At 38.9% G+C, this 72089-nt stretch overlaps 2 protein-coding genes across 3 annotated transcripts; one reads left to right on the plus strand and one right to left on the minus strand.

Moving 5' to 3' along the window:
* Positions 1-7585: 7585 nt before the first annotated feature.
* LOC121368003 (A-kinase anchor protein 14-like) lies at positions 7586-17247 on the minus strand. Of its 2 annotated transcripts, none has more exons than XM_041492511.1 (5): positions 17119-17247; positions 11333-11551; positions 10599-10778; positions 9371-9423; positions 7586-7867 (listed from the first exon to the last, which is right to left on the minus strand). In XM_041492511.1, exons 2-5 carry the CDS (start codon positions 11543-11545, stop codon positions 7783-7785), a joined length of 531 nt encoding a protein of 176 aa, XP_041348445.1. In that variant the 5' UTR covers positions 11546-11551; positions 17119-17247; the 3' UTR covers positions 7586-7782. The 2 variants fall into 2 exon arrangements, with proteins under 2 accessions (XP_041348445.1, XP_041348436.1); XM_041492502.1 differs by having other exon boundaries at positions 17216-17233.
* Positions 17248-17382: 135 nt separating this feature from the next.
* Positions 17383-55464, plus strand: LOC121374816 (cell division cycle protein 16 homolog). Its single transcript, XM_041501931.1, has 17 exons — positions 17383-17500; positions 19387-19441; positions 20817-20914; positions 22866-22904; positions 25468-25647; positions 27570-27729; positions 30210-30304; positions 32473-32606; positions 34985-35064; positions 37373-37422; positions 38233-38303; positions 39697-39822; positions 43411-43563; positions 44941-45066; positions 46727-46862; positions 49259-49349; positions 54597-55464. The coding sequence occupies exons 1-17, from the start codon at positions 17402-17404 to the stop codon at positions 54833-54835; spliced, it is 1932 nt and encodes a 643-aa protein (XP_041357865.1). The 5' UTR covers positions 17383-17401; the 3' UTR covers positions 54836-55464.
* The last annotated feature ends 16625 nt before the right edge of the window (positions 55465-72089 follow it).

The raw sequence follows: 72089 nt of genomic DNA on the forward strand, positions 1-72089 counted from the left end.
CAGACGGAGACATGTAGCAGGGAAGTCGGTAACACACATGCACGTCTACCCAATGGCAACAGTAGATCTGTTATAGTCTCTTTCTCGCAGACGGAGACATGTAGCAGGGAAGTCGGTAACACACATGCACGTCTACCCAATGGCAACAGTAGATCTGTTATAGCCTCTTTCTCGCAGACGGAGACATGTAGCAGGGAAGTCGGTAACGCACATGCACGTCTACCCAATGGCAACAGTAGATCTGTTATAGTCTCTTTCTCGCAGACGGAGACATGTAGCAGGGAAGTCGGTAACGCACATGCACGTCTACCCAATGGCAACAGTAGATCTGTTATAGTCTCTTTCTCGCAGACGGAGACATGTAGCAGGGAAGTCGGTAACGCACATGCACGTCTACCCAATGGCAACAGTAGATCTGTTATAGTCTCTTTCTCGCAGACGGAGACATGTAGCAGGGAAGTCGGTAACGCACATGTACGTCTACCCAATGGCAACAGTAGATCTGTTATAGTCTCTTTCTCGCAGACGGAGACATGTAGCAGGGAAGTCGGTAACGCACATGTACGTCTACCCAATGGCAACAGTAGATCTGTTATAGTCTCTTTCTCGCAGACGGAGACATGTAGCAGGGAAGTCGGTAACACACATGCACGTCTACCCAATGGCAACAGTAGATCTGTTAGTAGATCTGTTATAGTCTCTTTCTCGCAGACGGAGACATGTAGCAGGGAAGTCGGTAACACACATGCACGTCTACCCAATGGCAACAGTAGATCTGTTATAGTCTCTTTCTCGCAGACGGAGACATGTAGCAGGGAAGTCGGTAACACACATGCACGTCTACCCAATGGCAACAGTAGATCTGTTATAGTCTCTTTCTCGCAGAGTCTCTTTCTCGCAGACGGAGACATGTAGCAGGGAAGTCGGTAACACGCATGTACGTCTACCCAATGGCAACAGTAGATCTGTTATAGTCTCTTTCTCGCAGACGGAGACATGTAGCAGGGAAGTCGGTAACACGCATGTACGTCTACCCAATGGCAACAGTAGATCTGTTATAGTCTCTTTCTCGCAGACGGAGACATGTAGCAGGGAAGTCGGTAACACACATGCACGTCTACCCAATGGCAACAGTAGATCTGTTATAGTCTCTTTCTCGCAGACGGAGACATGTAGCAGGGAAGTCGGTAACACACATGCACGTCTACCCAATGGCAACAGTAGATCTGTTATAGTCTCTTTCTCGCAGACGGAGACATGTAGCAGGGAAGTCGGTAACACACATGCACGTCTACCCAATGGCAACAGTAGATCTGTTATAGTCTCTTTCTCGCAGACGGAGACATGTAGCAGGGAAGTCGGTAACACACATGCACGTCTACCCAATGGCAACAGTAGATCTGTTATAGTCTCTTTCTCGCAGACGGAGACATGTAGCAGGGAAGTCGGTAACACACATGCACGTCTACCCAATGGCAACAGTAGATCTGTTATAGTCTCTTTCTCGCAGACGGAGACATGTAGCAGGGAAGTCGGTAACACACATGCACGTCTACCCAATGGCAACAGTAGATCTGTTATAGTCTCTTTCTCGCAGACGGAGACATGTAGCAGGGAAGTCGGTAACGCACATGCACGTCTACCCAATGGCAACAGTAGATCTGTTATAGTCTCTTTCTCGCAGACGGAGACATGTAGCAGGGAAGTCGGTAACGCACATGCACGTCTACCCAATGGCAACAGTAGATCTGTTATAGTCTCTTTCTCGCAGACGGAGACATGTAGCAGGGAAGTCGGTAACGCACATGTACGTCTACCCAATGGCAACAGTAGATCTGTTATAGTCTCTTTCTCGCAGACGGAGACATGTAGCAGGGAAGTCGGTAACGCACATGCACGTCTACCCAATGGCAACAGTAGATCTGTTATAGTCTCTTTCTCGCAGACGGAGACATGTAGCAGGGAAGTCGGTAACGCACATGCACGTCTACCCAATGGCAACAGTAGATCTGTTATAGTCTCTTTCTCGCAGACGGAGACATGTAGCAGGGAAGTCGGTAACGCACATGCACGTCTACCCAATGGCAACAGTAGATCTGTTATAGTCTCTTTCTCGCAGACGGAGACATTTAGCAGGGAACTCGGTAACACACATGCACGTCTACCCAATGGCAACAGTAGATCTGTTATAGTCTCTTTCTCGCAGACGGAGACATTTAGCAGGGAACTCGGTAACACACATGCACGTCTACCCAATGGCAACAGTAGATCTGTTATAGTCTCTTTCTCGCAGACGGAGACATGTAGCAGGGAAGTCGGTAACACGCATGTACGTCTACCCAATGGCAACAGTAGATCTGTTATAGCCTCTTTCTCGCAGACGGAGACATGTAGCAGGGAAGTCGGTAACGCACATGTACGTCTACCCAATGGCAACAGTAGATCTGTTATAGTCTCTTTCTCGCAGACGGAGACATGTAGCAGGGAAGTCGGTAACACACATGCACGTCTACCCAATGGCAACAGTAGATCTGTTATAGTCTCTTTCTCGCAGACGGAGACATTTAGCAGGGAACTCGGTAACACACATGCACGTCTACCCAATGGCAACAGTAGATCTGTTATAGTCTCTTTCTCGCAGACGGAGACATTTAGCAGGGAAGTCGGTAACACACATGCACGTCTACCCAATGGCAACAGTAGATCTGTTATAGTCTCTTTCTCGCAGACGGAGACATTTAGCAGGGAACTCGGTAACACACATGCACGTCTACCCAATGGCAACAGTAGATCTGTTATAGTCTCTTTCTCGCAGACGGAGACATTTAGCAGGGAACTCGGTAACACACATGTAGGTCTACCCAGTGGCAACAGTAGATCTGTTATAGTCTCTTTCTCGCAGACGGAGACATTTAGCAGGGAACTCGGTAACACACATGCACGTCTACCCAGTGGCAACAGTAGATCTGTTATAGTCTCTTTCTCGCAGACGGAGACATGTAGCAGGGAAGTCGGTAACACACATGCACGTCTACCCAATGGCAACAGTAGATCTGTTATAGTCTCTTTCTCGCAGACGGAGACATGTAGCAGGGAAGTCGGTAACACACATGCACGTCTACCCAATGGCAACAGTAGATCTGTTATAGTCTCTTTCTCGCAGACGGAGACATGTAGCAGGGAAGTCGGTAACACACATGCACGTCTACCCAATGGCAACAGTAGATCTGTTATAGTCTCTTTCTCGCAGACGGAGACATGTAGCAGGGAAGTCGGTAACACACATGCACGTCTACCCAATGGCAACAGTAGATCTGTTATAGTCTCTTTCTCGCAGACGGAGACATGTAGCAGGGAAGTCGGTAACACACATGCACGTCTACCCAATGGCAACAGTAGATCTGTTATAGTCTCTTTCTCGCAGACGGAGACATGTAGCAGGGAAGTCGGTAACACACATGCACGTCTACCCAATGGCAACAGTAGATCTGTTATAGCCTCTTTCTCGCAGACGGAGACATGTAGCAGGGAAGTCGGTAACACACATGCACGTCTACCCAATGGCAACAGTAGATCTGTTATAGCCTCTTTCTCGCAGACGGAGACATGTAGCAGGGAAGTCGGTAACACACATGCACGTCTACCCAATGGCAACAGTAGATCTGTTATAGCCTCTTTCTCGCAGACGGAGACATGTAGCAGGGAAGTCGGTAACACACATGCACGTCTACCCAATGGCAACAGTAGATCTGTTATAGCCTTTTTCTCGCAGACGGGGGCAGGATGTAGCCCAGTGGTAAAATGCTCACTTGATGCGCAGTTGGTTTGAGATCAATCCCCATCGGTGGGCCCATTAGGCTATTTCTCGCTCCAGCCAGTGCACCATGACTGGTATATCAAAGGCCATGGTATGTACTATCCTGTCTATGGGATGATGCATATAAAAGATCCCTTGCTGCTAATTGAAAAAAGTAGCCCATGAAATGGCTACAGTGGGTTTCCTTCCTCAATATCTGTGTGGTCCTTAACCATGTCTGACGCCATATAACCATAAATAAAATGTGTTGAGTGTGTTGTTAAAACATTTCCTTCCTTTCTCACAGACAGGAGAGTACATACCATGGACTTTGGAATACCATTTGTGAGACAATGGTTTGCATGGCATAAACAACATTGGGTCCTGCAAGAGCAATCAATCTCATGACCCACTGCATGTGAGCAAAATTGTTCTATCATCAAGATTCAAATTTTACCACGGCAATGGCGGCAAGTGCCGTGGTTGCCCTGGTTATTTACCATTGTGCTTCAAAAATCAACGGCAACAAATATGCTATGGTGTCCTACCTGGGTCTCCACTGTGCCCTGCCCACACATTCCATGTTGTATATATGTAAGAAATAGCAAAACTGTCGATGGTAATCTGATCAGTGGCATCCGTATCCAACAAACTGCTTAGGTTAAGAGTCCAAAGCAGCAGGGTGAAATATAATGTTTGTGTGAGAAAACCAGGGCCACACCCTGATCAAAATAATAAGGCGGACACTACTTTTTGAAAACAAATGAAACACTATACAAATTAAACCCTGAGATGTGTATGCTGTTTTCTGGAGTAAAAAAAAAGAAGGAAAAAGGTCATACAGGTCTGAAAACTTGACAGAAAGTAAGTTGCCTTCGTGCCCTTCTTACGAAGGAAAGCTTTGTCTTGCTGCCCTTATTTCTGTTGGGCACTCGCCTGATGTGTGGTTGGTCTATAAGATCGATCCCCATCGAAATGGGGCCCCATTTGCTTATTTCTTGTTCCAGCCACTGCACCATGACAATAAATCTTGGCCAGTTTTTATGTAAATGTCAAATGATAATTTGTTTATTCTCTAAGAAGGGTACAAACTCATTTGTCTCGAAACGGATCCTAATATCTCTTATTAAACTTTGCATAATTAGTGAAAAACGCAGTCTTTAAGACAAACGACCATGACATAAAATATGGGAAATTATTCTGATACAATCTCTACAATTATGAATATGTCCACGGCATAAAAACCCTGCCATTGAAAAAACCTGAATATAGTCAAAAGGCAAAAACATGCCACGGAGATTTAAAAAACTCCGGGGTAATCTCCACGGCATTGCTGATTGCTGTGGCCAATTGCAGGGATTGTGTTATTACGCATTTGGCAAACATTACTTCTGAAATCAACTGGCGAAGTTACTAAAAAATCTCTGATACCCACAAATAATTGAGATGTTTTAAATGGTTAGTAACCAAAACATTACTTGATGCGTGGTCGGTTTGGGATCGATCCCCACCAGTGGACCCATTGCGCCATTTCTTGTTCCAGCCAGTGCACCACAAGTGGTACTTCAAAGGTCGTGGTATGTCATATCTTGTCTATGGGATGGTGCATATAAAAGATTCCTTGCTGCTAATCGAAAAAGAGTAGCCCATGAAGTGGCGACAGCGGGTTTCCTCTCTTGATATCTGTGTGGTCCTTAACCATGTCCGACGTCATATAACCGTTAATAAAATGTGTTGAGTGGGTCCTTAAATAAAACATTTCCTTCCTTCCTTCCAAAACTTTATTTCCATAAAAGTGAAACACTGGCTAAAATCACTGAACAGGCAACCACAGGTGTGATCATTTCGTGGAATGAAACCTTGGGATTCAGATTTGTAAAACATACCAAAATACTTTGCTTTAAATATATGCTTGCTTTGGTAACAACGAATAACAGCAACAGTAAAACAAAAATGGAGAAATGAACACACAAAATTTAGGATTTACAAAATATTTAATATTCATAGTTTTCAAAAAATATATTCAGACCACAAATTGGCTTTATCCAATGGAGACCAACAGTCCACATGGGGGTTGCCAATACAGGCCCTTAGGAATGACATTGAAGGGGGGCACAATCTCTTGTGAAAGGGGAGGGGGGAGATGGTCTCTAGTGGACACAATCAAGATTTTTATCTTTATTTACACAGAGTAGGACAAACAGATTACATTTTCATTCAAGAGTGGAGGAGGGAGTGGCAGAAGAACCCCCTCCCCCGACCCCCCTGGGCTCCCTCTGTTCCTACAGGCCAGCAACACCCCGTGTCTTTAACCTGTTACTATTTCACCCTGCAGTCTAACAAATTGTGGTATAGATACTAGTATTTTGCTGATCAGTCTAAGCAAGCACGTCCTGCAGTCTGACATAAATAAATATGTATGTTTCGTTTTATTTACCACGATACGTTTTTTAAAAATTATTTTGTACAGACACTAACAATATGAATATAAACTATTACAAATCAAGACAAGCCAGTTCTAAGTCATCATAAGTTTAGTGACGTAAAAAGTATTATTACCCACATGGTTAACATAACCGAGTTAATAATAATTATACGAAACAGACGTGTAATAACAAGTGTGATGACGTAATTGTGGAAGCGACGTCATAACATGACACTGTTTTCCCCAGTCCTAGCTCAGACTGCATGTGAAATATGACATCATTTTATCGGCTCCTTCTAGTTATGGCTGAAACATTTTGAGACTGTCCTTGTTATTCATAAAACAAATAATAATAATAATATGAATAATAAAGAAATTATTACACTTACGTGTGTGTCGTACTGATTTTTACAAAACTCATGTCAGGATTCATGTATTACCCTCGCCTTCGCTCGGGCAATACAATAATTCTGACACTTGTTTCGTAAAATCAGTACGACACACAAGCTCGTATAATAATCTCTATGTATTCTGATTCCAGATAAGATATCAATTTGCTTTCTTACACACACATTGGAGAGAACATCATTCGTTACTTTTTATAACACATAGATGTTTACACATGTATTATGTGTCTTAACAATTGGCTGCTCCTAGGTGATGACCAGGTCACCAATGCCATACATCCAATGAAAAAACAGCACAATCGAAATCGATTACACTGTAAAACCTAGTTATTGTGACAATCATTTGTCCGTGACGCATAAGTTAGCTACAAGTGCAAAGGCTGTAAATAATTTTTTCAGTTGAAAAAGATGTAAACATTTGCTTAAAACCTGGTTTTTGAGGATATGTAAGAAATAGAATAATACTTTTGTGTTTGTTAGATACCATTTATCTTACAACTACTTGTTTAAAAACGTATCAAACTTGCTTTCGCTTGTTAGATATCTTTTAAAACAACTTATAAGATAAATGGTATGTAACGGCTACTCATGTATTATTCTTTATTTGTCTTGTCATAGTTGTTAATACAAAATGGTGATTGCAGAATGTAACATTTATCTTCTTTTTTGTTACCAAAACTGATTTTTTTTTTTTTTTTTTTACAACATGATTAAAAAGGTTACTGGTATTAATAGATGAAACACTTGTCACCGTCATGTGAAGAATTAAGACTGACATGACAGAAATATAAACCAAACTACAAATATAAAACACTGACATCACAAAGTGACCTCTGCGATTCACAAACATTTCATTCCTGTCTTAATTATGAAAAAAAGGACCAATCAAAGACTGAGAAAAAATAAGAATTTCGATCCCTGCTGTAGCTGAAACGTTAGGCCCATCAAAACACAGAGTGCAGTAAATACAGTTTTAATTATAAATACAATTAATACATTTTGAGTGAGGGAAAAATGGTACATTTTTCATAAGATTTGCTGTATACACAAGACAGCTCAAGTTTTTCTCTCTATTTCTCAAAAACGCTACTATTGACATCATAAGAACGTTGCTTTCAATAATGCCTTTCTATCACAGTTTTTTCCTCTATTTCTTAAAACGTTACTGTGGATGTCATAAGAACTTTGCTTTCAATAATGTCTTTCAACCACTTCTCTCGAAACCTGGAGAAACCTGGCCTGGAAAAGGAGAAAACAAAAGAAATGAATGAATGTATGAATGAATGAATGAATGAATGAATGAATGAATAAAGTAATGAATGAATGAATAAAGTAATGATTTTCTTATGATAAATATAAACCAAGAATTTTAACTATTAACTACAAGTACACACAGAAATCATTATACTTCTGGTGGGAGGGGCAGAATGTAGCCCAGTGGTAAAGCGCTCGTCTGATGCGTGGTCAGTCTATGATTTATCCCTGTCGGTGACCGGCCTCGGTGGCGTCGTGGTTAGGCCATCGGTCTACAGGCTGGTAGGTACTGGGTTCGAATCCCAGTCGAGACATGGGATTTTTAATCCAGATACCGACTTCAAACCCTGAGTGAGTGCTCCACAAGGCTCAATGGGTAGGTGTAAACCACTTGCACCGATCAGTGATCCATAACTGGTTTAACAAAGGCCATGGTTTGTGCTATTCTGCCTGTGGGAAGCGCAAATAAAATATCCCTTGCTGCTAATCGGAAAGAGTAGCCCATGTAGTGGCAACAGCGGGTTTCCTCTCAAACTCTGTGTGGTCCTTAACCATATGTCTGACGCCATATAACCGTAAATAAAATGTGTTGAGTGCGTTTTTAAATAAAAAAATTCTTTCTTTCTTTCTTATCCCTGTCGGTGGGCTATTTCTCATTCCAACCAGTACACTATGACTGGTATATCAAAGGCCATGGTATGTGCTATCATGTCTGTGGGATGGTGCATATAAAAGATCCCATGCTGCTTATGGAAAAAAATGTAACAGGTTTCCTCTCTGAGACTATCTGTCTAAATTACCAAATAGTTCGCTTGTTGGTTTTGCACAGATCCATGTTTGAAGGCTACTTATTTGGAATAGCAAGCAAATCCTTAAGCTTAGTGATAGCCAAGGAGTTATTTAAAAAAAAGACAATTGGTTGTTAACCAGCAGTGCAAATGGTTTAGCTGTAATGAGGCTTGGAATTCATACACCGGGTTTTCCTTGTGACAAAAGTGGGGCGCGATCATTTTGGGTAATTTTCAAACAAGCTGATTTTGTGTAAAATTGAATGGCTAAACCTTTATTCAAATGAGGGTTTTTGTAAGGTTTGATGAACAAAGTTTCAATAAATATATGTGAGATATCCGCCAACTCCCGCTTCGGTGTGGTTTGTATGGGTGTGAACATTGTCACAAATGCACCCAAAATCATGCAGTTTCGACACATTATAATAAAAGTAACAAACATTTAACTAAAAATATTTAAAATAAGTAATTTTTATAATCATGACCCTTTTTGTAATTTTCTGGAGGCTAAAAATACCTGTATCTTTCTTTATTTTTAAACCATAGGTGGGTATTTAGGATGCCATGGGCTGGTATGCATAAATCTCAGCTGAAGATTCACAAATAATTGTGGTCTTCTACCTAAACACAAAACTGAAAGCAACTTTTCTTACTATGACACCTGTATAGTCAAATATTGTCAGTGGTTGTAGTTACTTACTTGTGGACAAGCCTGTTTGTTTCAAACACATAGTATACTTCAACTGGGAAAGTCTGAAACAAATAGTAAAGTTCAAATATGTTATATATATGTTCAAATATATTGGTAATAAATGGAGGATATGCCTTGAGTATCTTGTGATATCATCATTTATCAGCACGAGCTGATGAAAGTATGAAATCCGAGGCTTGCAGAAGATTTTTATACTTTTATCAACGAGTGCTGATAAAACATGATCTCACAAGACACGAGGGGGGTATTCTTTTTATCATCATACTTTTCCTTTGCGACACTTGTAAACAATGTCAATAATGTGGGTTGAACGTCACTATATTTGGCAGCGGTAGACTCCTTAACTAGCAGAACGACAGTGGTGTGATGTCACTAATAATAGGTTTAGCGCTGAAACATACACAGTGATGCAACAAAATAATGTCATGTGATTACAATTTGACCAATCAAGATTATAAGAAGCGATATCTCCTGCGGAGAATATCGCAAATTATAGTGCCAGCGATATCTCTTACAAAAGTCTTTAATGGATGATAAATCACAGTAATTATTTATTGTTGACGTCTGTTTGAACAAGGAAAGGTTGGGGGGGGGGGGTGGGGGATGGGGTGGTGTTAGGGGTAGGGGGCATGAATGTATTCCTTTTCACTTCAGTGAGAAAATGTATAAAATGTTTTCCATTTATCACTTGTTGTTGTTGTTGTTGTTGTTGTTGTTTACACAAACATTACAATGGCTAGTACGAAACTGTAATTTTTCAACCCTCTCCCATTTCATTAATTTCAACTTATTTTCATTCTTATATCCAATTAAGGTTCAAGCACGCTGTTCTGGGCACACACCTCAGCTATCTGGCCTGTCTGTCCAGGACAGTGGGTTTGTTGTTAGTGGTTAGTGGTTAGAGAGAAAGAAGAGGGTGTATTGTGGTCTTACTGAGTCATTAAAACGTGCTCTGGTACCGGGCTGATAACTCTGTATTAAATTTCTGATAATTAGATGCTAGTAATAAATTGTTTTTAAATTATTTATAAATAACAAATGGAACACTATAATTAATAGATGTCGTACTGAAACAATTTAAAAAAACAAAACAAAATTGGCCCCTTCTCTGGAAATAATTAAGTCCACCCCATAACGAGTTGTCTTGGCCCCCTGGCTTTATTTCTGGTCAAATACAGTAATTACCGTACATACTAGCATGATGTAATGCTCTTACTTTTGGTTTGATCTTCGACACATTGAATGTGAAGTAGATACTGGCTGTGGCCCGTGGTATGGGTTTTCTTCGAGTTGGTATGCTCCATCGCGCTCGGAACACGTACCGCTTGTCAAACTCAAATTCCTCCTCCCCGAGAAAGTCGATACAGTACAGCCAACAATCATCATACTCCCAGGTCTTTAAAGGTAGAAACAAAACAAGAATATCATACATTAACAGTATAAATGCAGCTTGTTTAGTGGACATATATGATAGAGAGAGAGAGAGAGAGAGAGGAAGAGAAGGATGGATGGAGGGAGGGAGATTGGGAGGGAGGGGAAGAGAGAGAGAGGGAGGGAGGGAGCAGGGAGAGGAGAGAGAGCAAGAGGGGAGGGGGAAGGGGAGAGAGACAGAGAGGGAGGGGAGAGAGACAGACATGCAGACACAGAAAGGGAGACAGAGAGGGAGGGAGGGAGAGAGAGAGAGAGAGAGAGAGAGAGAGACAGAGAGAGAGACAGAGACAGACAGACAGAGATACATGTATGCATCAGAATAATTTTATTTCAAAATAAAATAAAAATAAGGGTAAGGAGTCCTTAATCACCAGCAAAGAAAAACATGTCTCTGCATTTTAATTAATTTTTGTTTTGGGGGGGGGGGGGGGGGGGGGGGGGGTGAAAACAAAAAAGAAGAGTATATTTTATTTATGTTTTCATCGGGTAAAGGAAGGCTTACGAAATAACGATATTAACCTCAATAAATTCATGTATTTTTTCTTCTGCACTTTCTGGTGAAAACTCTTCAATAGTTAGCCATTTTATGTCTTTTATTTCGTAATCTTCCTCACGAACGACTGTTGGACTCTGAAGCATGTTGGACTCTTCAAGACGATACAGAGTTTTTTTAATCACCTCATCCACTAAGTTTTTAGCAAGCATCTCGTATGAGTCTTCCCGAGACATCATGTGAATCTGAAAAAAACAAAAAAAACCATTCATAATAAAGAAAAAACTATGGGCCAAATTTATGAAGCCTGTTTTTCTTAAACGCAGGTGTTTAAAACATAGTAAATGTATGTAGTTAGGGTGTAGGAAGGTTCCAAAAAATGTGGGGCACACACACACACATATATACATGTATAAATATATATATAAAAATTTCTGCTGCTACAAAGTGTGTGGGGTGGGCACACACACACATATACACATGTATGTATATATATATATATATATATTAAAAAAAACATCGCTGCTGCTACAAAGTGATGGGGGGGGGGGAACTTGCCCCCTTTGCCCCCAACCCGCCCTTGCTTCCAATGCCAGTGAATAAGCACAGACCTCTGGGAAGTTCCAGAATTATCATTTTGTTCGTGCATAGCTTCCACAAACCTAATTTTGCTTAACCTATTTTTCATTCATATATCAGATGTATGACATCATTTACATGGATACAATGGGGTAACAGTACCTTAATTCTCTGAGGTTAGAAACAGAGGCAATTTATCTGGTGTGTGTGTGCCAGGGTGGGGGTGTTTTGGAAGTCATGGCAAATAATAAATAAAAACAATTCTTGGGGTGCAAGACCCGAATCCCCCTAAAAAATGTCAGGGCTAGCTCTGGCACGCGCCAAATTCGCCAATTGCGAATTTTGAAAGCAGTTGGCAAATTTTATTTTGGCGAAATAATTTTATGTAATAAGTTACATTTTTTAAAAGAAAATAACTGTTGGTTTCTGCCATTTTTGAAGTTTAATAAACAATTTGTCGAAATGTTTTACTCACCCAGAGCTAGCCCTGAATGTGCTCACCATTGCAGATGCCTGTGAAGGAAGGACATTTTTGCAGGGGAGAGGTCTATAGATGTATGAAGGTTTTAGGTGGGGTCAGGTCAAACTCCTGAGTCCTCTGGTAAATACATTTTAAAAAACAAACTTTGCTTGGAGCCCCAACTTCCCCTATGCACATTTGCTTGTAACATTTCCTGACAATATAAAGTTTTTTTTTACATATATAAAATAAACACTGTCAAGTTGGTCTAATGGTCACAGTCTATATATTACAGCCATATGACCATATAAGCCAACTATAAAAGACATCCAATGCTTTTCCTTCTTTATTTGACCTATGGTCTCACTACACAGATCACTTCCAGGTGAAAGTTCAGTCACTCTAGTAGAGGGGACAAGCCAGACATTTATGTTTATAAATTTATTATAGAGGACAAAAACCAAAAACCTGTAGGCCTACATTTCAGTTGTCAGGTGAAGGGACACCTGCTATATAGACTACAGCATAACATTTCACCTAAATGTTTTTTTTTTTTTTTAACACTGCCATCTCTAATGAAATGTTGAATGTGGTAATGTGGACACATGATATTTGTACACATATCCCTATACACTATCCCACAAACAGGATAGTACACATATATGAACGCACTATCCCACAGACAGGATAGTACACACATATATATGAATGCACTATCCCACAGACAGGATAGTACACATGTATATGAACGCACTATCCCACAGACAGAATAGTAAACACATATATGAACGCACTATCCCAGACAGGATAGTACACATGTATATGAACACACTATCCCACAGACAGGATAGTACATATCACAGAAGCCTTTGTTACATCATTTGAGCACTGGCTGGAGTGTTAAAGTTTGTTTTGTTTAGCAACACAACTAAAGCACATTGATTTGTTAACCACCGGCTATTGGATGTTAAACATTTGGTAATTTTAACATATTATAGTCTTAGAGAGGAAACCTGCTACATTTTCCATTAATAACAAGAGATCTTTTATATGCACCATCCCACAGACAGGATAGCACATACCATGGCCTTTGTTATACCAGTGTGGTGCACTGGCTAGAATGAGAAATAGCCTAATGGGCCCACTGATGGGGATCGATCCTAGACCGACCGTGCATCAAGCGAGCGCTTTACCACAGGTCTATATCCTGCCCCACTGGCTGGAGTGAGAAAACCCCCCCACTGAGCCCACCAATGGGGACTGCTCCTCGATCGACCACACATCAAGCTGACACGTTACCACAGGGCTATGTCCTGCCCCACTGGCTGGAGTGAGAAAACCCCCCCCACTGAGCCCACCAATGGGGACTGCTCCTCGATCGACCACACATCAAGCTGACACGTTACCACAGGGCTATGTCCTGCCCCACTGGCTGGAGTGAGAAAACCCCCCCACTGATCCCACCAATGGGGACTGCTCCTCGATCGACCACACATCAAGCTGACACGTTACCACAGGGCTATATCCTGCCCCACTGGCTGGAGTGAGAAAACCCCCCACTGAGCCCACCAATGGGGACTGCTCCTCGATCGACCACACATCAAGCTGACACGTTACCACAGGGCTATATCCTGCCCCACTGGCTGGAGTGAGAAAACCCCCCACTGAGCCCACCAATGGGGACTGCTCCTCGATCGACCACACATCAAGCTGACACGTTACCACAGGGCTATATCCTGCCCCACTGGCTGGAGTGAGAAAACCCCCCACTGAGCCCACCAATGGGGACTGCTCCTCGATCGACCACACATCAAGCGAGCGCTTTACCACAGGTCTATATCCTGCCCCACTGGCTGGAGTGAGAAAACCCCCCACTGAGCCCACCAATGAGGACTGCTCCTCGATCGACCACACATCAAGCTGACACGTTACCACAGGGCTATGTCCTGCCCCACTGGCTGGAGTGAGAAAACCCCCCACTGAGCCCACCAATGGGGACTGCTCCTCGATCGACCACACATCAAGCTGACACGTTACCACAGGGCTATATCCTGCCCCACTGGCTGGAGTGAGAAAACCCCCCACTGAGCCCACCAATGGGGACTGCTCCTCGATCGACCACACATCAAGCTGACACGTTACCACAGGGCTATATCCTGCCCCACTGGCTGGAGTGAGAAAACCCCCCACTGAGCCCACCAATGGGGACTGCTCCTCGATCGACCACACATCAAGCTGACACGTTACCACAGGGCTATATCCTGCCCCACTGGCTGGAGTGAGAAAACCCCCCACTGAGCCGACCAATGGGGACTGCTCCTCGATCAACCACACATCAAGCTGACACGTTACCACAGGGCTATATCCTGCCCCACTGGCTGGAGTGAGAAAACCCCCCATTGAGCCCACCAAGGGGGACTGCTCCTCGATCGACCACACATCAAGCTGACACGTTACCACAGGGCTATATCCCATCCCTTTCTAACAAAGAGTAACAAAACTTACTGTTTTATGTTTAGTGTTTATCTAACCATTTTCAGCAGTATTTTGTTTGGGAATTCCTGTAGAAGGCTGCCACAAATCTTATGAACAGTTGCTCCACTGTGGAAATACAGTCAATTCCAAGCCTGGTGCTTATAAAACTTTTAGTCTAGACTCAAGACTCTAATAGAGTCTAAGACAGTAACGTCATGGCAACGCCATACAAATTGCATGCATGTGACGTCATTTGAGATTGAGTCTGGACTCTAAAAGTTTTATAAGCACGGGCCCAGATGTAATTGAAAAAGTATTACTTCAAATCCGGGACTGATACATCATGTCTGAAATGTTTTACCTGGACGCTCAAGGACAGGGTATATAAGCAGTTTGGTGCAACCCCTGTGATTAAGAAAATGACTACGGCAAAAAAACTTCTAGGTTGAAAAAAAATAATTTCCACAGAGAATTAAAAACACCACTGCAATCTCCACGGCATTGCCCATTGCTGTGGATCATTGCAAGGATTGTGGTGTGACACTAATTTGAAAACATTTATCATTATGTCATGGTTCAAGTTTTTGAAACAACTTGTATGCAATGTCAGTGAAAATTATATAAAATGCAATAAAATATCATTATTTTTTTTTGAAGGAAGGAAAATATATGTGTACAGTGAGCATAAGCAGTCAATTCTAACTAAAGCATATCAATATTTATAAACAGACAGTTGTTATCCATTAGTATTTCTATGCTTCAAATGAGCACTAAATTGGATGCTATGTAGCAAAATTGACCGCACATGCGTTAACATCTGTAAATATTATTAACTATATATGTTACCTGTTTCGGTGAGTGAAATGTGTTATGGTATAGCTTACAACTGAAACAAATCTTTTCAGTGTTTTATTAAAACATATATTTTGTTCAACAAAGTATGTACAGGTACTTTTAATAATTTATAAAAATGATTTAAAATATTTAAAGGCAAATTACAAAACAGAGTCTTCAAGACCCATTGTTGACAGACATGTGCATGAACAAAAAATGGGTTGTGCAAAACTATTGTCTGAAACAAATTGTTAATAACTACGAAAAATTACTCTCCTACCTTTAATTGCCGTTAGATTTCCTCCAAAGTTTGTCCAGACACAAATCTTGAAAAAACCATTACAATGACACAGATTCCACATGCTAACCATGTCATCTATATCGACTTCGCTGAGAGCGCATAGGGAAAAAACCATGTAATTTTGTATCAGCTGCCATTTTGACTTTTTATGGAATATTCTTCAACAGGGGTGAAAGGATAGGACTTAATCTAACAATATCATAACATGTTATGATATAAAAGCGAATGTGATGACGTCATATTATTATTTTATTTTTTTATTATTATTATTATTTTAATGATACCACTAGAGATCATCGATTTCATATTAATTGTGTCACATACTTTGGAGGCTTTCACCCCTCTTGAAGAGTATTCCATAAATAAACAACATGGCAGACGGCAGAAAACTGCATGTATTTTTCCCTATGCAATCTCAGCAAAGACAATATCGGTGACATCGTTGCAGTCTCGTGTGTGGAATCTGTATATTTGTAGTGTTTTTTTTGCGATTTGTGTCTGGACAAACTTTGGAGGAAATTTAACGGCAATTAAAGGTAGGAAAGTAATTTTTTGTAGTTGTTAACAATTTGGTTCGGACAATACATTTACACGAGCGATGCACAAACAAAACTATCTCTCTCACAACTTCCAGGTGCCTACTGGTTATAATAGTAAAATTGTTTGGTTAAAAAATATAAGCTGCATTCTGAGTTTAAAAAAAAATATAAACAAACATCCAGAAAGATATTTATGTTAAAACATATAATTTAGGACCATAAATTTGTGGCAGGAAAAAGAGTTCGACCCTAGTTCATCAAGATAAACGTCTCCGGCACGATATTTATTATTGTGATGTTTATTGCTGGTCCAATAAATGTCAAAATGTTAAAAAACGGACCGTAGATGTTTACCTTGGTGAAGTAGTTCGACCCGTAACCCTCCGTTATCTATATCAACGGTTCTAAAGACTAATCCTATCCCCAAAACTACCCTAACAATTTAAAAGGGGTACGGGTCGACTTCATGCCAAATTTTCAATGTACGTACTGCTGCGCCCAAACGACGCAACCACCGAATCAGGTGTCTCGCCGAGCCGAAACAGGGCAATGGATGATATATTACTATATTATAATGACAACAACAATAACACCACCATATCGTCTAAATATTTCACAACAAACCTTCGAGAATGACACTAAGATCCCGATTTTATCAAATAAAAAAATATTTATATCAGATTATTCATTTTCCCAAACATTTTAATAAAAATATAAGCACCATACTGTTGACAATGGTCGTTATGGCAATCTGTTACCAATCAAAAGTACTGTAATAAAATATAAAATCTAATAACGACATTGTATGGTTAATTCACTCCAGCCAATGAAAATAATTGTTATACGTAATACATGTAACGGTATTGATGATTGGTTAAAATAGTCACACCGGTAACTTCCTGTCATCATGGCGGGCGAAGTAGAACCAAACGTGAAACAAGAATCTGTTTCGTCTAAAATAAGCTTGACTAGATTACGAGAACGAGTTAGAAGTTATATTGACAAGGTACTCTTCTCCTTGTCAGATATAGATATTTAAAATTGGTCTGCTATGTTGAATCTATTCTATTTAGACGAAGAAATGTCAACGAAAAACAAAAATCCATTTAAAAAACACAACCCTTTTCACATTAGGCCCCTACTTCACATGGTTACTAGTCATTTCGTACCAAAGTCTTTTCGTACCATCCATTTCGTACCATAGTTTATGGTCATTTCGTACCATAGTCATTTTGTACCATAGTTGTTTCGTACCATAGTGCTTTGGTCATTTCGTACCATAGCCATTTCGTACCTACTTTTTACCATCTCGTACCATAATGTTTGGTCATTTCGTACCATAGTGGTTTCGTACTCGGTATCTTATTTTTGTCATGGTATACCACTTCTTATTTTTATTGTTGTCGAATAAAGGTTGATGTGTAAACATACCTTGTAAAGTGAGCAAAGGTTTAAATGAACATATACATGTATATTGCCACTGAAGATCATTCATATGATACGAGACTCGCCCCCCCCCTCCCCCCATCTTATATATAGGCTTACGTCCTTACCCACTGTTGACAGATACTCTGCCTATGCCTGCCTTATTGCTGTTGGATAAACAATTGTTCTAATCAACAGTCACATCACCATGGCCTTTGTTTATTTTATAAAACCATAATCCGTTTGTTTATCTAACACACGGTCTTCGATCGTGGGTAATTAAGGTTTTTCCTGAGATCAGCTTGTCTCAGAAGATCTTGATATGTTATTCTAACACAAAGTGCTCGTTGGTAATTAATATAATGATGAACGGAAACGTTCGAAGATAAAAGTAATATATACTCTTTTTCTTATTTGTTTGTTTCTTTCTTTCTTAAGGGTGGGGCTTCAATATAGCTGCATTAGCCTAATGTTTATTTTTTAAATCAGTAATTTGACATTTTACTATCTATCAGTCAACTAAGCTGCACAATAAATTATTGAGACTGTACGAAATGACCAAACAGACATGGTATGAAATAACCATGGTACGAAATGACTAGGATACGAAATTACCAAATAACTATGGTACAAAATGACCAGGGTACGAAATGACTTGGGTACGAAATGGTAAAATTGGGTACGAAATGACTATGGTACGAATTGACTGGTTACCCTTCACATTACAAATATCCGTTTAATCCATCGATGTGTTAAAATTTAAGTTGGAACAACATCCTTTTTAATATGTCACGTTTGTACTCAATTATGTTTATAATTTTGTTTTCAAATGTTAACAGTGTGTTTGATTCATTTTCTTAATTTGAGTCCTTATGTAACATGTTCACTGCTCCGTCTTCTAAGATTGTTGACAATCACTTCACACACCATCATTTTGGCATCATACACAATATAAATCTAATGGGATCTGGTTAAAATGTACCCAACCAAAACATATACACCACTTACTGGTTAAAATGTACTAATTTACAAAACTAGCTCGAGTCATCTCCAACCCTATCCCTTATTGATCATAGGGCTGGAGGTGACTTGAGCTGTGCCAAAAAGTACCCATATTTTGGCCAAAACATAACTTATTTATATATATGCCAAAACTGATCAAAATGAATTTACAATTCATTTTAACAGCAGGGTTTGCATGCATTCTAGATTGAAACTAATTAAAGTGTTTTACTAATGTTCACCGTAAAAAGTGCTTAAAAATTCTGGATATGTCAATGACATGTAACTTTTAAATAATTTTTTGTTTGTTTTTACATTTAATAATAATAATAATTTAGGAAATATATAAATAATCATGTCTGAAATCTTGTTCCAAATATAATTCTTCAGTATTTTGAAACCAAGATATTCCCTGCACTAATAATTATTTTATTCCCTAATTAAATTTTCTTGTATCTTTTCAAGCACCATTATGATTCTGCACTCTTCTGGGCTGATAAGTTGGTGTCTCTGTCTAAAGGTGAGTGTTATTAAAAGTGTTAAAGCCTACATTTGTCAACGTTATTCACTGAGCAAAACGCTACTTAAGACTTTGTTCAGCTAATAGCTCTCACGTACAGGCAATTTTCTTTTCTCGACAGGGAGGTTGTGAGAAAAATACAGGGATTTATCCAGGAATGTTTTTTATTTTTTTTTCTTATTTTTTTTATTATCCCACTGCATCTGCATAAGAAACCTTTTGTTACTATTAAAGCCGCACGCCCTAGTTCCATCCAGCGAAAATAAATTATAATTTGGTTAATCTACAAACCTGTAACACACTTAGATCACGTTTTTTATCAAATGGAGTGAAACAGCAGGTTTTATATCGATAAATACCATGGGAATCCCCATGTTCCAATTGCTTGAAATAATTTTGAAAGTTAGTATTCTGATGTCACCGGTAGATGTCGCTTGAAGCACAACAATGCCTACGTCACGACAAATTTCACAGAGTGTGCACAGACTTGGGGTGCGTTCCTTTCACCTCTCCTGGACATGTTCCAACTGTTCTGTCCTGGTTGTATCCCCTCTCCAGATATCGTAAGACTTAGCAAAATTATTGGTTTTAAGGGTTTGTAACGTTTTGTATTGAGATACTTACTTGTTTGAACTTTATTGTTACTGAAAATGTTCACGAACTGTGAAGAAAAATCTCACAAATGAACAACAAGCAAACGACAACAAATCGGATGTTGATTGCGCGAACCGTGCATGAGAAATCAAACTGAACCAAAATGATAACGGTCACGTGGTATACCAACGTATGTGACATTGAAATGGGAATATCCCCTCTAAAAATAGATTAGACCTTGTCTGCTCAAGGTTTTTTTCTCAGAGGCCCGTGGCATTTTATGAAATACGAAAAATGCATTTTGTGGTATTACAAACACCAGGATTACCAGGATTACCAAAAAACACTTCAGGTGAATGGAAATGTATATTCTAAATAATAAACGGTAAGTAAAGTGCAATTTTATTTGTGAAAAAATGGGTTTAATAGCGAAAAACAACGGCGTAATGGTTAACAACTAGGGCGTGTCCCTTTAATAAAAACATTGAAAAGGTTTCATGTGAAAACTTCATTGTATTTGTTTTTAATTCTCCACTGCACTTTTACCTTGGACCATATTCAGATTTTATTTTCAGTAATCTTTTGTTTTGCCATGAACATTTTCTTAATTGCAGGGGTTGTCAAATTTCCAAAATGTTTAACATCCATACTTAGCTAATGATTAATTAATTAATCAATCAATCAATCTGTCAGTGTGCTCTAGTGGTGTCGTTAAAGAAAAAAAACATTTTTTCTGCCAGTTTTCGTAAATAGGAAATTGAGTCTAATGTTTGTTTTTCAGGTTGTGTTGAGGATGTGTACTGGTACGCGCAAACCTTGTACCACACAGGGCAGTATCACCGGGCCGTACACTTGATTAGGAGTCGCAAAGCGGACATGGTTAGCAAGTATTTATTTTTATTACATACCTATTCAATCTTACTATAGTGATAAAGACATTTTAAAAATGTGTGATAAATTTATTTTATCATATAATATCTTACATTTTCAGTGCAATCAAAGTATGTGATATTTTTCAGATCACATACTTTAAGAATTTGATAACTTTGCAAATTAGATGTAAATTAGTCGAGGTCTCGGCACTAGGTTTATTGACATTTAAGCAAACGTACTTGGGTGACACTCCATGATTGACGTATGCATTCGTAGTCATCAAATAAAAACATTTCAATGGCAATTTGACACCGAAAGCTGTCCAGCGTTCAGAAAACAAAAAACGTTAGGTATAACTTTATTTTGATGTAAGGACATCCAAAATGACGTCATTCGAGTTTGACGTCAAGTCCATTAAAAAATACACCACACCACATATTCTTATGTCATTTGAATATCTAGTAATGGCGGACTGGAATTAAAGTTGCGTGTACAGTTTACAAAAACATGTTGTATTAAGCTTGAGCTTATATGATAAAGAGATTATTACCCTCGTGTATTTCGGTATCGTCAATATCATATATTAGGAATAAAAATAATGTATTATGCTCGTCAGAGGCTCGCATAATAAAATTTTTATTCCTAATATATGATATTGATGATACCGAAAAACACTCTGGTAATAACCTCTATTTATATCACACATATGTGCAATCTAGACTGGAATTTTTATATTGGGAATTCACGTTTCATTTTTACTGCAGTTCTTTTATTTACTGACGTTATATATGATTTACAAATTACGTCACATATTATTTGAAACATTACACAAGACTGCCGCAGACTACGATTCTGAAATACATGTTAAGTAAATCCATGAAAGAAGTTTTGATCATAGATTTAACAAAGTGTTTTTATGACGTTAAATTAAAAAACATTTTTGTAAAACATAAAAGAAGGTATGTAATTAATACAGAACTTCACATACATTGTTTTTGCTTCCTAATTACTGCACTTGTTTATTTTGCGAAAGAACATAGCACCTGTGGTATATATTCTTGAGCAGAATAAACTTGTCTTGTATTGTACCGGTTGTGGGTTGTATGTTAATGAATGTTATTACAATTCCCCTGTTGATTGCTATGTCAATCTTAAAAACCCCAATTGTAACTCGCCTATCACTACCAAGAGTGTGTCTGTCTCGCTCCCTACCCTCCCCTGCCCCCCCCTCTCTCTCTCTCTCTCTCTCTCTCTCTCTCTCTCTCTCTCTCTCTCTCTCTCTCTCTCTCTCTCTCTCTCTCTCTCTCTCTCTCTCCCTCCCTCCCTCCCTCCCTCCCTCCCTCCCTCTTTGTCTTTGTTAATTAAACAGCATCTATTACCCATCTAATATTTAAATGACAATTGTAGCACTTATTAAATAATATGTAGCAGGCCCTAAATGTTTTCTTTGCCTCAAGTTGCCGAGCTATTAGCAGTAGTGAGAAGTCGGAAGTCGCTGATCCGATTTGGACCTGATCCGATTTCGAAAAACAAAACAAACAACAGACGTCAACACCCCGTTTAGTGTCATACATGTAGCTCACGTGGCACCATGGCTGTCCATGTTTTTACTTTGGCACTAGACTGTACATTGACGCATGTTGCATTAATTTCAGTAATGCCAGAATATACAAATTATTACAGGGGTGCAGAAAGTACTCTTCCGCTCGCCAAATTCTGACGGGATGAGTTAAAAAATGCAACTACTAGTCCAACGGGCGATCTATCTTTTTCTGACTGACTGTATTCAGTGTGTGGTCTCGCTGGGTAAAAAGTAAAGGAGGGCGGCCTGATATTAACAGAAAACCTATTGTTGATTTATTTCCTCAGCTTATACTACACGTATAATTGTGAGTAGAAAAATGTTGTTTAATCCAATCTTAATATTATTCTAACTTTTAATAATATTTTATTGTAGTCACATGCTGAATGCCGCTACCTTGCAGCCAAGTGTTTGGTAAGTAAAATGTGTGTGAGTGTCCAGGGCTCACACTAAAAATAATTTAGTTTTAGCCACTTTTTTTTAAATCTGTAGAGTATTTCCTTGAACATGATTGAAAAAGGGCTAATTTATGCAAATATGAGGAATTTAGATCAGTTGGTTGAGCGCTTGTCTGAGGTGCTTGCATCGCAGGATCGAATCACCTCGGTGGGTTTGTTCTTGTTCCAGCTGGTCAAAGGCCGTGGTCTGTGCTTTCATATCTGTGGGAAAGTGCATATAAAAGATCACTTGTGCACAATGGAAAAGTGTAGCGGGTTTTCTCTGATGACTACAAGTCAGAATTACCAAATGTTTGACGTCCAATAGCCAATGTGTAATCAATCAATGTGGTCTAGTGGTGTTGATAAACAAAACATACTTTAATTTATATAAAATTTTATTAGCCAACTACCAAATGCCACTTAGATCCCTTGCTGCTAATGGGAAAATGTAGTGTTTCTCCTTTAAGATCATATGTCAGAATTACCAAGTTTTAACATACTATAGCAGATGATTAACAAATCAATGTGCTCTAGTGGTGTCGTTAACAAAACAAACTTAACTGTTACCATGGATGTATCTGTTAAAGTATATAATTGAAATGTAAATAGTCCATGTGACCCAGCATAGGTGGTGTCGTGGTTAAGCCATCGGACATAAGGCTGATAGGTACTGAGTTCGCAGCCTAGTAACGGCTCCCACCCAGAGTGAATTTTAACAACTAAGTGGTTAAGTGTAAAACCACTACATCCTCTTCTCTCTCTCACTAACCCACTAACAACTAACCCACTGTCCTCGACAGACAGCCCAGGTAGCTGAGGTGTGTGCACAGGACAGCGTGCATTGGATATAATCACACAAATAAGTTGAAATAAAATGAATGAATGAAAGTCCATGTGAGGATTTGTAAATCCAAAAACTGTTCAGTGTTATTGCTGAAGCCACAAACTATAGAAAGATGGCACCAATACAAAATCTGCCAGAATAAACAACTGATATTTAATTAACAAAACTATTTCTGTGGGTAATTATCCGTGCACCTGAAAGCCACATGGTCAACAGAAGTAAGTTATCAATATAATAAATATAATATTGAAACACAAACATCATCATCAAAAAGCACATAAAATACGCTCAGTTATAATGCGTGAGCTTTAAATCTTCATACGGTTGTGTTAATCTGTGAGAGAGGGTCCATTATCCAAGCATTATATTTTTGAGGTTGGCTTACCAGGCATTTATCCAGGCATTCTGTGGGTCCAAATTATATCTGGTGTAATAATTAAGGATTTTGTTATTTCTTTTATGTTCATCAGGGTATGAACCCCCCCCCCCCCCCCTCCCCATCAGACATGGGACCCTAGTAAACAATCGTGGACAAATCCCTGCGTAAGTGTGAGGACGTAGCCCAGTGGTAAAGCGCTAGCTTGATGCACTGTTTGTCTGGGATTGATCCCTGTCGTTGGGCCCATTGGGCTATTTCTCGTTCCAGCCAGTGAACCATGACTGGTATATCAAAGGTAGTGGTATATGTCGTCTTGTCTGTGAGATGGTGCATATAACAGATCCTTTGGAAAAATGTAGCAGGTTTCCTCTTTAAGTCTACATGTCAAAATTACCAAATGTTTGACATCCAATAGCCGATGATTAATAAATCAATGTGCTCTAGTGGTTTTGTTAAACAAAACAAACTCATAAAATAATAATTACAATAAAAGAATTAAATAAATACTATAAATTAAATAAAAATAATTAAAGTAATGTAAAATAATATTATAAAATGTAATTTTTTAAATTAATAAAATACATCATTTGCTGGATTGAAGGGAAACACTAAAACATTTCCAAACTGCTACCCCAACCCCATTTATTTTGGCTTGATTTGTGTTAATTAAACTGATGCTCAAAATATAAGCACCTTAAAAAGTTCTGCAGAAAGGCCTGCCATCAGACATGGGGACCCAGGCAAAAACTGTGTATAAATCTGTGCTAACAGTGTTTGAGCGGGCTGGAATGTAGCCCAGTGGTAAAGTGTTCACTTGATGCGCAGTCAGTCTGGGATCGATCCCTGTCGGTGAGCCCATTGTCGCTCCAGCCAGTGCACCACGACTGGTATATCAAAGGCCATGGTATGTGTTATCCTGTCTGTGGGATGGTGCATATAAAAGTTCCCTTGATGCTAATAAAAAAACGTAGCCCATTAAGTGGTGACAGCGGGTTTCCTCTCTCAATATCTGTGTTGTCCTTCACCATATGTCCGACGCCATATAACCGTAAATAAAATGTGTTGAGTGCGTTGTTAAATAAAACATTTCCTTCCTTCCTCTGATGACTATGTGTCAGAATTACCAAATGTTTGACATCCAATAGCCGATGATTAATTAACCAATGTGCCCAAGTGGTGCCGTAAAAACATCCTGGAGAAAGGCCTGCCATCAGACATTGGACCCAGGCATATAACCGTGTATAAATCCTGGGGAAAACGCGTGGCAGTTAACCGTGTATAAATCGGTGCTAACAGTGTTTGTGTTTGTTCCAGTATGAGTGTAAGGAGTGGGAGGAAGCGCTGAACGTCTTGGATCGTGTCGACTATCTCGCCACGCCCGCGTCCTCGCTCCTCGCCAACTTGAACCTTGACGGGTCATCCGTGGTCTCCAACTTCGACATGCTTCAGAACATCGGAGATACCGGAACAGAAACCAGCATCACAAACCAAAATGTAAGTGTACCTGAGATACCGGAGCAGAAACCAGCATCACGAACCAAAACGTAAGTAACTGAGATACCGGAGCAGAAACCAGCATCACGAACCAAAACGTGAGTGTAACTGAGATACCGGAGCAGAAACCAGCATCACGAACCAAAATGTAAGTAACTGAGATACCGGAGCAGAAACCAGCATCACGAACCAAAACTTAAGTGTAACTGAGATACCGGAACACAAACCAGCATCACGAACCAAAACGTAACTGTAACTGAGATACCGGAACAGAAACCAGCATCACGAACCAAAACGTAAGTGTAACTGAGATATCGGAACAGAAACCAGCATCACGAACCAAAACGTAAGTATCTGAGATACCGGAGCAGAAACCAGCATCACGAACCAAAACATAAGTATAACAGATACCGGAGCAGAAACCAGCACCACGAACCAAAATATAAGTATAACTGAGATACCGGAGCAGAAACCAGCATATCACGAACCAAAACGTAAGTGTAACTGAGATTAATGTAACTTCCTGTTTCTGTTGTAACCTAAGGGTGGAATGTAGCTCAATGTAGAGGTCAAAATTTTGAAAGGTTTTTACCAGACACAAAAGGGGCGGGATGTAGCTCAGTGGTACAGCGCTCGCCTGATGCGTGATCGATCTAGGATCGATTCCCGTCGGTGGGCCCATTGGGCTATTTATTGTTCCAGTCAGTGCACCACGACTGGTACATCAAAGGCCATGGTAAGTGCTATCCCCTATGGGATGGTGCATATAAAAGATCCCTTGCTGCTCATCATATTTTTTGACGAGTTTCAAGCCCTGCTGGTATATCAAAGAGTGTGGTATGTGCTATCCTGCCTGTGGGATGGTGCATGTATAAAAGATCCCTTGCTACCAATGAAAAAATATAGCGGGTTTCCTCTCTAAGACTATATGTCAAAATTACCAAATGTTTGACTTCCAATAGCCGATGATTAATAAATCGATGTGCTCTAGTGGTATCGTTAAACAAAACCAACTTCTTTTTGTTTGGTTGGGATCTAGTCCAGTCAGTAGAGTGCTCGCCTGAGGTGCTTTGATCAGTCGTAGAATCAAACCTAGCTGGTGGACTCATTCTAGGATTGGATTTTATATCAAAGGCCATGGTATGCACTGTCCTGTATGAAAAAGTTCATGTAAAAGATCCCTAGCTGCTAATGGGAAAAATGTAACAGGCCCCGTGCTTATAAACCTTATAGTCTAGCCATTCTAATAGCATTACGTTAAAGTCTGGACTTTATTAAAGTCTAGACTTTAAGTTTTATAAGCACGGGCTCAGATTTCCTCTGAGACTGTCAGAATTAACAAATGTTTGACATCCAGTAGTCGATGATTAATAAATCAATGTACTCTAGTGGTGTCGTTAAACAAAACAAACTTGATTATATTAATTTTGTTGTTGATATGAGGGTGGTACGTAGCTCAGTGGTTCGCCTGATGTGTGGTCGGCCTAGGATTGAACATCATCAGTGGGCCCATTGGGCTATTTCGCGTTCCAACCAGGGTACCTCAACTGGTATATTAAAGGCTGTGGCATGTCCTATCATGTCTGTGGGATGGGGGATATAAAAGATACTGTTACTTAATGTAGCAAGTTTCCTCTCTAAGAATACGTTTATATGTTAAAGTTAACAAATGTTTGATATCCAGTAGCCGATGATTAATAAATCAATGTGCTCTAGTGGTATCGTTAAACAAAACAAACTTTTCCCTTTTTTTTCCTTTGTTGTTGATATTTTTATTCCTGTGGATATGTTCTATACTATAACACGATTTACTTGTCTGTTAATTCTGTCGACAGGTTGAATACTCCATTGTTGTTGATATTTGTGTGTTCTATACTATAACGAGATATACCTGTCTGTTACCTGAATAATTCTGTCGACAGGTTGAGTACTCCATGGCTCTTCTTCGAGGCAAGATCTACGAGGCGATGGACAACCGCAATCTGGCCATGGTTTGTTTCCGTGAAGCTCTGAAACACGATGTGTACTGTTTTGAGGCCCTCGATCTGTTAGTTAGTCATCACATGATGACATCACAGGAAGGTAATTAATAGTTCACCGCAATCTGGCCATGGTTTGTTTCCGTGAAGCTCTGAAACACGATGTGTACTGTTTTGATGCCCTCGATCTGTTAGTTAGTCATCACATGATGACATCTCAGGAAGGTAATTAATACGTCATCGGATGGTGCGGTTCATTCTGTGTTCAGCAAGAACCTGTTCAATGGATGTTATTCTTAATTAATTGCACACATAAGAAAAAATAGATGCTAGGAAATTAAATGAAATCTGAGTTCCTACGAACATGAGGATGACTAGATTTACAAGCACCACGTCACCATTTGTCATGTTGTTACGTGTTGTAGCAGCTTAATATAGTCCCATTTAGGAAATGGTGCCTCATAAAAAGAAACTACAAAATTCTGATATGCCTGTTGAAATACTGTATGGTTTTTTTTTGATAAATACAAATACGTTAACACTTGTACTATTTAAATAGCCCATTCAGTGTTTCTGCCAGAAAGACATTTTTGGGTACAGTGCTATGAAATTGAATGCAACCACAGTCAACAGGAGGTATGGAGGACCTCCCCCAGAAAGAATATGGGTTAAGTTTAGGGTTAGGGTTAAGAAAATCATACAGTAATGATAAGAGTAATTAATTTGGTCAAATAGTTAACTTAAGAAAATAAAAGCTGCCAAAAAATCTGGGTATGGCGCCATACCCGTTTTACCCTCTGGCAGAAACCCTGCCATTGGTTTGAAGTTACTTGCTATTTGAAGTACTGATAAAAACTGCAAGTGGTATACTGCCACTTGTATAACAGCAACTGAAGGCGGTGCTTTGATATGAGGGTGGCTAACTGAAAAAGTTTGTGGTCGACCTATGTTCATTTTTTAAAAGGTACTTGTCAATTGAGAACTCACCCTAAAATTAGTAGTCACATGACCCTCTCAATAGTGTATGTGTATAGACCCTGATATTCTAAACAAGAAAATGTGTTTTACATGTATGTTTTCAGGGTTTTATCACCTATGTTTCTAGACTGATAATGGGCACCATTCCCCACCATTCTACAGAGGCTATGTCGTTTTTTATTCCCAATTTTGTAGTAAAAAATTCTCAATCTGAATGTAAATCTCATTCACTTGACAAACTTTCCCTCCCCAATAACGTTTGGTAATGCACAATAGATATATTTATTTGAATAAACACAAGTACATGTATATACATATATATATATAGCATTACTTTTTAAATTCTAACTTGAATTAATAAGATGTTTTTGAAATGAAACTGAAAATTCCTGATTTTTGGTAAAACAACGCTAAAATTCCCAATTTCAAAGCCATGGTTGTCAAGTCAAATTTTAGAAATAAACCCCTGGTTTTCATCAAAACGAATTGTTGATCAGGAACTCAATACAGTGGCAGAAAACACATGGTGGTCTCTAATACTGTAGGTACGTGTCCATAAGTAAGGGGTGTTCACCTCTCCTTGAACACAGAAGTGCCTAGAGAAGTCCAGTATTTAAAGAATGAATGAATATATTTGGTTTTAGATGGGAGTTGTAATATTTTATATTTTGAAAGTTTGCAATATATTTAACACATGTTAGTACAGGCTTCTGAGAATTCAAACTTTGTGTAAACTATTTATGTGTTACTCAGAAATAAATTCAGGTAACCCATTTTGTTTTTACATAACCCGTCATGACCATGTAAATGATGTCATAAATTCAATGCGCAAACAAAAAATGGGTTACGCAAAACTACACTTACGTGATCGATGTGCAAACAAAATTATCGCTCTCGCGCCCAGTGGTACAGCACTCGCTCGATGCCCTGTCGGTTTGGGATCGATCCCCGTCAGTGGGCCCATTGGGCTATTTCTCACTCCAGCCAGTGCACCACGACTGGTATACCAAAGGCCGTGGTATATACTATCCTGTCTGTGGGATGGTGCATATAAAAGATCCCTTGCTGCTAATCGAAAAGAGTAGCCCATGAAGTGGTAACAGCGGGTTTCCTCTCTCAATATCTGTGTGGTTCTTAACCATATGTCTGACGCCATATAACCATAAATACAATGTGTTGAATGCGTCGTTAAATAAAATATTTCTTTCTTTCTTTCTTTACGATGTAATAATATTGGTATTATGTATATTTCCTCCCCTATAGAAGAGCATCACATCTACATACATCCTAAAACCCGAACGAGACAAAAGAACAACAACCTCAAAGCATATTTATGTGTACGTTGGTGGACCCATTGGGCTGTTTCTTGCTCCAGCTAGTGCACCACGACTGGTATATCAAAGACCGTGGTATGTGCTAACCTGTCTGTGGGATGGTACATATAAAAGATCCTTGCTGCTAATCGAAAAAAGAGTAGCCCATGAAGTGGCGTCAGTGGGTTTCCTCTCTCAATATCTGTGTGGTCCGACGCCATATAACCGTAAATAAAATGTGTTGAGTACGTTGTAAAATAAAAATAAAAATAATGTGTAAATCTTATTTCAGAGAGAAATCTGATCGACTCGTTACCATTTAAAGAACAGTGTTCAGAAGAGGAAATAGAACTCGTCAAATTTCTTTATGAAAATAAATTGAAAAAGGTCAGTATGAAAGTTTATTCTAAGCTAAACTTGGGATACATTTTTTAAATGTTCAAAACAATCGATTCTTTTGATTTTTTTGTTAACTTTAGTTGGGTCATTCATTATTATTTATCCTTCAAATTTTAATTCAGTTTTATTTGTATAACATATATTTCTTAAAAATGTTTGACAATTATAAATTGTTTTGAAGTTTTCTATTGAAAGTATATTACATAGAGAATACTAAACGAGTTCCCGTGTGAGCTAGTGATGTACTATTTCAAAAGCACAAGTTGTAATATAAACGGTCTCACACGGGAACGAGTATAGTATTTTACTTCTTACACCACACATCAATACATGAACAAAAATCGCACAGAATGACTTCCAAAATAAGCAACCAAGACATGAAAATGCACAGATTAAAGACCGAGAAAATGACGTCACTTACCAAATGACGTCATTTAGCAAAATGACATGTTGTGGCTACTTCATTTAGCTATTTATCAATGAAACTTTGCATTCCTATGTCACACATCTATCAACGTTTACATCAAAAATAGTATAAACATATTCAAGGCTAAACTAAATTATTAAAATATATATTTTGCTAAATTATGCTTCTAATATTTTAAGAATTGACAGGAAGTATTTTTCTGATTTAAGAATATGAATCAAAAGAACGATGTGCACACTTTCCGCAAAACATCTGTGCAGAGTTGTACTGTGTGACACAGTTGCTCACGTGATCGGAGCTCATGACCTCTCAAAAGACGTATTCCACAATGTGAAGAAACAATAAATATCACATGGGTATCTCTTCCACTGCGGTGTAATAAAGATAAATATCACATGGGTATCTCTTCCACCGCGGTGTAATAAAGATAAATATCACATGGGTATCTCTTCCACTGCGGTGTAATAAAGTACTGTATTTTATCGAATACTTTCCCAGAAATGTTACATTATCTATAGAACATGTTTCTCTTGAATGTATTAAAATATTCTCAGGAATGTTAAATATCTCTAATTATAATGTCCTGTAAACTGTCTTCCCTTTAAAATGCATGTTACAGTATTGTTTGGAATATGTTTTGCTTTAAGATTATTTTACAATATTGGATAAAACAGTTGAAATAAATTTATCACATTATGTAAAAATATAAATAAAAAATTACTCTCCTAAAACTATTTACTACAATATTCCATAAAATGTTTTTCTGAAAGGTACTTTGTCTTACAACATTTTATGTTATTTCTGTAAACCTTTCTTGTATCGGGTAGTACATGTGTAATTTAAAAATAATTATATTTTACGTGTACAATCACCTGCAAATTAGTTGGGCATTACACCACCCAAAATGTTAAATGTTATAAAAATATGCAGGAAAAATTTTGTTTTCAAAATCTTGATTAGCGATTTTTCTAGTCAACTGAAAATTGATTAGCAGTTACTGTTTAATGTTTTAAAATTGTGTAGCGATCTCTGAGACTTGCGTCGTGAATCACAACACGATACTGAACAAAATGTTCCCTGAATATGTTCGCAGTGGTTTTGTTACACAAAGCAAACTTGAACTTTGGGGCGGTTTTGTTTTTGTTTTTGTTTTTGTTTTTGTTTTTCGGGGCTGGACGTAGCCCAGTGGTAAAGCGCTCACTTGATGCGCGGTCAGTCTAGGATCGATCCTCATCAGTGGCCCCATTGGACTGTTTCTTGTTTCAAAGCACCATGACTGGTATATCAAAAGCCGTGGTATATACTATTCTGTCTGTGGGATGGTGCATACAAAAGATCCCTTGCTACTAATGTAAAAAAACAAATGTGGCAGGTTTCCTCTCCAAGAATAGACATCAAAATTACCAAATGTTTGACATCCAATAGCCAATGATTAATAAATCAGTGTGCTCTAGTGGTGTTGTTAAACAAAATAAACTTTTCTGTACACCACACAAAAATGTTCAGATGTTATAAATATGTGCTCTAGTGGTTTCGTTAGACAAAATAAACTACTTTACACCACACAAAATTTTTCAAATGTTATAAATATGTGCTCTAGTAGTGTTGTTAAACAAAATAAACTTTACTTTACACCACACAAAATTTCAAATGTTATAAATATGTGCTCTAGTGGTGTCGTTAAACATAACCAACTTGCACTTTGTATGTGAGTTTTGTTGTTTTCCAGTATAACAAGCCGAGTACGCTGGCTGTGCCGAGTTCGCTAGGAGTCCTGGAGGACAACATCGACATAGTCGTGAACCTGGCTGAACGCCACTACTACAACTGTGGGTTCAGGGAGTGCTACAAGATTACAGCATTGTGAGTAACACAAAGTTAAAGTTTGTTTTCTTTAATGACACCACTAGAGATGATTTATTAATCATCGGCTATTGGATGTCAAACATTTGGTAATTCTGACATATATTCTTAGAGATGAAACCCGGTACATTTTTCCATTAGTAGCAAGGGATCTTTTAGATGCACCATCACATAGACAGGACAGCACATACCACGGCCTTTGATATACCAGTCATGGTGAACTGGCTGGAATGAGAAATAGCCCAGTGGGCCCACCATCGGGGATTGATCCGAGACCGACCGCACATAAAGCGAGTGCTTTACCACTGGGCTAAATCCCGCCCCTGTGAGTAACACACAACCTAGATACTGCATGGTGGAATATTTGATTATCCATCTGGGCTAAAATATACGGGTAATGTTTTATTAATAACTGCAGTGTGCAGATTGTTACTACAGCCACTGATTGTTGTTTTTCCGCCTGATGCGTGGTCAGCCTGTGATTGATCCCCGTCGGTAGGACCATTGGGCTATTTCTCATTCCAGCCAGTGCACCACGATCGGTATATCAAAGGCTGTGGTATGTGCTATCCTGTCTGTGGGATTGTACATATAAAAGATCCCTTGTTACTAATAGAAAAAGGTAACAGGTTTCCTCTCTAAGGCTATATGTCAAAAGAATAGACATCAAAATTACCAAATGTTTGACATCCAATAGCTGATGATTAATAAATAATGTTCTCTAGTGGTGTTGTTAAACAAAACAAACTTTTTTTTACTGCATGTTAGAATATTCTTCATATAATGTAAATCATTAAATATTAATGATCTTAAAATTTACGGAAATCCAAATAAAACTTTAGCGCGGTCGTCATATTAAACACTAGAAAATTAGTTTAAGTTGAAATATTAATTTTGATAAATTTTGATATTACACAGCTCACGAACAACTTAAATTTAGTATTAAAAAAAAGCATTAATGTGTATGCTAACAAACTGTTGTTGTTCGCTATCTTTTTAGTTAATCACTAAGAAAACAACCACACATTGTTTTTAATTTCAGCATCATGAATTATTAGCATCTTGTATAACCTCTAAATTCAGTGAAACTTTACGCTTGCTAACATTTCCTGATTTACAGCATTAAAGTTGCTGTAGTTTGTTTTACTAATTTTTATAGATGTTAGACGCAGATTAAATTTGTAAACCATGGACGTACGGACAATGCCATACCATAATATGACCCATAAATGGGCGTATAAATTTGGTTCCATTTTAGTGCTTTCCTTTGTTTCTCTTTTTGCTTTTATGATGTCAACTGAAATTCATGTGGTTATGTTGTGTTTCAGAGTTTTAACAAAAGACCCCTTTAACAACCAGTGTTTGTCTCTTCACATTGCTGTCTTGTGTTTCAGAGTTTTAACAAAGACCCCTATAACAACCAGTGTTTGTCTCTTCACGTTGCTATCTTGTGTTTCAGAGTTTTAACAAAGACCCCTATAACAACCAGTGTTTGTCTCTTCACGTTGCTATCTTGTGTTTCAGAGTTTTGACAAAAGACCCCTATAACAACCAGTGTTTGCCTCTTCACATTGCTGTCTTGTGTTTCAGAGTTTTAACAAAGACCCCTATAACAACCAGTGTTTGTCTCTTCACGTTGCTATCTTGTGTTTCAGAGTTTTGACAAAAGACCCCTATAACAACCAGTGTTTGCCTCTTCACATTGCTGTCTTGTGTTTCAGAGTTTTAACAAAGACCCCTATAACAACCAGTGTTTGTCTCTTCACGTTGCTATCTTGTGTTTCAGAGTTTTGACAAAAGACCCCTATAACAACCAGTGTTTGTCTCTTCACGTTGCTATCTTGTGTTTCAGAGTTTTGACAAAAGACCCCTATAACAACCAGTGTTTGTCTCTTCACGTTGCTATCTTGTGTTTCAGAGTTTTGACAAAAGACCCCTATAACAACCAGTGTTTGTCTCTTCACGTTGCTATCTTGTGTTTCAGAGTTTTGACAAAAGACCCCTATAACAACCAGTGTTTGTCTCTTCACGTTGCTATCTTGTGTTTCAGAGTTTTAACAAAAGACCCCTATAACAACCAGTGTTTGCCTCTTCACATTGCTATCTTGTGTTTCAGAGTTTTAACAAAAGACCCCTATAACAACCAGTGTTTGCCTCTTCACATTGCTGTCTTGTGTTTCAGAGTTTTAACAAAAGACCCCTATAACAACCAGTGTTTGCCTCTTCACATTGCTGTCTTGTGTTTCAGAGTTTTAACAAAGACCCCTATAACAACCATGTTTGCCTCTTCACATTGCTGTCTTGTGTTTCAGAGTTTTAACAAAAGACCCCTATAACAACCAGTGTTTGCCTCTTCACGTTGCTATCTTGTGTTTCAGAGTTTTAACAAAAGACCCCTATAACAACCAGTGTTTGCCTCTTCACATTGCTGTCTTGTATGAACTCAAAAATGCTAATGGTAAGTAGCTTAGTAATTCAGTAACAATTAGACTATTTGTATAACGCAATGTTGCTCGATGTCACGAGTATAGAAAAGTACTGGAAAAAAAGTTAACCGTTGAAAAAAAAAAAAGGAAAGAAGAAAAACCAATCTTTTGTTCATACATTGAAAATTTGCAGCCACTAATGTTTATTTGAGAAACATTTACCCCAATCCTGTAAACTTCCAACCACTGTTGAGACGTTTACCTTAACTTTTTTCAGTGGTAGTCCACTGGACTAGTGATGAGGTTGAGCCCTGCTGTTACACATTGGTCATTGTAGGCACTGTTTTGTGTGTGGGAAAGTGCATATCACCATTTACTACCCATATGGTTACAAATATCTTGGTACACATCAAAGTGATACGTCCCACTTGACATAATACGTCACACGATGATGTCATCGATTGGCACACTACAACTTTACAGGAACGTCAACCAAATGAGTTGAGTGATACAAATTAAGGTCGATTATGGGTAATAAATAGGATATTAAACTCGCTACCATTGCGTGTCTTGTTTATGTCCCTTGTGAAGTAATTTGTATTGTCTTACTTGCTAAAGCTCGTGACAATTGAAAATTATTTCACCTGGGCAGGGTTTCTAGAATTTTTATAAAATCCACTAGCCATGGGATCAGTGATTTTAAAAATGTACTAGCCACAATTAAAAATTCAATAGCCCTACTTTACTTTCTTTAAGTTAATACAATTTTACTAAATAATAGTAATAATCAAAAATGTCACCTAAAGGGAGAGATAGAGCTTAAAAACACTAACAGTGGTGGGTTGGGGTGGGGGCAGGATATTCATAATTACAAAATCGACTTAGCTGCAACATTTGATTTTTTTTTTTTTTTTACTAGCCCAACATTGAATATCACTAGCCATGATAGTGGGGCTACCATAATCTAGAAGCCCTGACTCGGGACATAAACATGATATGAAATGGAAGCTTGTTTAATATCCTATATGTAATACATCTGGCTGATTTATCAATAACAAGCATAGACAGGTGCATGTGGTGGGTTTGTTGTCTCATTTTGTAGACGAGTGTTATAATTATCGTACCATATTGTGGGCACCTCACAACTGCTGATCACAGGCCTTGATCTTAACTTTTTTTCAGTGGTAGCCCACCGGGCTACTAGGTTATAAAATCTGGTAAAAATGTATAGCCTCATAATTTTAATAAATTAAAAAAAGAGAAAAAAGCCAAATCATTTACTTGTATTTAAACATGTTGTTTTAGGTGGGATGTTTGAGGTGTACCGGCCTCGGTGGCGTCTTGGTTAGGCCATCGGTCTACAGGCTGGTAGGTACTGGGTTCGGATCCCAGTCAAGGCATGGGATTTTTAATCCAGATACCGACTCCAAACCCTGAGTGAGTGCTCCGCAAGGTTCAGTGGGTAGGTGTAAACCACTTGCACCGACCAGTGATCCATAACTGGTTCAACAAAGGCCATGGTTTGTGCTATTCTGCCTGTGGGAAGCACAAATAAAAGATCCCTTGCTGCTAATCGGAAAGAGTAGCTTATGTAGTGGTGACAGCGGGTTTCCTCTCAAAATCTGTGTGGTCCTTAACCATATGTCTGACGCCATATAACCATAAATAAAATGTGTTGAGTGCGTCGTTAAATAAAACATTTCTTTCTTTCTTTCTGTTTGAGGTGTTTAAGCATCTTGTTGATTGCAGAGTAACTGGATGTGCAAAAAAAACCTAGTAGCCCGGCAGACTACTGGGTTTAGACATCTGGTAGCCCGAGCAACAAATGGGAAGCCAAAACACCCCGGACTACCGCTAAGGTTGAGCCCTGGATCAAACAGTGTGCTGGGGTGTCAACATTCCTGTTCTGCTAGTAATGCCATTATAAATAAGCATATGTATCTTTTCAAGTTTTGGTTATATCTCACTTCAACCAGTGCACCACGAATGGTACATCAAAGGCTGTGGTGGTATGTGCTATCCTGTGCATGGGATGGTGCTGCTAATCGAAAAGAGTAGCCCATGAAGTGGCAACAGCGGGTTTCCTTCCTCAATATCTGTGTCCTAAACCATATGTTCGACGCCATACAACCATATAGAAAATGTGTTGAGTGCATCGTTAAATAAACCATTTTCTTCCTTCCTTCCTTTTCAAGTTTCTATAATTATATCTTATAACCAAAACTCATTATGGCTGGCATGATGTTCGAAACAGTCCACTGGAATAAGGGAGAAATACATTAAATGAGTGAAGTATTCGTGAACATAGAAAATGATCAGTTTTCTTTATATTTGTTACAGCTCTGTTCTTCCTTGCTCACAAGCTGGTGGAATCGTATCCATCAAAACCAGTAAGTATCTCGCTTCAGGACGGCATTCTCTTAGTCTTTCTGCATGGATGTCTCGGGTGGGGAGGGTGTGTGTGTATATATTAATTCACCTTACAACGGAGGAAGGGCAGTGCGCAATGTTCAGAATTGGTGATGCAGTGCCTACCAGGGAACATTATGTTTAGCATCTCATTGACGTAGGAAAGCGCCAAAAGGTCTTGGGATGGGGGCGGGGAGGCACACACACATATATATAAATATATATAAACCATCACTGCTGCTAGTGGATCAAGAAAGGGGGGCACATGCCCCCTTGCCCCCCCCCCCCCCCCCCCCATCCTATGCCAGTGGCTTTGCATCACAAAACACTATGCAGTATTCAGAGAGAGTTACATGTACACGATTCTAAATGTTGAATAGTGGTTGCTAGTCCATTTTTAACCCATTAACAACTGTTGTTAAATCATTGGTCTATTTCTTGTTCCAGCCAGTGCACTATGACTGGTATATCCGAGGCTGTGGTATGTGCTGTCCTGTCTGTGGGGTGGTGCATATAAAAGATCCCATGTTACTAATGGACAAATGTAGCAGGCTTCCTCTCTAAGACTAAATGACCAAATTTCCAATTATTTGACATCCAATAACCGATAATTAATAAATTAATGTGCTCTAGTGATGTCGTTAAACAAAACAAACTAACTGTTGCTAAATCTTCCCAAGCTTCATCCCATTTGACAGAGAAAAAAGAAAAAGTTGTCTTGGTTTGCAGTATGCTGTTACTATATACCGACTGGTAAAATTTAACTTATTTACATTAAAAATTTGTTTCAGGTATCTTGGTTTGCTGTTGGCTGTTACTATTTATTGACGGGTAAAATTGATCCTGCCAGAAGATATTTAAGGTAAATCCATGAGTGCTTAAACTAAAATTAATTAGGTTTTTTTTTTTTTTTTTTTTTTTTTTTTAAAGAATTAGATTAATCCTGAACATTGCATCACACATTTATGGATTTCGTGCTGGGGCGTTGTTAAACATTCATTCATGATTTTTTTTCTCACATTTAGGAGATAACGATGTTGAGTGTTTAGATTTGTGGGTGTTATTGTTTGTTTAATGCCAGTAAATGTCATTTCTGATTGAAGGTAGTAGCCCGAGGTAAAAACAGGAAAATGTTTTGGCCATCAAATGGACAATAACACTGACAAATCTAAAACTGAAGTATTTGTCAATGGAACTATATATCTTACCAGTAAAATGTGTCATATTTCTTGAAAGTAATACCTGGCTTCACTCTAACCACAACCCATTGGACTATTTCTCGTTCCAACCAGTGCACCACGACTGGTATATCACAGGCCGTGGTATGTATTACCCTGTCTGTGCGATGGTGCATATAAATGATCCCTTGCTGCTAATCGAAGCGGATTTCCTCACTCAATATCTGTGTGGTCCTTAACCATATATCCAATGCCATATAACCATAAATAAAATGTGTTGAGTGTATCGTTAAATAAAAAAAAAAAATCTTTTTTCACTCTTAACCACAGACCCTGGAACAGTTCACTTGGTCTGTCTGACTTTCTTATGGGCTTACAGGGCTTGAAATTAATGGCGACCTTGCAGTAAATTGCCACAGTGCCCTAGTCATATTCCCCAATGACCTGAAATTTATTTTACATGTTACTACTTGGCCATGATCAGTATTACGTCAAATGACCTTGCCCTGTAAATTGCAAAAATCGAGGCCTTGACATAAAATTTGTGGGGTTATTGTCCATTTGATGCCCACAAAATAATGTAATGAACCAATTACCATCAGTTCACGATATTTATTTATTCTCTTTATGAGTTTGTGGTAAGGAAAACCCTTAAAGGGATAGACTGTAGTTGTTAAACACTACAACATATTTTTCACTATTTGAGCAGTTTTTAATTAATAACTGAAATCATACATTATTTACATTTTATTGTTTAGATAACCCATTTCTGTACATTCAAAGTGTTTACGATCATCTTGGTGTTTTTAATATCACAAAATGCATTTTTCATAATTTTGAAAACACATGTGCGTCTTGAGAAATAACAGTTATGTAGTTGAGATTTAGCTTGTTTTTAAGGGTATTTCGCCGTTTCAATGTCACAGACTCTTGTTTCACTCTGTTGTAACTTTATCCAAATGTGTTACAGGTTTGTAGATTAACTAAACTAGTGTCTATTTTCATGGGTTGAAACTAGGGTATGCGCCTTTAATTTGATGAAATTGTTGTTAACATATTGTTATTGTCGTGTTTCAGCAAGGCCACGACACTCGACCGGGCGTATGGTCCGGCCTGGCTGGCGTTTGGACATTCCTTCGCGGCTGAGAACGAACACGACCAGGCCATGGCAGCCTACTTCACAGCATCACAGATCATGCAGGGGTAATCCAGGGCTTGTAATTTAAAACATGTAGGCGAGCTAAAAACAGCCCACTTAAAACAGCCCACCTGAACCAGCATTTTACGGGTTAGGCGAGCCCCAAAACAGCCCCCCTAAATCAGCATTTTACGAGTTAGGCGAGCTTAAAACAGCCCACCTAAATCAGTATTTTACGAGTTAGACGAGCTTAAAACAGCCCACCTAAACCAGCTTTTTTTCCAAGTTAGGCGAGCCCCAAAACAGCCCCCCTAAATCAGCATTTTACGAGTTAGACGGTCTGTTTTTAACTGAGGACAACCCATTTTGAGTGAGCTCCCTCACGATGATATGTTGACTGAATTGTCTAGTTGAGGGTGGATTTAGCTCAGTCAGTTGATTGCTTGCTTGAGGTGCTTGTGTCACAGCATCGAACCACCTCGGGTGGATCCATTCAGCTAATTTTTTTATCTCTCGTTCCAACCAGTGCACCACAACTGGACAAAGGCCATGGTATGTGTTTTTCTGTCTTTGGAAAAGTGCATATAAAAGATCCTTTCTGCCAATGGAAAAATGCAGTGGGTTTTCTCTCTTGACTATGAGTCAGAATTACCAAATGTTTGACACCCAGTAGTGCGTGATTAATGGGGCGGGATGTAGCCCAGTGGTACAGTGCTCTCTCGATGCGCGGTTGGTCTAGGATCGATCCCCGTCAGTGGGCTATTTCTTGCTCCAGCCAGTGCACCACGACGGGTATATCAAAGGCCGTGGTATGTGCTATCCTGTCTATGGGATGGTGCATATAAAAGATCCCTTGCTGCTAATCAAAAAGAGTAGCTCATGAAGTGGTTTCCTCCCTCAATATCTGTGTGGTCCTTAACCATATGTCCGATGCCATATAACTGTAAATAAAATGTGTTGAGTGCGTCGTTCAATAAAACATTTCCTATTCCAGTGGTGTTGTTAAACAAAACAAACTTTAAACAATTGTCTATTTTAAATTACTGACAGTCTCACAGATAATACCGGGTAATTGTTGTCTTTCAGAGATGTAGTACATTAAAACTATAATGACTTATATAATAAAATAAATGTTATATATTAAATAGTGCTATTAGAATAACTGAACAGTTAATTACAAATAAGAGATTCACCCCAAATGTTATTCAGTCTTATATAATTAAAAATAATTAATTTCTGTTATATTCATTATCATTTAAAGCCATCCGATTGGTCCAGCCGTAGCAACACAAGTTTGTACGTTTCTCGATAAATGTAAAAATAACGTCGGTGAACGTTATATTAATTATAAGGATTGTCTGTTATTTCTTTTACATTTGGGGTTTGAACAAACAAAATTCATCTGCATACTTATGTTTGAACAGCTTTGTCGATTCACAGATTTTGCGATTGATTTTTAGGGGTTGGGGTCGGGGGGAATCTAGTTGAATTGTCTTTGAGTTAGCAGTGGACATTTTTTTTTTGTAATTGAATCATCCGTAGACGAAATCATTCTCAACCTGTTATGCTTAGGCCTGGAATATAGTTTCACCAGCAACGTTATTATTGTATTCTTGGTGTCAACTACAAATGTTATACACAAGCCTGGAGTGTGGTTTAACTAACAATTTTATTGTATTCTTGGTATTGTCCCCGACCTATCGGTGTTACACATGGGTCTGGAGTATGGTTTAACTAAGAACATTATTGTATTCTTGGTGTTGTCCCCGACCTATCAGTGTAACACATGGGCCTGGAGTATGGTTTAACTAACAACATTATTGTATTCTTGGTGTTGTCCCCGACCTATCGGTGTAACACATGGGCCTGGAGTATGGTTTAACTAACAACATATTATTAATCCCATACCAGTCCAGGTGAAGTGGCTTTAGGTTTCGTTTCTGTCCTGTCTGTCTGTTCAAATTTTGTGTATAGAGAATAGCTAGTTAATAATGTAGGTTATTGGCTTTATCCTGTGAAAGTAAGAATGGGAAATTCCGCGAGGCCCTGCCAAGCTGAATTTCTCATTCGGCCTGAACACGATAAAGCCGATTTCCGACGTCATTAACTAGTTATTATCTTTATCCTGCAGACCATAAAATTTAAGGGAAAAGCTATTATTTCCATTATTTCATCTACATTGTACGATGACCTAGAGGTCAAATGAGAGATTTTGTAATCTAGCTACCTTGTATGTGTCAAAAGTCATAATCTGGTAGTATACGTTTATGACTTTGCTTTAATTGGACAGTAGAAACAGTGGTTGTATAATAAATAGTCGTTTCTTATACAGTTACATATCCAGTTTGACTTTAGTGATTTACCCATATTTGAGTTATGGCCCTTGAACGTAAGGGGCGGGACGTAGCTCAGTGGTACAGCGCGCGGTCGGTCTGGGATCGATCCCCGTCGATAGGCCCATTGGGCTATTTCTCGTCACAGCCAGTGCACCACCACTGGTATATCAAAGGCTGTGGTATGTGCTATCCTGTCTATGGGATGGTGCATATAAAAGATCCCTTGCTGCTAATCGGAAAGAGTAGCCCATGAAGTGGCGACAGCGGGTTTCCTCTCTCAATATCTGTGTGGTCCGTAACCATATGTCTGACGCCATATAACCGTAATTAAAATGTGTTGAGTGCGTTGTTAAATAAAACATTTCTATTGAACGTAAGAGACACAAAACTTTGTTGGGTCCAGATGGGGACATTATAAGTTGTAGAACCATCACTAGTGATGATTCTACAGATTGATAAACCCTTAGTGATGGTTCTACAGATTTATAAACCCTTAGTGATGGTTCTACAGATTTATAAACCCTTAGTGATGATTCTACAGATTTATAAACCCTTAGTGATGGTTCTACAGATTTATAAACCCTTAGTGATGGTTCTACAGATTTATAAACCCTTAGTGATGATTCTACAGATTTATAAACCCTTAGTGATGGTTCTACAGATTTATAAACCCTTACTGATGATTCTACAAATTTATCTTGCCGACATGTTTAACTAGTAAGCAATAATTATTAACAATAACAAATTAACACCAAACTGTAAGGACTACTAACCTACTTTTCTATAATGAAAACATGACTACGCGAAAACCACAGTCACTTTTTGCACCCTTGTTTTGTCTTTGTACACAATAAATATAGCATATCTTATCGTAATTTCACTTGAAATCCATATTTTGTAAAAGGTACAATTTTTAATCACATCTTCAGGTGCATTAGTGATGTTCAAACCAAAAAATTTCAAGAGCAATTTTGCATTGGAATTTTTCCAGCATTCTTAAAATGGAAACGTTGTATACCCGGTTTATGGTTGTTGTAAGGAAATGCAAAGTGATGTCATTGGAATACTGACGTCATTCATATTCAAAATTAGCTATATTATTACAATGCTTCACCACATTAAAATAAAAACGGTTTTATTTATGTTAGTAACAGACCAATTTCTGCATGGTACATTAATACAATAACAACAGTCTGATGTTAGGGGTGGGATATAAGGGTTTTGTCCAAGGCTAAATAACCAACGAAATTTGAGTATTTTACATGAAGGCGAGATAAATATTTCTTTAGCAGTACTCACAAAATGCTTGTATTGTAGGTGTCATCTACCAGTGTTGTACATCGGTCTGGAGTATGGACTGACCAACAACTTCAAGTTAGCGGAGAGGTTTTTCAGCCAGGCCCTCGGAGTAGCTCCAGAGGATCCGTTTGTACTGCATGAGATGGGAGTGATTGCTTTCCAGAACCAAGAGTATGTGTCTGCACTGGTACCATATATGGGGTGGGACGTAGCCCAGTGGTAAAGCATTCGCTTGATGCGCGGTTGGTCTAGGATCGATCCCCGTCGGTAGACCCATTGGGCTATTTCTCATTCCAGCCAGTGCTTCACAACTGGTATAACAAATGCTGTGGTATGTACTATCCTGTCTGTGGGATGGTGCATATAAAAGATCCCTTGCTGCTAATCGAAAAGAGTAGCCCATGAAGTGGTGACAGCGGGTTTCCTCTCTCAATATCTGTGTGGTCCTTAACCATATGCCTGACGCCATATAACCGTAAAATAAAAAATGTGTTGAGTGTGTGTTAAATAAAACATTTCCTTCTTGGTACCATATTACACAGAGAAACACTAAACACTAGACCAAATCTTCACTTTGATTCTTTCTTGTTCCAGCCAGTGCACCACGACTGGTATATCAAAGGCCATGGTATGTTCTATCCTGTCTGTGGGATGGTACATATAAAAGATCCCTTGCTACTAATGGAAAAATGTAGCAGGTTTCCTCTCTATGGCTGTGTTAAAATGACTATGTTTGACATCCAGTAGCCGGTGATTAATAAATCAATGTGCTTTAGTGGTGTTGTTAAACGAAACAAGCTTTGTCTGTTTTCACTTTGATTAAAAATAATGTTTTATAGATTTAACTTAAAAGTGACGATTATTTCTTGAATCCTTCATTTATGAAACTTCTTTTTTAAATATTAAAAAATTATTAATTATGATATATTGTATCATATATCAGGGATAGCTCTGGGTGATCAGAACATTTCACCAAATCATCTATTTAACCTTTAAAAATGAGAAAAACCCAGGTATTTTTTAATACAATGACAATTACTACAAGAAATTTAATCTCCAAATCAAAAATAAATTTCGCCAATTGTTTTTAAAATTCGCAATTGGCGAACTTGTCGAGTGCCAGAGTTATCCCTGTGTATTATTACTTAAAGTTGAAGTCTGTCTTCATTCCAGACTGTAAAAACGTTTTAAAGCATGGATCCGGCTGTTGAAAATTGTGATAATGATGGTTTTGCATTACCAGAGCTCACCCTGTACATTGCCAAATTAGACAATTGCTACTTTTTATATAAAGTGGCTACAAAATTTAGTATTTTGCTAATGAAATTTTCTTTAAAGTAGACACTTGTGAATAATTTACAATAAATTATTTCCACTGTGGACCTTTCATTACCCATTTTTCATTTGTTCATTAAATGTAGGAAGCCATTTACTTGGATTTTTTTTTCATGAAAAAGAATCATACAGGTTACCTTAATTTGTTTTGTCATAACCCATAAATGGTTTAGGTAATGTTTTATTGTGCGGTGTGTGTTGCGTGTTTTGCAGCTGGTGTGAGGCGGAGAGGTACTTCCTGCAGGCCATGGACAAGGTCCAGGTGGTCAGTATGGACATGCTGGCTGACAAGTGGGAACCCCTGCTCAACAACCTCGGACACACGTATAGGAAACTGAGGTACACCACGACACGACCCACTAACCACAACACGACCCACTAACCAAAACACACACCACTAACCAAAACACACCACTAACCAGTGAGCCCCTGCTCAACAACCTGGGACACGTGTAGGAAACTGAGGTACATCACGACATGATCTACTAACCAAAAAACACCACTAACCAAAATAAACACCACTAACCAAATAAACACCATTAACCAATGTACATTCATTAATGGGACACGTGTAGGAAACTGAGGTACACCAACCAAATAAACACCACTAGCCAAATAAACACCACTAACCAAAATAAACACCAAAATGCCATTAACCAGTTTACGTACATTAATGGGACATGTGTAGGAAACTGAGGTATACTACAACAAGATCCACTAACCAAAATACACACCACTAACCAAAATAAGCACCACTGACCAATGTATTCATTAATGTGACGTGTAGGAAACTGAGGTACACTAATCAAATAAACACCACTAACCAAATAAACACCACTAACCAGTGTACATTCATTTATGGAATACTTGTGTAGGGAAATAAGGTACATTACAGCAATTAGGGGTGGGACGTAACCCAGTGGTAAAGTACTCGTTTGATGTTTGGTTGGTCTAGGATCGATCCCTGTCGGTCGGCCATTTGGGCTATTGCTCGTTCCAGCCAGTGCACCATGACTGTGGCTGTGGTATGTGCTATCCTGTCTGGAACAGTGCATATAAAAGATCCCTTGCTACTAATGGAAAATGTAACAGGTTTCCTCTCTAAGACTATACATCAAACTTACCAAATGTTTGACATCCAATAGCCGATGATTAATAAATCAATATGCTCTAGAGGTGTTGTTAAACAAAACAAACTAACTTTTATTGCAACATAATAAAGATATTTCTTAATGTGATGTTTTAATTTGTGTATAGTTTCCTTTAAAACAGCATATTTTTTAATGCAGTGGTCCACATGATTAAAAGCAACATTTCCAACAAAAGTGGTTGGTCACAAAACCTACCCTAGTGTTTTAAAGTAAGCATCAAAATGATATTTACTAAAGAAATATTTTCCTGAAATACTAACCTTGAGACACAAAATCATTCAACTGCTTAACATACCTGTATTTCTTCTATAGTTGTGAGCACATTTCAATTCAATTATTTAAAAAAAAAACCTGACAGTGGTCGTACTTTGTTTCCAGCCTGTTTGGTTGTAGTTTCTTCATTTTTATTTTGAGTGACGAAATATCAAAATAACCATGTTAGACACCTAAGAGACTTGTTTAAAATGTGCTGCAGTGTTGTTAAAGAAATGATCCCTTGAATTTTCAGAGGGCAAGACATAGCCCAGTGGTAAAGCGCTCGCTTGATGCAAGGTCGGTTTGGGATTGATCCCTGTCAGTGGGCCCATTGGGCCATTTCTCGCTTCAGCCAGTGCACAACGACTGGTACATCAAAGGCCATGGTATGTCTTATCCTGTCTATGATGGTGCATATAAAAAAATCCCTTGCTGCTAATCGAAAAGAGTAGCCCATGAAGTGGCAACAGCGGGTTTCTTCCCTCAATATCTGTGTGGTTCTTCACTATATGTCCGATGCCATATTACCGTAAATAAAATGTGTTGAGTGCGTCGTTAAATAAACCATTTACTTCCTTCCTTTCAATTTTCAGAAAATACGATCAAGCGTTGGAATATCACAAACAAGCTGAGAAGTTGTCACCTCAGAACCCGTCGACATACTCCGCCATTGGATACATCTACGCTTTACAGGGAGACAACTTCCAGGCAGTCGACTACTTTCACAAAGTAAGGGGAAACCTGTATTATGGGACATAACTCTTGCTACATTGTTTTGTTTCCTGTTTATAAGCTTTACAGGGAGATAACTTCCAGGCAGTCGACTACTTTCACAAGGTTGCATAGTACCAAAGAAGAGAGTTCCATGTCAAAGTTCGATGTGTACCGTCAAATATTTACTGAGTAAAAGCAGCTGTGGGTGTGATTGGTAGTAATATGTGACATTGATTATTTGTGCAAATACTATTATCCATTGACAATAAATAAATACACTTTTATTTGTTATACAATTGTTATGCAGTATATACCAGAGGTTGAAACTAATGTGGGGTACCCCCAAAAATGGAACTGCAATTTTCAGCAAAAATGACGGTTGCTATTAAAAACATTAATTAAGTCTCTTAAATGATACGTGATCCCCCCATTTTCTTGCAGGTAGATTAGATGTTAGGTGCCACACTTTTTATTGCTGTACTTCCTGGGTGTGTTGATACGCTGCTTTTATCAGTTTTATTAGTAAACGTTAACATTATCTGCAATAGGAATTGATTTGGTCTATTAGAACCACAAAGTAAGGGGGAAACCCGGATTATGGAACATAACTCTTACTTCATTGTTTTGTTTGCTGTGAAATGTTATATTGTATACTCATTAAAGTAAATTTAGAATGCCCTTGTGGGATATACTAAAAGGCAAAAGTTATTGCGACACACAAAAGACAAAGATAATTGACGATAAGTTTTTACTGCCATGTATGAAACGTTATAACATGGAAGGAGAATTATCCGAAGGTATGGAAAAGAGCAATTGTCCATGAAAAGGGCGCACCTGCCATATGCAAATGAGCCACATCACTAGAGGGGGTCCAGAGTGAAGTTCACACAGTCAGTAGCAAGTGTGTCCACTTTGAGTATTGATACAAGTCTGGCACCGTCGTCTCATTGAGGCCACTAAACGCTGGAGAAAGGGATGGTACCGGCTGTGAGGGTTGCTGACGGGAACCTGTTTCGCAGATGCGTGGTTCGGATCCATGTGTCTTGGCAAGGGGTTGTCATGGGTGGTCGGTTGTTTTGTTGATATCGTTGCCATAAGTGCCATATGGTGTTTCTGTGGACGTTGAATTGACGTGCATGTCACAGTGCAAGGTCCCAGATTCAAGCATCCCTATGACTTGCCATCTGTCATTTTTCCTGAGGCATGACATGTCGAAATTGCATCAAACAGTTCACTAATGGTGTTTTTCTGACTTCTGGACTTCTGAAGGCTACACAGAGTGGCAGTGATTTGCGACTGAATGTCTGGCCTTTTATGGTGAACACTGAACAGGATTTCTCCCGAATATTCTTGCATAAGTTTCTTGCATAAAGCATGTAATCGCTTCAACAACTGCTTGGTTGCATTTCTTTGAGCTGTTTCATGCACATTTTCTCTGGTTTACATCCATAAATCCATTCACAAATTTATTACTCCAAACAATCCATGTCAAATAACTTTTGCCTTTGAGTATAGATTTATGGTAATATTGTCAGCTGCAAGAATAACAATTAAAACAACAAAGCTCGGATGTCCTGATTGGCTATTGTTGTCTCTACAACGGTGGTGGGACTGGCAGGAGACAATATTTCCAACTTTTAGGTAACTGGAAATTGGTCAAGGATCAGTCAGTTGCTGCTAATTGAAAAGAGTGGCTCATTATCTGTGTGGTTCTTAATCATATGTCCAACACAGTAAAACCAGAACAAAAATGTGCTGAGTTTGTATTTAAATAAATCTTTTCTTTCTTTCTTTTCTTTCTTTCTTTTTAGTCCCCTACGGATCCAACGAGAGGGGACTACAGGTTTCATGTCTGTCCATCCGTCTGTCTGTCTGTCCCACATATAGTTTTCTAGATGGGTTTTTTTCACAATGTCTTGAGATATTTAGAAATTTGGTGTACAGCTTTATCATGTACTGTTGCAGATCAAGTTTGACTTTCATGATGATTTACCTATTTGTAACAGAGTTATGACCCTGGAACTTAGGAAATACCAAAAAATATGTTTTCTGGACTCTTTTTTTTCTTTCTACTTCTCAAGATATTGAGTTGAAATAGTGTGTATAGCTTTATCATGTACATTGTACTGTTACAAATAAAGTTTAACGTCATTGGCAATATACCCATTTGTCATAGAGTTATGACCCTTGAATTTATGAGATAAAAAGAAAATTGTTGTGCCCTTGTTGTGCCCGGTAGGAGACAGGTATTGCCTTAATGTATTGCCTTACTGTGTAAAGGTGTTAAAATGTCCCACAGTTATTACTTGATCTTGCCCCTTAGCAGTACTCTCAGAATTCTAGTTCTACCTTCCTTTCTTTCTTTGTGTACAACAGAGATAAAATCCTAATTTTGTGTGTGTTTATGACAGGCCCTTGGAATCCGAAGAGACGATGCTTTCTCTACGACGATGCTCGGCAATGTGATGGAGGCTCTGATGACAGAGATGTTACCCTGTGATGGTCAGTATATTGTTAAAGTTAAACAGGTTTTTGCTTAACAACACCACTAGAGCACATTGATTTATTGACCATCAGCTGTTGGATGTCAAACATTTGGTGATTCTGACATACATGTGTATAGTCTTAGAGGAAACCTGCAACATTTTTCCATTAGTAGCAAGGGATCTTTTATATGCACCATCCCACAGACTGGATAGCACATACCACGACCATTGATATACCAGTCGTGGGGCACTTTCTAGAATGAGAAATACCCCCAATGGGCCCGCCGATGGGGATCGATCCCAGACCAGCCGTGCATCAAGCGATCAGTGCATTGTGTACATCGGCTTAGATCCGATCCGAAAAGTTTTTACATGCTCTTATACCACAGGGGTTTCGAGCATGTCAACCCCGGGTTCGGCCTTTGGAGGCCAGGGGCCCAACTCGGGGCAGAAATTTAATTGGGACAATTTTGACTTTATCCAAAAAAGGAGAGGGGACTTTATAATTTATTTGCGTCATGGCCAAACTAAATATATTAATTATTAATTTATTTATATAATTTTGGATGCCTTTTAAGTTGGGCGTTTCTAAACTGAAAGAAATAACAAAGCTCTTTAGTATTTGGTCGAGGGGGTTCTCCACTAGGAGATTGGGGCACCCGCCACAGGAAGTTTGTTTAGTGGGTGGGGAGAGATATAGGGGTGGCATCAGTCATATCGGGAGCTTCAGTGTGACCGAGACTTGGGGAGGAGCCGAGGGGGAGGGGGGCAGGCCCCTGGACAGACCTAACTCCCCTTACGGCCGAAACCACCTACGCCCTACGGCACCTAACCTATTTTCGGTGGAATACCCCCACCCACCCAAAGCCCCCCCCAGCCAAACCAACTGCCGCGCCCTCCAATCCCGATGCCCCCCAATGTATAGTCCAGCGGAGGGGTCACTAGGAGAGGGACCCAAAAATAGATCATCCGCTGGTGTTTTGAAGAGAAAGTGAGGAGTTGAAAGTTAGCGTCTGGTGAGTCTGGCAGAGTGAAACGTATTCAGATTATTCGGAAGTCCAGAGGCGCCTCTCTGTGAACCAAGAGAAACAAAACATTATGTCATTCAACAGGCGCTGGCACTACTTTAATTTAGAATACTAGAGGATGCAAACGGGGTATAGTACCAGGTTTAACTAGGATAGGAGCAGCGCACCGCTCTATTGATTTCCGATCGGCTTAGAGGCTCTTTATTAACAACAGTAAAACCTCAGAGTTTTAGTGTAAACAGATAATCAATTTGTAATTGTTATGTAATTTTTTACATGTTTATGGTGGGGGGAGGAAGGTCAGTCTGGATAATGTGTACAACTCCAATAATCATCCTTATAAAACTTTAACCTTCAGACTTCAAGGTCAAATGTCAAAGTTGCTTTATAGCTGCTTTGCTCCAGAATTATTTATTACATTTTCCTTTGAACTGTAAACATTATATCCTCAACTATATGTCCATAATTTTTTTTAAAACAAAATGATTTAATTTACTAGTAGAATTTGTTTTGTTTAATTGTAAAATCTTTAGAGAGTGAATAATTGAATTGGGCCTGTTTATTTGAGTTGAATACCCTTAACGTTATGCCAGGGAAATGTTGCCAACAAGTTAGCTGTCTTCGTATAACTCATTAGTCTGAGGGGTGGGACGTAGCCCAGTGGTAAAGTGTTCGCTTGATGCGCATTCGGTCTAGGCTTCCAGCCAGTGCTCCACAACTGGTGTAGCAAAGGAAGTGGTATATACTATCCTGTCTGTGGGATGGTGCATATAAAAGATCCCTTGCTGCTAATTGAAAAGAGTAGCCCATGAAGTGGCGACAGCAGGTTTCCTCCCTCAATAGCTGTGTGGTCCTTAACCATATGTCTGACACCATATAACAGTAAATAAAATGTGTTGAGTGCGTCGTTAAATAAAACACTTCCTTCCTTCTTTAGTCTGATTGACCTATCTACTTGCTGACAGTCATCGTGCCAGATGTTGTGGATTTGCAGATTTCATAAGATTGGTTATAACATGATAGACAGGAATCTAGTCTTACTGAATAAGTCTCTGTTTACGTGGTGTTTAATTTCGACATTCTTAAGATTGGTTATAACATGATAGACAGGAATCTAGTCTTACTGAATAAGTCTCTGTTTACGTGGTGTTCTTAAGATTGGTTATAACATGATAGACAGGAATCTAGTCTTACTGAATAAGTCTCTGTTTACGTGGTGTTTAATTTCGACATTCTTAAGATTGGTTATAACATGATAGACAGGAATCTAGTCTTACTGAATACGTCTCTGTTTACGTGGTGTTTAATTTCGACATTCTTAAGATTGGTTATAACATAATAAGACAGGAATCTATTCTTACTGAATAAGTCTCTGTTTACGTGGTGTTTAATTTCGACATTCTTAAGATTGGTTATAACATGATAAGACAGGAATCTAGTCTTACTGAATAAGTCTCTGTTTACGTGGTGTTTAATTTCGACATTCTTAAGATTGGTTATAACATGATAAGACAGGAATCTAGTCTTACTGAATAAGTCTCTGTTTACGTGGTGTTTAATTTCGACGTTCTTAAGATTGGTTATAACATGATAGACAGGAATCTAGTCTTACTGAATAAGTCTCTGTTTACGTGGTGTTTAATTTCGACGTTCTTAAGATTGGTTATAACATGATAGACAGGAATCTAGTCTTACTGAATAAGTCTCTGTTTACGTGGTGTTTAATTTCGACGTTCTTAAGATTGGTTATAACATGATAGACAGGAATCTAGTCTTACTGAATAAGTCTCTGTTTACGTGGTGTTTAATTTCGACGTTCTTAAGATTGGTTATAACATGATAGACAGGAATCTAGTCTTACTGAATAAGTCTCTGTTTACGTGGTGTTTAATTTCGACATTCTTAAGATTTGTTATAACATGATAGACAGGAATCTAGTCTTACTGAATAAGTCTGTTTACGTGGTGTTTAATTTTGACGTTCTTAAGATTGGTTATAACATGATAGACAGGAATCTAGTCTTACTGAATAAGTCTCTGTTTACGTGGTGTTCTTAAGATTGGTTATAACATGATAGACAGGAATCTAGTCTTACTGAATAAGTCTCTGTTTACGTGGTGTTTAATTTTGACGTTCTTAAGATTGGTTATAACATGATAGACAGGAATCTAGTCTTACTGAATAAGTCTCTGTTTACATGGTGTTTAATTTCGACGTTCTTAAGATTGGTTATAACATGATAGACAGGAATCTAGTCTTACTGAATAAGTCTCTGTTTACGTGGTGTTTAATTTCGACATTCTTAAGATTGGTTATAACATGATAGACAGGAATCTAGTCTTACTGAATAAGTCTCTGTTTACGTGGTGTTTAATTTCGACATTCTTAAAATATCCACTGTTTCCTTTGATGACTATATATCAGAATTACCAAATGTTTGACATCCAATAGCCGATGATTAATTAATCAATGTGCTCTAGTGGTGTTGTTAAACAAAACAAATTTTAAAACTTTTAAGTTGGCTGCTATTGCAACATCCTTTGCATCTAATAGATCCTTTTTGATAGCGTCAAGGTTTACATTTAAATATCTGTTCAGTTCTCACAAAATGTAAGAGTCCTTGATCAATCAAACTTGGTTTATAGTTGAATTTATGAATTTTCATCTCAAAACATGTGGAACCAAATTTTTTTTTTTTGTGTTTTAATTTTTAATCAAAACAGTTTAGCATTCAGCTCAGTATTAAGTATTCACATTTAGATACATTTGTAACAAACTAAGTCCTATTTATCCGTCAACCGCCATTTCTATTGAAAGCAAAGTCATATCTTGTAACTAGCAGGATATGACTTTTGATGTCACTCACTCATGTGACGTCACACACATAGCTACATTACAAAATCGCTCATTTGACCTCCAGGTCATCATACAATGTAGCTGAAATAACAGAAATAATAGCTTTTCGTAGTACTTTTTATGGTCTGCAGGATAAAGATAATAACTAAAGTACTAATCAAAATTATACCCAGGTGATTTTCCAGTCTTATATATTATTTATGAAAATCCCTGGAATGAAAACCATAAAAATGTGTCAGTATTGTCATGACCTGTTACGATATTCAAACAAGCAGTACAAAAAATGACAATAAATGACCTGTTATAGATAGAAACATGAGATGTATTTACAATTTTACTGCAAAACATATGTAATTTGAAACAAACTATAACACCCATGTTGATATTGATAGAAATAATACATGTCCTTTCCAATACAATGAAGTTCAATATACTGCTTTGTCAGATTAAGATTTGAACAAATTATTTATTAGCACATTGATTATATGGATACGACAGAAGTAATTTTGTTGGTAGGAAATTTATATAATTATTTTAGTTACTTGATTTAATATGCTGGACAACGATCAACCTGGGTGTTATAGTCCGTTTCAAATTACATATGTTTTGCAGTAAAATTGTAAATACATCTCATATTTCTGTCTATAACAGGTAATTTATTGTCATTTTTTGTACCGGTTGATTGAATACCATAATTAAGAGGTCATAATAATACTGACACATTTTTATGCTTTTTATTCCAGAGATTTTCATAAATAATATATAAGACTGGAAAATCACCTGGGTATAATTTTTATTAGTACTTTAGTTAATGATGTCAGATATCTGCTATATCCTGTTCATGCCGAATTGGAATTTCCCATTCTTACCTTCAAAGGATAAATCAGATATCCGACATCATTAACTAGTTATTCTTTCTATGTCAATGAAACTTGGTTTATCTCAATGTACATGTATGTTAACATATTTTAAAATTAACTTTATTTTTGTTTATTTTATTATTAAACATGCATTGCAATGGACATCTATGGATGCAACTAAACGACACCAAATTTAAATTTATGGTCGATGAAACATTTAATTCCTCAGAATTCTTATTTAACAACTAAATTTGTGTATGATTTTTTTTTTTTCGACTATCCAGTATGTTCCTGGTCATCCTATAGTTTGTTGTAGTTCAGACGTTATTTTAAACACCAAATAGCTGTGGTGTAAAATATAATCAGGAATCACTAAACAAACATTACTTTCCATTTCTATCCCTCTCCACCCCGACTTCAGTTCGATCTTAGAACTAATCCTACATGTAAGTACAATACATGTATTTGCTATTGCTAATTGATGGGATGTTGTTTTCTGATTTGTTTTACTGTTTACAGGGGGCGAGGATGATGAGCCCCACTTCCAGTGTCAGGACAAACTACAGAGCATCACCGCCAAATTGACCGTAGATCGTTGTGTGGACGGCAGTCCGCTGGAGGTACAGCCACAAGAGTCAAGTGATGGAACGCGGGATAAGAGTAATTCATGTCTGGCGGACACGGACGCCGATGTCAGCAGTATCGGTGACGGAAGCAGTATGGCTATAGAGGAGATTGAAATGGATGGCAGTGACTGAGCCAATCAGATGCATTGATACATAATTATTCTGAAGACTGAGCCAATCAGATGCATTGATATGTAATTGTTGTGGAGTCTGAGCCAATCAGATGCATTGATACATAATTATTGTGCAATCTGAGCCAATCAGATGTATTGATAAATAATTATTCAGCAGTCTGAGTCAATCGGATGCATTGATACATAATTATTGTGCAGACAGAGCCAATCGGATGCACTGATACATTATTATTGTGCAGTTTTAGCCAATCAGATGTATTGATACATAATATTTCTGCAGACTGAGCCAATCAGATGCATCAGAAGAATTATTCTTCAAAGTAAAACCACTCAAATGCATTGATATATAATATCCTCCAGACTGATTCAGTCAGATGCATTGATACATAGTTAATCTTCATTACTTCATTCTGTCTTGCATCAACATGTAACTATTCCTCAAGTAGAGGCATTTGAAAACAGATTTGTAGCAGAAGTATAACAAAATGTAACAGAAATTGGTGTGTGATGAAACCAATGAGATGTTCTAACAGAACGGAACAGAACAGATCTTTATTTCGCTCAAGGCCACCAACCCATAGCATCAGAGGATTGTATACATATAACAAATAAATATATATACATACATCAAGATTGCAAGAGTCCTATCTCTAGTATATAACTGGCATAGGAAGCGGGGGGTGGGGGAGAGAACAAGGGGGGGCATGTGCCTCCCCCACTTTTCAGATATTTTGCTTTATATTTGCTTTATAATAGTGTAAAAGTGTGTAAATATGAAAGTGTGGCCCCCCTCACTTTTTGGCACCTTCCTACACCACTGTATATATATTCATGAACATAAACAGATACACACTGCTGAAGGAAGGTGCGTTGAGCAGCTGTCACATTTCGATGTCCTGATAATGCATTTAAAAAGTTCATAAAACAACAGCTACTCTATGCTACAAAATTAGGATTACTGCCCAAATCAGTTGTTGGAATTAGCTGCTTACAGAAACCAAGCAAGAAGTCATTTGTCACTATTACAGTTATGTCTTCAGGCGCAGATCGAAGAATGTTTGCAGGGGTGTTGGGGTCTACATGCTGGAAGCTGTATATTGATGGTGAATGAACTGTAAAATGAGTGGAACCAAGGCTCATCCTGTTCATTGCCAAATTAACCAACTGCTAAGTTTTATACAAAATGGCTAAAAAAAATTAGTCTTTGGCTAATAAAATATTCCGTAAATTAACCAGTTTTTAATCATTTTAAAGGAAATTGGCTAAACCAAAAAAAAATTCCATTGTGAGCTCTGGGAACCTTTTTGTTTTTCATTGTGAGCAGGAGGGGGTCCGAACCCCATCGACCCCACCCCCCCACCCCATCGACCCCCCCACCCCACACCTCTGACCCGTGCCTGGTCTTTGGTACTAAAAAAAAACCCTCTCACTGAAAGTGAACTGAACTGCCAGCCAGTGATGGTAGGCTGTTTTACCAGACAGTGTCATCCCTCACCGGAGAATAACTTTCATCAGTGTATTATATCTCAAGAGTAATGTGGAAATTATTATTAAAATGGGAGTCAAGGAAATATGCTTATTTTTTTATTGTGGAAGAATGTTGTGTGTGTGTGTGTGTTGTACCGACCTCAATGGTGTCGTGGTTAAGCCATCGGACATGAGGCTTGTAGGTACAGGCTCCCATCCAGAGCAAGTTTTTAACAACTCAGTGGATAGACCACTACACCCTATTGTCTCTCACTAACTACACCCTATTGTCTCTCACTAACTACACCCTATTGTCTCTCACTAACTACACCCTATTGTCTCTCACTAACTACACCCTATTGTCTCTCACTAACTACACCCTATTGTCTCTCACTAACAACTAACCCTCTGTCATAGACAGATAGCTGAGGTGTGTGCCAAGAACATTGTGCTTGAACTGTAATTGGATATAAGTATAAAGATCAAGATGAAATGAAATGTGTGTTGTGTATGTTAATGGTGACACATGTTTAATGCTAAATAGGGATTAAAATATCAACAACAAAGAAAAAAAGTGTTTTGTTTAACGACACCACTCGAACACATTGATTTATTAATCATCAGCTATTGGATATCAAACATTTGGTACTTCTGACATATAATCTTAGAGAGGAAACCTGCTACATGTTTCCTTTAGTAGTAAGGGATCTTTTATATTCACCATTCCACAGACAGGATAGCACATACCATGGCCTTTGATATACCACTCGTGGTGCACTGACTGGAACAAAAAATAGCCCAACTGATGGGGATCAATTCAAAAACCGACCACACATTAAGCGAGTGCTTTATCAGACGTTTGTTGAGGCTTTGCCGAGACAATTATGGATTGACTAGATGAGGTTAATATTTAACGTATTAAGAAATATGAGTAGCGAATTCTGTTTTACCTATAACACTTCTAAAATAACATTTTCAATCGATATTTAGGAGCTGATCACAATTATCAAGTCCTTCCAAAACAGTTACTGGTATAGCAAAGGATATGGTATGTGCTGCTCTATCTTGGAAAGTGTTTATAAAAGATCCCTTGCTGCTAATGGAACAATGTAGCAGGTTTCCTCTCTAAGACTGTTCCACAATTATTAAATGTTTGACATCCAGTAGCTGATGAATAAGTAATCAGTGTGTTCTAGTTGTGTTGAAGAAACTAACAATTAAGATATTCACAATCATCCAAGCACACTGTAATTGTATGGAATGTTTTTTCTCAATATTTTCATTCATTTTGAGGCTAATGTGGAAACAAGACATTGACTTTATTTGTGTATTATAATTATATATGTGTATACACAAATAAAGAGGTATCACAAAATAATTATGACAATACATATATAGAGATATGAATAGATAGATACATGCATACATGTACATACATTATAAATAGACAAGACTGACAGATGGATAGATATAGTATTTATATAACTGTCATGATTTCATCATCGAGAGAGGGAGAGAGAGTGTGTGTCAGGGGGAGGGAGGGAGAGAGAGAGAGAGAGAGAGTGAGAGAGAGTGAGAGAGTGAGTGAGTGAGTGAGTGAGTGAGTGAGTGAGTGAGTGAGTGAGTGAGTGAGTGAGTGCGCGTGCGTGCGTACATACATTAGCTGTAAATTAACGATTCTGGACCTGACATCAATTTTCTATGTGGCAATAAATTTTGGTGGGTTTTTTGTTCGAGTTTTGTCTTTTATCCCACTGGCCCCTATACTTTTACTCCTTCGAATTCCATCTCATTCCTTCCCGATCTGACAACTACTCTTATTTTTCAACTTCTTTCGCTGTCTGCCTCCACATCCGTCCTTGTCTGTCCAGCCAATGATTAATAAATCAATGTGCTCTAGTGGTGTCGTTAAACAAAAGTTTTAAAAGGACAAACCAAGCAAAAAAACCCCATAAAATTACAAATGTAATTACAACGTGCAACCCCCTCCCCCCACACACACACACATACACATCAAAAAGAAAAAAAGGTAAGAAATTTGTCAGATGAAGAATAGATAAGATTGATTAATCAATGGATGTCAAACATTTGGTAATTCTGACTCGTCATTAGAGGAAACCAGCGACATCCTTCCTAATGCAGAAGGGGATCTTTTATATGCGCTTTCCTACAGACACGATATCACATACCACTGTGGTGCACTGGTTGGAACGAGAAATAACCCAATGGGTCCACCGACGGAGATCCATCCCACACCGACCGCGCATCAAACGAACGCTTTACCACTGGGACACGTCCCGCCCTTGTCAGATAAAAGACAATTTGACATATATATTTTAATTGAGAAATTTTCAGTACGTCGCTAATCATTAATTTACCATTTTATAAAATTAGTTTACCAAGTCATTTATAAGCTGGGTTTTTTATGTTATAATTTTTTGTCCGGCACGGTGGGAGCAAGTAGATCGAACTGACTGATCGAGGGTGCCATGCCAATATGTGTACTAACATCTTGTTTTTGTTTCCAAAGCTGTAATTTCATGACATTTGCCTTTCTTTGGTTAAAGAAAGAATAGTTTAAAAATAACATATGCTTACATTTTATGCAATTACTCCACAATATACGTTAAATATATGTTGAAGTTTAATCCATGATTGATTATGTATATTTGCTGAATACCCGCTACACTATTGAGTCCCTATCCAATAAATGTAAATACAAGTCTGACCAAGGCGTCAGTTCTACCCGAATGTATTCAGAAGTTCTGCACACGGCGTAAGTGTGAGTAAAGAAAAGAAGATGGCTCTAAAAGTCTATCCCGTATACGTGTTTATGAACTAGTATAATATACTACTCAAAAGAATTTAAGGGTCAAAAATGTATAAACAAATAAGTTTCAGAGTATTAGATTGATGATGTAAACTACACCAAATTTTTTATTTATTGTTCCATATTTACAAAAAAACACAAATAAACGTCACTGTATACAAGAAAGTCACATGACATGCTGTCAAAGTTGAAGGTTGTCAAACATGGATTTTACACATTAGAACATTCGTTTAATAGTGTGTGAATCCACCGCTGGCGCGAATACACTCGACACATCGTTGCCTCATGCTGTTGATCAGACGTCTGAAGAACTCTTGGGGAATGGCCTGCCACTCTGCCATAAGAAGTTGACCCAGATCATGAAGGTTGGCCGGAGGGGCATGGTTATCCCAAACTCTCCTGCCTAATTCGTCCCAGGCGTTCTCTATTGGGGCCAAGTCAGGCGAATATGCTGGCCAATCCATCCTGGCGATACCTTGTTGTCTGAGAAAGTCCGTTACCACCCTGGCGTGGTGGGGTCTGGCATTGTCATCCTGCAGAACTGCCCCGCCGCCAATCTGCTGAAGGCCTGGGAGAACCAATGGCCGGATAATCTCATTCAGATAGCGGATTCCATTCAGATTGCCATCCACCACATAGAGGGGGGTCCTGTGGTGGATAGAGATGCCGCCCCACACCATGACGATGCCACCACCGAACCGGTGACGTTGTCTAACGTTAACGTCAGCGAAGCGCTCCCCAGGACGTCTGTAGACACGAACCCGACCGTCGTTGAAGTGGAGACTAAACCTGGACTCATCAGTGAACATCACTCGACCCCACTGAACACGTTGCCACCGCAGATGAAGCGTGCACCAGTGACGTCTGGCCGTTCTGTGACGTGGTAGGAGTGGTGGTCGAACAGCCTGGCGACGGCAGCGTAGATTATTGGCTCTCAGACGATTGCGTATGGTTTGATCAGACACTCGAGTTCCAGTCGCAGTCCGCAGACTGTCACGTAATCGGCGTGCAGTGGTTGTGCGTTGACGTAGAGCCATATTGGTGATGTAGCGGTCCTCTCTATGTGGAGTGCTTCGGGGTCTTCCCGAACGTGGACGATTTCGAACAGAATTCGTTGCTTGGTACCGTTGCCACAGTCGGCCAACGACACTCTGACTGACACCAAGTCTCAGAGTCTGGGGACCGTCTAAATAGACATCTGCCAATCAGGAACCACAGGTACAGGCCACGGAAAGAAAAGACCAATTAACTAAGAAAACACTCCGATTATTATTTCAGTACGTGGGTTTATTTATGTACAAACCATAATACAATTATTTCAACACTTTGACAATGGTGGTTTATTTTGTATTAAAAGTAATATATAATTGTTGCTGGCTTACTGGGATGACTATTATTACAGAATATTGCGATGCATCCGCAAAAATCAGGTATGTTTTGTTTCTTCAGTTCGAAGACTAATTCCTGACGTAACACGTTAGGTATTACGTAACCACCAGCTCGCCAGAGGGCGTATTCACTGGGATGGTACAAAATGGCTTGCCTGAAGTGTGGTCTCTAGGATCGATCCCCGTCGGTGAGACCATTGGGCTATTTCTGGCTCTCGCCAGTGCACCACGACTAGTATATCAAAGGCCGTGATATGTGCTATCATGTCTATGGGATGAAACATAAAAGATCCCTTGTTACTAATGGCAACATGTATCGGGTTTGCTCTCTAAGACTATATTATGTCAAATTAATAAATATTTGATATCCAATAGCATATTAATAAATCAACGTGCTCTAGTGGTGTCGTTAAAAAAAGCAAACATTAACTTTTCTATAAATCCAGAGATAAGCATAGTGCCATGCATTATATAATGTCCCTTTTTTTTTTTCTTTTTTTTTTAAAGAAGTAATAACAGCATTGAAGTTTTTAATTGGATTTTAACAAACTTATAAATGTCTATCCTTTTTACTAAAATTAAAATCAAAGATCTTTGTCTAAAACGATTCACTTAAAAAACAAAACCCACAATACAAAGTTAAAACTCGACGTTTCGTCTGTACAATACAGACTTTTTCAAGAGTATGAGGAGAAACAGAAAACGTTTTACAAAAATCAATGTAAGAAATGTAACTTAATTTAACCTTGCTATTTTGATATTACTAACAAACGTAGCATGAAGTGAACATTTTGGTAAAATACTAATTAATAAAAATCTTTGCACTATAGCGTGTATGCTAAACACGCAAAGGAATCTGACTAAAACTTTTAACTTTACTTTCCGCTGTATTGACGATCTTATATCATTCAATAATAGCAGGATTACAGACTACATTTTATTGATTTACTCACAAGAGGTATAAATAGAAGCATCATCTGAAGGTATTTATTGATTTACTCACAAGAGTTACAAATAGAAGCATCATCTGAAGGTATTTACTGATTTACTCACAAGAGTTACAAATAGAAGCATCATCTGAAGGTATTTATTGATTGACCCACAAGAGTTACAAATAGAAGCATCATCTGAAGGTATTAGATCAATCTCCTACCCCGATCTATGCATAAAGATTCAAATCGACACTGGTCTCCGAGCTAAGCTGTATGACAAAAGGGATGACTTCAGTTTCTCTTATATGTCAAACAAAATACCTTCTGCTCCAGGTTTTGGTGTCTACACATCACAAGTCCCAAGATACCTTATGCCATGCTCATTGTATGCAGATTTTAAACAACACCATATCATTCAGGTTGTTCCAACAGGGTTATGATGTCCAGGGACTCCTGAGGGCATTAAAAACGTTTAATGGTAGACATTTGGAGGCCCATATCTAGTTATCTACTAAATACGATACATCACTGGCCAAAATTATAGCCAGTGCTAGTCCATATTTTGAACTTCTATAAATTATATGCTTTTTCATCCCTTTAGTGAAACTCTTGCACACATATTTGTTCATCGTTTTAGATGAAGTGACGGACTTGACATCTGTGGTGGTAGTACTCATGAAGTGTGCCACCGGTGGGGCAGGATATACCCATCTTTCGTAAACACCTGATATCATCACTCTTACAACAGTGATTCGTGAGTGCATGCCATCACAACTGTACTTATTCAGACGAGCTCTGTCCTGTACTAGTTTTGATTTAATAAACTAGTTAGGAGTGGCAGTCCTCTTTTGGCGATGTAATAGGGATGAAATCTCCAGTAAACGATCTCCTCGGATGTGACTGTCCTCCTATAGACGAGGCACTGCACTGTTGGTACAGAGATTGACCCCAGGTGCTTTAGATTTGAATTGGAAGATGGTATCGTGACACTTTCTGTTCGTCGGCAGTTGCTATCAGATAGCTTTCTAACTCGTAAACTGCACAACATGGGCAACAAAATGACGTCCATGTAAAACGAAGAACTTGAAAGGTTGTCCTGATTTTTAGTAAATAAGGGGTGGAAGAACCCAGTGGACGTAAAGGAGCTGGATATGCAGTGGACAAATATGGTTTTGACAACTATTTATGATGTGTCATTCTGATGAAAACAGTTTGCATCTTGATGACCGTTGACCTCATATCCGACCATCAAGGTCAGCTAAAGGACGTTTTTCAGATAACCCTTTGCACTTTAGCATTGGTAGATGATGATATTTACCAAATGGAACATGATTGTTGCAAGTTTTGTGGTGTTTTTTACTTTTTACCAAACGTCTAATAATTTTGCATTACGGTCAAAAGTTCATATGACATGTAAGGGGTTAATATGTTACCTTTTTCAAAGATTATGATTTGAAAAACGTACGTCGGCTGTCTTCTTGCAAAAAAAAGAGAGCAAAATAAACAATGGCTATCTTTATTCTGAATTATTGAGAGTCCATTACCATTTGGGGGGGGGGGGGGGGGAGAGTCGTAATTTAAAGGCAACACCCTCATGACGTCATAATTTGACCTCTGCTGACCTTGAAAATTATCCAATCTACAACGTCTTTATTTTATTTTATAGGGAATACTATGTTGGTGTGTAAAATGCTATGATATATTGATATCTCGTCAAGATATGTCAAATTTAATTTGCCCTACCCCTAATTTTTTATCACTTTTTCACCATGTTAATTTGGTACATTTCTCACTTATTTCCAGGAATCAGAATGTCTACCCTGATTTTTATGATCAATCGAACGCTTTACCGCTGGGCTACAGCCCGCCCCAAACTGTAGGGATATTCACCGATACACCTCGTAAAGGGTGGGTACAACTATTACATATTATGTGGTACACGTGTCAATGGACAAGTGATCATCTGTCTTAGATACATCTTGAAACCTTCGTTGTGGGACTTCACACAGATGAAGGAAGGAAGGAAATGTTTTATTTAACGACGCACTCAACACATTTTATTTACGGTTATATGGAGTCAGACATATTGTTAAGGACCACACAGATTTTGAGAGAGGAAACCCGCGTCGCCACCACATTAGCCACTCCCCCCGATCAGCAGCAAAATATCTTTTATATGCATCATCACAGACAGGATAACACATACCACGGCCTTTGATATACCAGTCGTGGTGCACTGGCTGGAGCGAGAAATAAACCAATGGGCACACCGACGGGGATCGATCCCAGACCGACCGCGCATCAAGCGAACGCTTTACCCATGGGCTACATCTCGTCCCTCACACAGATGAAAGGCTAATAGATTTTCCTGTTGCTTATATTGAATCACTTTATTTGTTCCCTAACGGTCCAACCGGAGGCGACTATAGGTTTCATCTGTCTGTCCATCTGTCCGTCCACCTATCCCACATGTTTTCCGGATTTTGTTTGTTTGTTTTGTTTTGTTTTATTTTGCTTTATTTTGTGCTTTTTTTCCTTTTTTTTTGACCTGAAATTTTGTATATATCTTTATCATGTATTTAACCGACCTCGGTGGCGTCGTGGCAGGCCATCGGTCTACAGGCTGGTAGGTACTGGGTTCGGATCCCAGTCGAGGCATGGGATTTTTAATCCAGATACCGACTCCAAACCCTGAGTGAGTTTTCCGCAAGGCTCAATGGGTAGGTGTAAACCACTTGCACCGACCAGTGATCCATAACTGGTTCAACAAAGGCCATGGTTTGTGCTATCCTGCCTGTGGGAAGCACAAATAAAAGATCCCTTGCTGCTAATCGGAAGAGTAGCCCATGTAGTGGCGACAGCGGGTTTCCTCTCAAAATCTGTGTGGTCCTTAACCATATGTCTGACGCCATATAACCGTAAATAAAATGTGTTGAGTGCGTCGTTAAATAAAACATTTCTTTCTTTCTTTTTATCATGTATTGTTACAGATCAACTTTAACTTTCATGGCAATTAACCCATTTTTGATGGAGTTATGGCCCTTGAACTTAGGAGATATGAAAATTTGTTTTCAGGACTTTTGTTTTGCAAAACCTAAAAATACTGAGCTGAAAATTTGTATATAGCTTTATCTTGTACTGATCAAGTTTAACTTTCATGGTGATTTACCCACCTTACACAGAGGTTTGGCTCTTGAATTTAAGATATACGAAAAATTGTTGGGTCAGATAGGGGACATGTATTGCTTTAGCAGTACTCTCAAAATTATTGTTATTTGTTGTTATACTATAGTTTATACGTTGAAGTGCTTAATTTGCTCAAAGAAATCCTTTCCCGTGTTTCGGTGACTGCCAACAAAGACATCTTTGGTCGCTCTACCCATCGTTTTTGCTCGAAATACATCCAGAAGAGTTAAAAGCTTGTTTTGTTTAACGACACCACTAGATCACATTGATTTATTAATCATTGGCTATTTAATGTCAAACATTTGGTAATTCTGACACGTAGTCATCAGAATTACATGTTTCCTAATGCAGCAAGGGATCTTTTATATGCACTTTCCCACAGACAGGAAAGCACATAACACGACCTTTGACCAGTTGTGGTGCACTGGTTGGAACTAGAAAACCCCCAATCAGCTGAATGGATCTACCGAGGTGCAAGCACCTCAAGCGAGCACCCAACCGACTGAACTTAACCCCCACCCAGAAGAGAGAATAAGCAACTGGCATTGTCTTCTGTGGCATAGAGAATAATACACGAGTGGCCGTTAAATACCATTTATGTTACAACGGCCTTTGATATACCAGTCATGGCACACTGGCTGGAACGAGAAAATATTGAGCAATATTCCTTCTGCGTCTGCTTTTGGTGTCTATATTTTGCATCTTCTGAGATACCTCAGGCACGGCGGAAGCAACTAGATATTTGGGGGTGGGGGGGGGGGGGGGGGGGGGCTAACTGAGATCGAGGGTAAACTAGAAAACTAGATATCGTGAAATGCAATTCCCTGCATTCTACAAGTAAAATTCATCTCTGCCTTAATTCATAATTGGGGGGGGGGGGGGGGGGGGGGGGATCCCCATAGAACCCCTCCCCCTGCTCCGCCGTGCCTGTACCTTAAGGCATGCTAACCATATGCCGATTTTAAAGACACACATTTCGTTCTGGTAAAGAACTTGTTAGATTTGGGTTCTAACATTCACGGACTACTGAAAGCCTTCAGCAAATGTTATGTTTGACACTCCGAGGCCATTTCACGACATGGTGCATTACAAAATGAGTCTTTTTTAAAAATTATAAAATGGGTAGTTTATTACAAAATGGGCCCCAACACGTGACTGAATTCATGTCTAATGAAATACCCTATGTTACCCTATGTTGCCCTTGTATATGCCTTGTCATCTTTTGGGTGAAGGTCTTGTAGAACTATGGACTTGTTGTCTGTATATGCTGTGCTCATGACGGGTGCCACAGGCATGGAAGGATATATTCGACTTTCGCGAATATGATCACTGTTTTACAGTGATTCATGAGTGCATGCTATCACAACTGTATATATGCCATTGACAACTATCCTGTGCTAGTTTGAGTTCTCTAAGCTAGGCTTGGGGTTGGCAGTCCTCTTTACAGGCGGTGCAGGAGTGATGAAAGATTATGTTAGAATCTTCTAGGAGAATGGCGGTCCTGCGAAGGTCGTGCACCTAATAGTGGATCATGAAAGCAATCACGACTTTGCCTTGTACAGTGATACGAGTTTGATATCGGAATACGGTCATTTTCATTCGAGTCGTAATTTGTTAGTAGTCCAGAAACACTCGTGCCATTCCTCCAGCACCGTCTCGTCCATTGTTTTGTCAATCGCAGGTGGTGGGACGTGGTCCAGTGGCAAAGCACTCGCCCGATGCGCAGTCTGTCTAGAATTATCCTCGTTGGTGGGCCCATCGCGGGGTGGGGGGGGGGGGGGGGGGGGGGGGGGGGGGGGTGGGGGGGGGGGTGGGGGGGGGTGGTGGGTGGGTGTGGGGGTGGTGGGGTGGGGAGAGTTTACAGTGTAAAAAAATAGTGGTACGGCTTGAGATTGCCAGACTCTCCTTTGAAATTCACCTGTGAAGGACATTTTCACATACAACAAAGATAACCCACAAAAAGAAAGTGGTACGGCAATGGTCGTAACCGGCCGTACCGTCTGCGCCGCCCCTGCATCGGGCTATTTCTTGTTCCAGCCAGGGCACAACGACTGCTATATCCTGTTTCCTGTCTGTGGGATGGTTCATATAAAAGATCCCTTGCTACTAAAGGAAAAAGGTAGCAGGTTTCTCTCAAAGACTGTATGTCCAAAATTACCAAATAAAAAACAATTACCAAATATTTGACATTCAATAGCCGATGATTAATAAATCAATGTGCTCTAGTGGTGTCGTTTAACTTTTATATGAATGGTCAGTACTGACTTTCCCTCTCTTGATCAACTCAGTAGCCCCCGGTTGTGACATCTCAGAGGCAGATCTAGGAGGGCCCCAGGCGCCCGACCATCAATAAATTTTGCGATAGTTATAAATTTATTAATATATTAACTTTCATTTTTTACAATCCCCTCCAAACCTCCACAAAAGTTCCCTTGGCATTCCTTCTCATGTCACTGCCACCCCCCCCCCCCGAAAATGAATATTCTGGATCCGCCACTGCATCTCAACAATATTAGTAGTAGCGATAATGGAGAAGTAGGTCAGTTCAACTTATTTTCTTGCTTATATCCAATTACGGTTCAAGCAAGCTGTCCTGGGCACATACCTCAGCTATCTAGGCTGTCTGTTTAGGACAGCGGGTTAGTTGTTAATTGTTAGTGGTTACTGAGAGAGAAGAGGGTGTAGTAGTTCTACACCTTACCCATTTGAGTCATTGAAAGGGGTGGGGGGTAGGGGGGGGGGGGGGGGGGTGGCACCTAACGGCAAATGGTGTCCCAAGCAATCGCTATCACTGAGCTACGTAATGCCTCTGGTGTAGACAAAGTAATAATCTTTCTTATCCGTTAGTCTCACCAAGGAAAACTGCTATGTATGGATGTACGAATGTCTATATACTGTATACTGTATATATATCGAGGTTGAATGTTATATATACATAGATATTAACGCACTGGATCAGGGCATAATTAAATAATTTCTGGATGGGAGTCGGTATCGGGCTACGAACACAGTACCTACCAGCCTTACGTCCGATGGCTTAACCACGACACCGCCGATGCTGGTAATGACCGCAAACTCTGGATAGTCCTTTTAACACAAGAATCAGTGTCAAAAGCAAAAGTATATAAAGACTGAGTCATCGCAAAATTGTAGATTACACTCACGTCACTAAGACTTATACACCTGTGGTAAAGACAAACATGTTTTATCTGTAGCTACATTTCAAACTGTGATACCTATGGTCTATTTAGAAGAAATCAAAATAATATCTGAATAATAATTTAAACAAACCTCAACCCCTCCCCACCACTGAAAACTCTGCCAGAAAAACGGCTCATTTTTCTCCGTCTGTTTCTCTCTCCTCTTTATCTGTCTCTTTCTCCTCAATATGTAGATCAGGCTGTGCAAGACTGCCCCAGGGAATCCCAGTACCAAATTTTAAAACAATCCGATTGCAAGCTTGGGAGAAGATGGACTTTCAAATTTCAATTACAAGAACATTAAATAAACATTCCAAAATTCTAATATATATATATATATATATATATATATATATATATATATATATATATATGATGCACGGTCGGTCGGTCGGAGATCGATCCAGGCCGGTGGATCCATTGGGCTATTTCTCATTCCAGCCAGTGCTCCTCAACTGGTGTAACAAAAGCCGTGGTATGTACTATCCTGTCTGTGGGATGGTGCATATAATCGAAAAGAGTAGCCCATGAAGTGGCGACAGCGGCTTTCCTCTCTAATATCTGTGTGGTCCTTAACCATATGTCTGACGCAAAATAACCGTAAATAAAATGTGTTGAGTGCGTCGTTAAATAAAACATTTCCTTCCGACTATTCCTGCGAATACTTAAACTAAGTTTCCGTTCAAAACTCTTGGAGAAGATAGACTTTACATCTTCAATGCTAACTTACATTTCTATTTAAAATATTTAAATTTAATTTAAAAAAAAGTTTTACAAATGCAAAGTTTCGAAAATATTTCTCGATTTGTTTGTGAAGAATGCCCCAGAGAATCATAATATCAAGTCTGAGAACTATCCGATCAAAACATATTTTCAATTTATATTTTAAAAACATTTAACAGAAATTCAAAAGGTTTTTAAATATCTATATACTAGTTTGTGAAGATTACCCTAAGAATATCTATACTGTTTTAAATTTCTATTTAAAATGTTTAAATGTAAAATCCAGTTTTTCAAAACATCTCAGATTGTAAAGATTACTTCACAGGAAATGTTTTATTTAACGACACACATCACATTTTATTTACGGTTATATGGCGTCGGACAGATGGTTAAGAACCACACAGATATTGAGAGATGAAACCCGCTGTCGCCACTTCATGGGCTACAATTTTCGTTTAGCAGCAAGGGATCTTTTATATACACCATCCCACAGACAGGATAGTACATACCTCGGCCTTTGTTACACCAGTTGTGGAGCACTGGCGGGAACGAGAAATAGCTCAATGGATCCACCGACGGGGATCGATCCTAGACCAGCGAACGCTTTACATCCCACCCCACCTGCTTCAGAGAATCATAGAACCAAGTTTCAGAACTATCCGATCAAAACTCTAGAAGATAAAAATTTGAATAAAAATTCAATTGTATCTCTCTATTAGTTTGTGGAGGGTGCCCCAGAGTATCATTGTATCAAGTTTCAGAACAATTCAATCAAAACTGTAGAAGACAGACTTCAAAGGAAAGGTTGACGGACGCACGGATAAATCGGTATTAGAAAAAGCTCCGCTGGCGAACGTCATAGCGGATCTAAAAAGCTAAATGTAAACTGATAAAATGGGCATTCCGATAAAAGGTTACGAGTTACAGAGGCGGATCTAAGGGTGGGGGGGGGGGGGGGAGAGGAGTTATAATTTTATTATATATCAATTTTAATTTTTTTACGATCCCACTCCAAACCTCCCTTGGCATTCCACCTCATGTCACTGCCCCCCCTAAATGGATTTTCTGGATCCGCCACTGAGTTTACCCTCAGCGACATCCTCAAAAAGTTCTTCTCAAATCTGTTTTCCTTAAAAAAAAAAAAAAAAAAAAAAAAAAAAAAAAAAAGCACTTACTAATATTTATAAAACAAGAGAGCAAACAAAGTGTCAATTAAATTGTGTTTCATCAAAACTATCTGATCGTGGTGGACGGTTGACATTTTTTCTTTCGTGGTAACCTTACTCCTCGCCCGAGCGAGACCGCCGCCATAGTTGCTAGACTACTGCACGAGCGAGCGTGCCTAGTTCGCGTGCAGCCTGCAGACGACAGCCCGCGATAACCTCATTAAGGGTGGAGCGCTGATTTTCGTCCGTCGCTAGTTTACCTACCCGCGCCATGTCGGCTGCTGTAGATGAAATGTAAAACCGGCAACATGTATTATCACGATTTCGTATTTCCTCACCAGGGAAGAAGAGAGAAGACGAGTTTGTTTTGGCCCCACTTTCGTCCCTCTTCATATAGGTTCTGTACACTGATTTCCAGACGAAAGTAGGCACGCTCCGGAGAGGGGTCAGTAGGTATGTGAGAGTGGGAAAAGAAGACTTCGTCTTGCCTGGTGTGTGTGGGAGTACAATACTTAGACACAGTCTCTGGGTAGGTTTTGGCGATAGCAGGACCGTAGGTCTAAACTAGCAGAAGACACAAACAGAAGAAACAAAATTCATATTATTAGAAATGCCTGTTTAACCGTTTAAGGAGTTTTAGACTATTAACTACTCAGTTGCCCCTCTCCCCCCCCCCCCCCCCCCCCCCCCGCTCCAAACAAAAAATCCTAGCTACGGCCCTGACAATGTTATTAGTCCTTTTGTCTGTCCGTCAGTCTGTCCCCCCATATAGTTTTCTGGATTTCTTTCCCTTTTTTTTTTCTTCTTTGTTTTTTCTTCTTTTTCTTTAACAATGCTTCGAGATATTCAGCTGGATTTTTGTCTATATAGCGTTATCATGCACTGTTATATACACGTTTGACATTCATGACGATTTGGGATCGATCCCCGTCGGTGGGCCCATTGGGCTATTTCTCGCTCCAGCCAGTGCACCACGACTGGTACATCAAATATCGTGGTATGTGTTATCCTGTCTATGGGATGGTGCATATAAAATATCAATTGCTGCTAATCGAAAAGAGTAGCCCATGAAGTGGCGTCAGCGGGTTTCCTCTCTCAATATATGTGTGGTCCAAAACCATATATCTGACGCCATATAACCGTAAAATAAAATGTGTTGAGTGCGTCGTTAAATAAAAAAAAAAATGTTCTTCTTCCATCGATAAATAAGTGTAAGTTCAGCCAGCTTTTTGCTAAAGTTCGCTAGACTAATTTTTACACTACATGTTAAACCGAATGACCACTCCGAGAACCAGTCTAAATAGTTGCATCACTCGCTGTTACTGAACTCTGATTTGAAAAACCGTAATCGACCGATGTGATCCGAATGAGTTTCGAGAATGTTGTTGGTAGATAATTCTTCCATTATTGGTGTGGGCACCAATGTAAAATGGCCGCGTCCACGATGTCGGTACAAACGTAGTAATGTTTGAAAATATTTTTAAGTTCTTCAATTAAAATGCGGAAAACGCATGACAAACGCGAATCAAGAATTCTGGGATATACTGGAAACAGTTTAAAAAAAAAAAATGGAAAGCAAAAGCTGCTTCTGAAACGGATTATGGAAAAGCATTTTGTGCGTTTTGAGCGGCAATTGTTTGAATTGCGAGCTAGAAAACATTTTGATATAATTCCATTTTAGAATTACTGTTTTGTAATAGGCGTCTGGATTGGTTAAAACGTTATCACGTAATCTCAAAAACCAACGTTCATTCTTCCATGAACGCGAAAACTGCACTTTTTCGGTAAACAAATAAAAACAGAATGTTATTACCGTAACTACTTTTTATCAATTACGTCAACAACGGAATCCCCGAGGATTCCATCGTTTCTATTTTTATCCCAATATCGTCTGCACTGACTGACGGTGAGAATTCAGGCTTTAAACGACTCCGGTTTTGATCTGAGATACATAATGTATATAACAGGCTACAAAAACGAAGCTTCTATTAAAAGTTATAGCAGAGAATGCTCAACAAATCAAAAGAGAGACATGAGCGCATTTGACAAAAACACCAAATCGACAACTTACACGCGCGAAAACACATACGCCTTCGTGTACAATTACGCGACCTGTCCTTTCCGAGAATAATATCACACAATCACAAACTTCCTCTGAAATCCACACACACAGTAACACTGAAGCCACTTTATCCCTTTTAAGTCAGTGTTCACATTCACTTTTCACTAATTCAACTTTAATTAAAATTTATAAAAGCTTATGTAAATCACTATAATGAATCGGAGATTTGACGGAAAAACGAATGTAACTTTCTAGGGAAATTTTTGTATTGTAAAGCATTGTGGAATAGAGTTCGATT

Source organism: Gigantopelta aegis, chromosome 1 (genome assembly GCF_016097555.1).
Source record: "Gigantopelta aegis isolate Gae_Host chromosome 1, Gae_host_genome, whole genome shotgun sequence".
NCBI lineage: Eukaryota > Metazoa > Mollusca > Gastropoda > Neomphalida > Peltospiridae > Gigantopelta > Gigantopelta aegis.

Bases quoted from the DNA above. Each gene is read 5' to 3' on its own strand.
- LOC121368003 (XM_041492502.1), bottom strand. The intron at 10,779-11,332 runs GTTAATATCGTT...CTACCTTTAAAG, and splicing joins AAATACATGAATTTATTGAG to ACCTGGGAGTATGATGATTG. The intron at 9,424-10,598 runs GTAAGAGCATTA...TATTTGTTTCAG, and splicing joins TGTCGAAGATCAAACCAAAA to ACTTTCCCAGTTGAAGTATA.
- LOC121374816 (XM_041501931.1), top strand. From the start codon at position 17,402: ATGGCGGGCGAAGTAGAACCAAACGTGAAACAAGAATCTGTTTCGTCT. The intron at 25,648-27,569 runs GTAAGTGTACCT...TTCTGTCGACAG, and splicing joins CCAGCATCACAAACCAAAAT to GTTGAGTACTCCATGGCTCT. The intron at 39,823-43,410 runs GTAATCCAGGGC...CTTGTATTGTAG, and splicing joins GCATCACAGATCATGCAGGG to GTGTCATCTACCAGTGTTGT.